Source organism: Chenopodium quinoa, unplaced genomic scaffold (assembly GCF_001683475.1).
Source record: "Chenopodium quinoa cultivar QQ74 unplaced genomic scaffold, ASM168347v1, whole genome shotgun sequence".
NCBI classification, from domain to species: Eukaryota; Viridiplantae; Streptophyta; class Magnoliopsida; order Caryophyllales; family Amaranthaceae; genus Chenopodium; species Chenopodium quinoa.
The window spans coordinates 2,587,650-2,659,738 of record NW_018744080.1 but is presented as its reverse complement, the minus strand read 5'-3'; the positions used below and the strand labels follow the sequence as shown (position 1 = coordinate 2,659,738).

At 35.2% G+C, this 72,089-nt stretch overlaps 4 protein-coding genes and 1 long non-coding RNA gene across 5 annotated transcripts in view; 4 read left to right on the top strand and 1 right to left on the bottom strand.

The window, feature by feature from the left end:
- LOC110691480 overlaps nt 1–1,824 on the top strand; it is a 5,016-nt gene extending 3,192 nt beyond the window's left edge. Inside the window, exon 4 of the mRNA XM_021868419.1 lies at nt 1,013–1,824. Coding sequence (XP_021724111.1) covers nt 1,013–1,509 — 497 coding nt within the window. The 3' untranslated portion in view covers nt 1,510–1,824. The remainder of the gene's footprint in view (nt 1–1,012) is intronic.
- Nucleotides 1,825–22,914: 21,090 nt separating this feature from the next.
- Nucleotides 22,915–30,144, top strand: LOC110691479 (shikimate O-hydroxycinnamoyltransferase-like). The gene is made up of 2 exons (XM_021868418.1): nt 22,915–25,080; nt 28,701–30,144. The coding sequence occupies exons 1-2, from the start codon at nt 24,384–24,386 to the stop codon at nt 29,381–29,383; spliced, it is 1,380 nt and encodes a 459-aa protein (XP_021724110.1). The 5' UTR covers nt 22,915–24,383; the 3' UTR covers nt 29,384–30,144.
- Nucleotides 30,145–35,816: 5,672 nt separating this feature from the next.
- LOC110691477 lies at nt 35,817–38,661 on the bottom strand. Its single transcript, XR_002505302.1, has 2 exons — nt 38,444–38,661; nt 35,817–36,299 (listed from the first exon to the last, which is right to left on the bottom strand). It is a non-coding gene; the product is annotated as an uncharacterized LOC110691477 (long non-coding RNA).
- Nucleotides 38,662–53,353: 14,692 nt separating this feature from the next.
- On the top strand, nt 53,354–55,487 carry LOC110691476 (anthranilate N-benzoyltransferase protein 3-like). The gene is made up of 2 exons (XM_021868417.1): nt 53,354–54,201; nt 54,647–55,487. The coding sequence occupies exons 1-2, from the start codon at nt 53,544–53,546 to the stop codon at nt 55,327–55,329; spliced, it is 1,341 nt and encodes a 446-aa protein (XP_021724109.1). The 5' UTR covers nt 53,354–53,543; the 3' UTR covers nt 55,330–55,487.
- Nucleotides 55,488–66,301: 10,814 nt separating this feature from the next.
- On the top strand, nt 66,302–69,319 carry LOC110691364 (shikimate O-hydroxycinnamoyltransferase-like). The gene is made up of 2 exons (XM_021868282.1): nt 66,302–66,625; nt 67,870–69,319. Exons 1-2 carry the CDS (start codon nt 66,302–66,304, stop codon nt 68,440–68,442), a joined length of 897 nt encoding a protein of 298 aa, XP_021723974.1. The 3' UTR covers nt 68,443–69,319.
- The last annotated feature ends 2,770 nt before the right edge of the window (nt 69,320–72,089 follow it).

Below are 72,089 nucleotides of genomic sequence, written 5' to 3'. Positions count from 1 at the left end.
TGAATGGTAACCATATCAATCTCACTCCCATACATATACCTTGTGCTTGCTTATTTGTGTCGCTCTAATTGAGTATATATGGAATTTTTTCATCTCATAAAGTTATTCCCTTATTTATTCCTGCAGTGTTTGTATGGAGGGGCACTTTACCTATTATTTATATTATCTTAGCTTGGACCATCCTCTCTTTTTTATCTTAGCTCTGCATATTCACCTAATATTTATATTATCTTGGACCAAAAGGCTTATTGCTTATGAATTTTTTAGGGGGTTTATAATTAAATTAATATTGGCTCCATCTTGTTGCCATAGCTTAAGCCGAGTGCAGTGCCTTTAGTTTCTGAGCTTTGGACTGAGGTAAGCAGAGGAACCCACGCTTGCCTCGGATCATTATCTACATTACCCTTAAACTGAATACTAAGCTGAAATCCAGAGTTGAATCCAGCTCTAAATTTCAGAACTGAATTCAGAGCTGAATTTCACATCTGAATTTAGAACTGAATTCAGAAATGAATTCAGAGCTGAATTTCAGAACTGAATTTCAGAGCTGAATTTCAGAACTGAATTTCAGAGCTGAATTTCAGAACTGAATTTCAGAGCTGAATTTCAGAACTGAATTTCAGAGCTGAATTTCAGAACTGAATTTCAGAGCTGAATTTCAGAACTGAATTCAGAGCTGAATTTCAGATCTGATACATTTATACTTAAGTTGTTTCTTAGCATACTAATCTGATTTCAATATGTGTTTGGTATTTCATGCAATCAAGTTCACTCTTGAGTTTTTGTATGCTTAAAGCTTATTTACAATTGGTGAATGAAATGGCTATTTTAAGTTGTTAATAATCTGATAGGATTATTGTGCTTCAAATGCATCTGAATGCACACAAATTATATCTGATGTGTTAGTATTAGTCATTCTGGTATTGATTCAATTCATGTTGTTAATCAAATTGGTAGAATTTTGGTTCTATCTGATGGGTATTTATATCTATTTGATCTGCAATTGTTACAGCCTGTGAAAAAGTTGGGATTCTAAAGGGTGTTAATGTTGTTGCTAGAAGGGTTTGTAGTATTGAATCTGGAAATTCTAATTGGATTAATGAACAGGGAGTTAGTAGTAGTGGTAGTAGTGTAGGTGGGAGGCTTATGAAAAATTTAGGTGGCGGGGTTAGATCGAATGGGGTGAGGTTTAAGGAATTCAGTTCTAGGGGAGTGGATAATGATGGTGCCTACATTTTTTTGGTGGCAATGGAGAAGAAAGCGGTGTTCATTGAGCTGAATTCAGGCAGTAGTAAGCATGATCGAGAGGTCGATGCGAAACGTGGGTTGTTCGTGGTTTTGAAGGAAATGTCGTGTATGGATGGTGTGAAGAGTATGGCTTGGCTTGATGATTCATTGATTTTAGGGACTGATAATGTGTTGATGTTTAAAGGTTTTGATGATGAGGAACTTGAGTTACAACAAACTCATCTCATAAAGACTTTTCAAGTGTTTGTGCAGCCTAGGTGAAATTGATCTTGGAGATGGAAGAAGTAACTAAAGCTGAGAAGACTTGAAGGAGTTCTTTATCAAGAAAGTTATTCAATATAAAAGATGAGTTCCCTAACAGGAACTGAGTTCCCTCACAGGAACTTGAAAATTGCTGACTAGGATCTTTGGAGGAACTTAGTAAGCGTGAAGTCCAAGTAAACGTGCCAGAACAAGAATACAACGCAACAATGTTTTAGTTAAGATTTTATCTTCTAGATTCATTGTTAAATATGTTAAGTAGGATATACATGAAACTTATTAGAAGCGTGACAGTTAGCTTGGTAAATAAATTAAAATCGGAAAAGATAAAAGATAGAAATCGGAAAAAGATCTTTAAATATTTATCTTTTAAAATCAGTTTGTTAAAAAGATATTATGCTTTTTAATATTTCTATCTTATTTTCTGAAAAGATTTTCTTCAAAGGATTTAATTAAAAAACCGTGTTTTAAGATAAGTTAAGTTTTACTTATTTATCTTTATGTAAACCTACTGTTTATACAGGTAATACTCGTATAAATAGTAGAGAATAATATGAGTCTAGGTTTTTGTGAATTTTATGCGTGAAGAATTTACAGAGCTATAGTTGCGTAAGTTTGCCAAGCTTATCAGACTGTCATATTAGTTTCGAGTTTCATGCATAGCTTGCCTATCATATACTAGGTGTTAATTCTTGTATTTGGTTTTGGGTTTATCAGGGTAAGAGTGTTTTTATCATTGCATACAGAGAGAGCTTCTGGTGAGAAGGGGAAAGATTTGTACTTAGGGAGTACGAGTGAGTTTGAGTGTGGGACTCAAACTGGGTAGAACAAGGTGTTGTTCTGTAGCAAGTTCATTCTCGAACTTGAGAGTAGAGGCTGAATTATAATAGGTTGTAACTTGGTGTTTGCCCTATTATAGTGGAATTGTTTGAGTTTGAAATCCCTAAGGTAGGGTCGAGGTTTTACTTCTAGCTGGGCACTAGAAGGTTTCCTCGTAAAATTTGTGTGCATCGCAAGTTCCTATTTTGTTCTGTTTTATATTTGCAATATTATTATTTAGGAACTCAACTACAATTTACCCCCCTCTTGTAGTGTTCATCTCTGTTGACATAATGCTTATAGTTTGATGTCCTATATTATCGGGCATGTTGATTTGATATTTTCACAGGTTGTAACAATTGCAGATCCATGCAGATCAATTGCTGTTGGTGGTACCCTGGTATTTGGTAATTCTGGTATTTGATTGCAGATCAACTAGATACAAAAACACATCTGGTAATTCTGGTATATTTACAATTCATGTTGTTCTGCCTGACACGGCTGCTATTCCTTGTCTCAAATTGTTGTCAAAAGATAAGAAGGTGCTTCTACTAGTTGATAATGCAGGCATTGTAGTGGATAATCATGGACAGCCCGTTGGTGGTACCGTGGTATTTGGTTGTGCTCCTCGTTTGATTGCCGAGTTATCTTCGTATGTGGTGGTTGCTAGTAATGGAAAGATGGAATTATAAGCTTGCGTGTGTGTGTATGTGTGTGTGTGTTTGTGTATGTGTGTGTGTGTGTATAAGCCTATATTGTGTAATGTACTAATTTATACTTTGTATTTTTTTTTGAAGATTGGAAAAGACAATGTAGGTGCAACAAGAGAATAGGCCGGAACACTTGAGCATAATAACAAGCGACTACATCGTCTATAACGCCATCATCTATCTATTTTGGTTTTTAGTCTTAATTATTTTTTTTTTTGGTGAAATTTTTTAGTCTTAATTATATTACTGATGTATTTATTTAGGGACAAGCTACTATTATATGCGCTTTTTTTTATAATTAATTGTGTTGATGTTTTCGTTTATAAATTTGGTAATTTAATTAACTACGTACTCTTATTATTGTTGATTAATTATTATTGATTTCTTTTTTTAATCTGATCTAGTTATATAGAATATTTGTTTACTTTAATTTCAATGTTATTAATTTAATTTATGATAAATTTAAATAACTATAATGTATGTATGATGGTAATAATTTAATAAAAGGAAATTTTTTTTTAAAAAAAAACTTAAAAAACATTTCTAGACGCTTTTTAATGTCTACATATTTTGCATTTTTTCACATTTCAAAAGTTTCCCGCCATACCATAGGCTGACACGAATAAACGCAAGACAACAAAAAGCGTAAATTTGAGTTATGTGGACATGTAAAAGCGACGCTAAAAAACTACACAAAGTTGGGAAAATGCGCGAAATTAGTATTTTCCGACACTTTGTATATTAGTTTAGACACAAAAAAGCGTCGAAATTCTCGACGCTTTTTAGCAGCGTCGAGGAATTTTTTTTCGACGCTTTTTAGCGTCGAAAAAATACCTAAAAAGCGTCCAAAAACACGCCTTTTGTAGTAGTGACTTCATGTTGTCAATGTCATCTGCTAGCCTGTAACTCATGAAAACGTCAATGAAAAGAAAATAAAGTATAGTCCTTGATTAAGGCTAATCTATTATAAAGTAGTTCTTTGTAACCAAATTATTAATACCATGAGACTCCTTGTACTAGTCCCAAATAAATTAATGAGGACTGGGAATGATATGACATTCTTGAAACGTGTGATTTCATTATTAAAAGACCAAAACCCATGATCAAGATTAATCTCCTTCTAATTTCTTCCCAAGATGCGACACAACAAGATAATAATGAGTATAATTTAACACATTCAGTATACAACGAATTAATTATTAACCTAAGAAATCAACAATAAAATTTACATATTGATTAGAGTTTTGGTGTTGATAACGTGTTATAAAATAAAGAGAAATATAAGAGAGATTGATAGAGAATATATCAGTGTATTTCTATTCCATATAATGGGGTATATATAAATACAATATATTAGGGTTTGAATGGATAAGAATATAAACCCTAGATCTAGATTGTTCCGGAATGATACAAAGGAGGATAATGGATATCCACAAATATTTCATAACACACACACACACACACACACACACACACACACACACACACACACACACACACACACACACACACACACACACATATATATATATATATATATATATATATATATATATATATATATATATATATATAGCCAGGTCATGAGACAACGACACTTGGCATTCCAACTTTTCGCCAAGTGCCAAGTGTTGCGTCACATTGGATAGATTTAAATACATTTCATAAGATAAAATAGTTAATTTAGATTTCTATTTGAATAGAGTTTTAGGATAAAAAGTTCAGAGTTTTATTTTCGATAAAATACCAGTATTTCAGATGTACAAATTGAATTATAATTTTATTCAAAAAAATTATTAGATTATAATTTACAAAAATTATCATATAAACCTATTTTTTTTATATCATAATATTTTTTGCATCGAAGGAAGTAGTTCAAAGCTTAAAACATCCGATCTATACTGGTTAAAATAATATATTTCACAATCTAACAGAATTTTATTACTATGTAGCTCTGTCAATTACGGTCGGGTCATGAGTCATCTCGAATTGAGTCGTTTCAAATTACGATTCACGAAATGTTTAACCCTTGACCAAAGTTTTGGGTTCGGGTTGTGTCAACCTGATGGGCTTTGAACATTTGTTTTATTTTATTTATTTTTTGCTATTTTTTTTTAATTTTTTTGATGTATTAAATCGAACATTTTCACCAATTCCTACTAGATAGCAAATCGTCACAACAATACTTCAATTCCTAACTAATTTTGTATCAATGATATATTTAAAATTTGACGTAAATCTTAAAATTCAATAAACAACCCAGGTATCGCACGGGTACAAAACTAGTATATATATATATATATATATATATATATATATATATATATATATATATATATATATATATATATATATATATATATATACTTAAAATAAGGATGAATTTTTTCCATATATAATTTATGTTTTTTGAAAGACATATATAAAAAAAATTTAAGCTATTAAAGATCATTGATTAGTAAAACTACAGTATTTTTTTAAAAAAATAAAATAAAATAAAAATAAATAAAAGCGTGAATGATGTTTATAAAAAATAAAATTAAAAAAAAAAACGTGTATGATTGAGTTAAAGAAGATAAAATAGAATATTTTGATAGCCATTTATATAATCATTGCCTAATTAAACTGTCATAGCTCTATATATATATAATAAAAAAAATAAAAAAAACTAAATCATCATACTTATCTAGTTATCTTGATAAGATAAGATTTTGATTTTTTTTTAAAAAAAAATACTAGCGTAGTTTTTTTTAACAAGTACGGAGTACTAATATATGGTTACTCCTTACTTGTATTTGATAATTGCTATATGTAATTATTTTTAAAGGATGTAAATTTTTTAATTAATACGTTTTTTTATGCAAACGAGGAGCTAGGCCCATATTTTTTAATTAATACATACGAGTATAATTTATAATAACTAAATAAAATTAATTTTAAAAAATCTACAAAAAAAATTAAATTATTACCATTTCTTTAATATTTATATGGTGGATTTATTGTTTATATGTTCTTATAAGTTTATTATTACCTCCATCATTAAATTAGTTACCTATTTCTAACATTTATTACTCACATAATTAAGAGAAATGAGACTCTATTAAAACGAAAGAGGGAGTACCATTTCTTTAATTTGGGTGACATTGTCACATCCTAATACATTTTCAGATACGCAATTTATTATTTAAGTTGAAATAAGATATTTTTTTAGTAAATGACTAATTTTTTTTTTACTATTTAGTTTTGGTTACGCTAAATAATAGTATTCTTGGTAGTCTTTCATACTCTTCGTTATTGGAAGGGCTCTCCCTTGATATATGAAAATGATTTTTTGTAGTAATACTCACTACTGAATGTTTTTTTTTTTGTTTTTTTGTTTTTTTTTGTTTTTTTTACAAAGTATTGAATTTTGAAGCTAGCCATTTTTGAACTTGGGAGTTAATTTAAGCTGAAATGAATTACCCAAAAAAAATAATAAAAAAAAACCTTACGTAATTTTAACATTTTCGTTTGATTTAGAAGGCATTATTTGGGGAAGGATTGTATGAATTTTTTTTCTATTTAATTGTTTCAATTATTTTAATAAATAAAGAATCACAAAAATTAATTTCAATTCAGTAAAATTGACTTAACGTTAGTAAAAAAAACATTAAGTAAAATAAAATAAGTATAGTAAAAATAAAGTGAAGATCACAAGGCCTAAGTAAACCTAAATTTTATCATAAATTTTTATATGTGGCTAACCACACCATGTAGACGAGGTCACTTATAAGGGTTACTTATTCTGAGGTTACTTATTCAAAAGTTACTCATTTGGTTAGAGGTTACTTATTTAGGGGTTACTCGTTTGGTCAGGGGTGACTCGTTTGATCAGGGATTACTTATTCAAGGGTTACTCGGTCGGTCATGGGTTACTCTCACACAAAAAAGCTGCTAACCAACTGAGGGAATTTAGAATAAGTAACCCCTGACCGACTGAGTCACCCTAAGGCGAAAATGTATTAACCGACCGAATAACCCAGAATAAGTAACTCTTAACCGACTGATCTGAGTAACCCTTAAATTAGTAACCCCTGAATAAATAATCCCGACCGCACAGTTTGGCCAACCACAAGCACTGAAATTTAATTTAGGCATGTTGAATAATAATATATAAAAATAAGTAAAAGTGTTATGTCAAATAATGATGATTTACATATTTGTTATCCGTTTAGAAATACACAACAATTAGTTGGAATAATTAATCCATTTATGTGCATCTATTTCTTTTTAGATCATCATAACTCAAAGTGTTGAAAAGTGTTTTTTTTTTTATAAAAAAAAAAATAATCTTGTTTATTGGGTTGTCCTATATCATAGGTGGGTATCCCCACCTTGTTCGGGTATAATGAAATTAATATGGGTTTGATATTAAATTGTATTTTTGTGATTTTCCAACAATATGACACCCAACCCACGCCCAGCCTTGTTAAGGTGATTTGTTGATTGAATTTGCGATGTAACTAGTTCTAAGGTGATTTGTAATTGTGTTGGTATTTTAGATTTTCTAGGAATTGTTTATAAGTGTCGTTCGACTATCTTTCATTAATGAAATCCTTTTTTCTTCTCGTTATTATATATATGACACCCAGCCTTGTTAAATTAAATTCATTGTTTAATGCAATGGTGGTAATGATTTATTGTTCAAATGTTCTTATCAGTTTATTACCAATAATGTTCTTCGCCAAAACATGTGTATTTTATTATACAACCAAAAAAAAAAAGTTAATTAAATCATCCCAAACTCCTAAACAAATTATAGGTAGTCCATAAAAAAAAATAATAATAAAAATAAAAAAACTCTTAATCAAAACAATTCAGAGAATAACCATTGAAAAAGGACTACCATATTTGATTGTAATAACCTTCGAATATTCTTGATAGGGATTTACACAATATATACTCCCTCCGTTCTTATCGTTCATCTTCTTATATTTTGTTTTGCTATGTTCATTTTTTTTTTTATCTTCCCACTTACCATTTATTCCTTATATGGTTTTGAAAAAAAAATCACTTTTAACACTTCTTACGTCACCACATAGCCTAAACAAAACTCATGTATAAAGGAATGAGGAAGTACTTAAATGGATCGGAACTGCCTAATTTGATTGTAATAACTTTAAAAAATTCTTTATTGGGACTCTACAATGATTAGTTGGGTCTACCTAATTTGATGGTAATAATCTTCAACTACATACTTAATTATTGGGACTGCCTATTTTTTATTGTACGCTATAATACTTAATTTTTGGGACCGCCTAATTTGACTTTAATAATTCTTGAATATTCTGTATTAGGACTCTATAATACTTAGTTGAAACTGTCTAATCTGATTATGATGATTATCTTTAACTATTTTTTTGTTGGACTCCATAATACTTAATTAGGATTGCCTAATTTGATTTTAATAACCTTTTTATTTTTTATTGGGACTCTATAATGCTTCATTGAGACTACCTAATTGATTAAAATAACCTTCTGTTGTTTTTTATTAGGACTACATAATGCTTGATTGGGACTACCTTATTTGATTGTAATAACATTCAAATATTCTTAATTGAGATTACATATCATTCCCTCCATTCCTTTTTTATCTTCTTATATTCATATATTCCGTTTATCTATGTTCATGTTTATATGCCTTACTAGGAGTACCTAAAACAAACATGTCTTTTTTTTCAAATATATATATTACTAAGGTGATTTCAATTAATCACTATCCCTGTTAAAAAAAAAAAAAAAAAAAAATCACTATCAATTTTAATGTGAATAACTCGAAGTCTAGTAAACATAATTGAATACTTGGACAAAACAAGTGAGTATTACTTAACAAACATGTAATTAAGTATCCCAAATTCATTATTAGGTAGTCCCAAAATAAAAAACTAAGATTAATTTGACTTTAAACATTACAATTTGGAGGATAATCTTTGGACATAAATTTCTGTTAATCTATATATATAGTAATACATTCATGTTGGATATTCTTAGATCCGTCTCAACGTGTAATTTTTACACGTATGAAAAAGAAGATATTTAAAATTTTAAAACGCTTCTTAGGGCCTGTTCACATTTACAGAATTGAGCTGAGCTGAACTGAACTGAACTGGACTGAACTGAATAGAGTTGAAATGAATATTTTATCAGAAAAAGAAATTAGGAGCTGAATTGAACTGAAATTAAGCTGAGTGAACAGTCCCTTAGAAACGTGTTCAGTCTAAAGCTAAGGTGAACCATATATATGCATGCTAACTGAATTGATTGGAGCTGAACTAAAATGAACTGAAATTAAACTGTAATGAGCGTACAGGCCCTTAGATTATTTTTAAGGTACCTTCAAATTTTATTTAGGAATACCCAAACACAAGTTTTTATATATATATATATATATATATATATATATATATATATATATATATATATATATATATATATATAATTATGCTCATTATCAGATAATTATTCTTTGGCCAAAACATATACATTGTATGTAGCAAAAAAAATATAATTAGCCAGCCTTAAACAATTAAAAAGCTACTCCCTCCATTTTATAATGTTAGTCCCATATGGAATCAATCACATAAATTAAGAAAACAAATATATTTGGAATCTAACATTAAAGTACAACATATTTCATAATTAGTTTACCTTATTTAAATTTTTTGATTTTTAATTAGGAAAACACAAGTTATAATTGCATAATTTAAGGTAAAAATTTCCTTACCTAGAGTCATGTCATCAATACACAATCAATTAATTCCAAAAAAAATCAAGTTTAAATGAAATATATTAAATATGGATATATCTTTTTGAAATGCCCAAAATAGTATATGAGACTAACATTATGAATAGAGGGAGTATAATTTATTTGCCTTATAACGGCACAAGTCAGAGGATGAAACTCATTTACGTAACCTAATTATTGACTTTACTATTTGACAAATAAATGTTATGTATCTCTTACGTACATAACTCGCATCGCATAAATTATATCCTTATTTATATATCCCTTATTTTAGGAATACCTAGAATGAACATGTCTTTTATTTTTCCTAAAAAAAATTTATATATATTACTAAGATTATTTCAATTAATCACTATCGATTTTAATGTAGAAAACTCAAACTCTAGTACACATAATTGAATGCTTAGACAAAACATGTGTGTATTACATAACACATAATTAATTTAAGCGACCTCAATTCATTACTAGGTAGTCCCAAAATAATATACTTAAATTATTGTGACTTAATCAACACAATTTGGAGGATTATTTCATTAACGGAGCTAAAAAATTTATGGCGCTCTTGACGTTTAACAAAAAAAAATCTCTTGCGTAGAACTCATCTTGCAATCAATATCTCTTACGTACGTGTAAAACTCAACTCATAGGGTAATTAGATTCTTATATAATTTAGGTATTCCTAATCTTAATTTCAGAATGTTATGCCTAAAATAAACAGAAATAGAGAAATTAAAGTGTGTATTTTTTTTTGTACGAGAATATATATTAATTTTTCAAATACGTGTATGGTGTCCTTCAAAAATAAAAGTTTAAATATTTGGTTTAGTTTATTACAATTAAAATGGTACACATACACTATTTTGTACTGTAACCCATTTGTAAGAAATTGCAACCAAATCATTAATGAAAAGATAAGGTTAAATTTGCCTAAATGAAAAAAAAGATAAGGTTATCATTCACAATTTCACGTTAACTTCTTCTTCTTATTTATTTGATTTATTGGTTTTTTTTTTTTTTTTTTATTTTTTTTATGGAAACTTAATCTAATTATTAGTAAAATTTAGTGATCAAAAGCTAACTAATAATATACTATTAAAAAAAAACAGATAACTAAATAATACGTATATTTTGTGTTTATCATGGTATTTTTTGTACCATACCCTTTTAAATTATACAGTATGTATTTAATTAGTTCTAAATTTCTGGTTTCAAATAAAATAAAAAATATATTACTGATAAATATTATTCCCTAAAGAAAAGGACCAAATCAAGATATAATTAAAATTTATATTTCTTGCTAAGATAGTACTACCGTTATTCTATAAAAAAAATTAAATAACATTTTAAAGATATTTTATTTATGAAAAAGATTCATCCATTATTTTCTGATTTTATATGTATTAATTAAAGCAATCAAATATAAGAAAATATTTTATAAAGTAGTATATTCCTCCCCCCCCCCCCCCAAAAAAAAATAAAAATAAAAAAAAATAACGCTCTACTTGTTTTACAAAAATAACTAAATTAATTAATGGTCTCCCTAAATAGCGGCCACTCCATAAAAGTAAGAAAATATTATTAAAAAAAAAAAAGAAAAAAGAAAAGGAAATCGTACCTAAAATAATGGAATAACCTCTTTCAGTTTTTAATTGTTTTATATTAATTTAATTTTATGTTATTTTTATTCATCTTCAACCTAAAATCATGTTCGTAGCTTCAAGACCTTCAACATTCAACAATGGCGGATAATTAATCACGAATTTATGATTATTATGTGACTAAGTAGAGTTAAACACAAAATCATTTGACTATTCCCCTATTTAATCTCGAAAGTATAAGATAAAAATTAAATTAGAAGATTAATTTTTAACATTCAACAATGGCATATTAATCTTGAAATCGATCAAAGGTTTACACGAATCATAATATATAAACAGTTAATCTTTAAACGATTTTATAATACATATAAATAAATTATTATAATTTCATAAATTAATTTAAATATTCGACTATATTTGATTTTAGGTTTTAGGTTGAACATTAAGGTTTTAGGATGGAACTGGCATAGGTTGAAGATGAAGTTTAACTCTTTGTTACGAAGGTTATTTAAACTTGAAGATAATATAGGTTGAAGATTATATATTTAAAATTTGCTATTTTTTTCGATTTTTGTAAAATGAATTCCATACAGTAAAAAGAATTATCTAGTAACCAAACAAGTCTTTGATGACTGTGTAGCATAGGTGTTGATTTGGATGGCTAAGATTAGATAAATAAATATTAAGGGTTTAGATTTAATCTGTTATCGTAGTCGTCCGTAGTCGACGACTATCCTAGAATTTTTAATCTGATTTAATATGTTTTGTTCGTTCATGAAACACTGGATTCTACGCAATGTATAACGCTGACTGACTATCACAATAAAGATGCATCACATTCTCATGTTTAACACCTTAGTCACCAAGTAGTCGTTTCAACCACTTTAATTCACAAGTCGCTGCAGTCATTGAACTATATTCTGCTTTTGCGGAGGAAAGAGAAACAGTAGGTTGCTTTTTGGTTTTCCATGACACTAGGGACAAACTAAGAAGCACAAACCAACCACTCAAATATCGCCTGGAAAGAGGACAACCTGCCCAATCTAAATCACACCAGCCTTCCAACTATAAAGCACTGTCGGATCTCAATAAAATTCCCTATCCCGGTCTCTTCTTCAACACAAATTTTTGTATGTGGCCACAATTTTTATTTTTTTATTTTTTTTTAAATACCACAACTCTTATCTCTCCTTTTTTCTTAGCTTCTTCTCTAAGCCAAACCACACATCACCAACAATCATATCTTTGCTCCACCCATTTTCTCTCTCCTCTTTTCTTAGTTTCTTCATCAAGCAAAAAACCACACAACACAAACAACCATATCTCTACTCTACCCAATTTCTCTCTCCTCTTTGCTAAATTGCTGCAATTAAAGCCCGAAATTGTAGAAATTGGGTGTCAAATTGTTGTGAAAAATTGTGATTGATTATCCTTAAGATTATCAACAACATTTGATGTAGTGAAACCAATGGAACCAAGGAAATTTGAGCTCGTTTTCTTCGTGGAATCTTAGATCGAACATTCTACATAAAAAAATTGTAGGGTGTTACTAGTTTGGTCAGGGGTTACTTGTAGGGTGTTACTAGTTTGGTTAGGGGTTACATATAGGGTGTTACTGGTTTGGTCATGGGTTTCTTGTAGGGTGTTACTGGTTTTGGTCAGGGGTTACTTGTAGGGTGCTACTGGTTTTAGTCATGGGTTAGGTTACTTGTAGGGTGTTACTGGTTTGGTCATGGGTTACTTGTAGGGTGTTACTGGTTTTGGTCAAGGGTTACTTGTAGGGTGTTACTGGTTTGGTAAGGGGTTACTTGTAGGGTGTTACTGGTTTTGGTCAGGGGTTACTTGTAGGGTGTTACTGGCTTGGTTAGCCTACAAGCAACCCTTGAATAAGTAACAAGTAACCATTGAATAAGTAATTCATACAAGTAACCTTTGAAGTAACTCATATAAGTAACCTTTGAATAAGTAACTCATACAAGTAACCCTTGAATTAACCCATACAAGTAACCCCTGAAAAAAAAAAAGTTAACTCTTTAAAAAAAATACAAGTAACTCCTGAAAAAAAAATACAAGTAACCCCTGAAAATACAAGTAACCTTTGAATAAGTAATCGATACAAGTAACCCCTGGAAAAAAAATACAAGTAACTCCTGAAAAAAAAAAAAAAAACAAGTAACCCCTGAAAAAAAATACAAGTAACTCATGAAAAAAATACAAGTAACCCCATTATGCGCGTAAATAGTAACCCTGTTAAGCGCGCGTCAGAATCCGTTATTTTTACTGACTTGGCAGCAGGCCACACGGTGTGGCCTGCTGCACCAAAAAAAGCTATGCTTCTTCAAATATCTAACAACTCGCATTATAACTGTAATTCTCATTCAACATAAACAGCCATATACAAATATATGTTAGGAAACTTGGAGGGCAAGACCAAATATACCTAAAGATAATCACAAGATATTCTAAGATATCTTTTCACAATATTTCACAATATTCACAATGTTTCACATTATTTATTTTATTTTATTTTTACAAGACACAATATTTCACAATATTATCTTTCCTAATATGACTAAATGAGGCTCAATTCACTTTAGCCTTTCATCATTTAATATGATATATGTCTAGCAGATTAGATTAGAAATATTCATATTAGACCATCCAAACCGGACCTTACAATATATCGACTATATCACCTTATTTTAGGCAAGGAGAATTAATGGTGCTCTTTACCAAAAGTTAGGTATTGCAGATCACTAGCCAAGCTGTGTTACTTAGTTGGATCTAAGATCTAAAACAAGTGACCCGAATGGAGTAAATAATGTAGGTGAACATTATTTTAATCTATTACATTACATGCATATAGACCTAATGTAATTTCAATGCGAAGAAAGATAGTTACTAGCCAATTTCCCAACAATAATCATAAATTTTATAATAACAATGCCAACACCTAACAAAGGGAATCCGATACTGGCTTAGAATAATTAATGAAATATTTACTCTATAAAGATCTGATTTTAATTACGCATACTAAGTGCTTGTTTGGTTCACCTTATTTTTGCTTATCTGATCTGATCTGGTATGATATGATCTGAATATCAGATTTGACCAAACTTTTTGACCTTTAATATACGATAATCTATACGGAAAAATATATCAAATGGGGTCTTGTTAGCTTCGTAATAATGTGTATTTTATTAATATGTGATTTTCATAATTTTTTTTATTACGAAATTAAAGATATTTAGCAATAAAAAACTGCACATAAAACGACGATCTGATCTGAACTTATTTTTTCTAAAATAAAGTAAAAATAAGGTGAACTAAACAAAGCCTAAGTGTTTAAATTATTAAATACTAGTTCGTACAAGATAATGCATTTCTTGATCTGATTATAGATTGCATATCAGTATATCACTAATCAATCTTGTCACTAATGTTGTCATAATCGGCTGTTGTGTTCACCTTATTTTCATTTATTTCAGGGTTAATAAGGTCAAATAAGATAATTTCAGGAAAAATAAGTTCAGATAAGTTGTGATAAGGATTAATCAGGGCTACCCAAGTTTAATTTATAACCAAAATAAGGGCTAATAAGTTCATATAAGCTCAGATAAGTTCAGATAAGTAAAAATCAGGTGAATAGAACGCACCATAAAACTTAAAATAATTGTCAGTTAACGCTATTATGATGTTGTTAAACTTTGTGTTTATTTAATTGTGTACTATTACGTATATTAAGGGTCTGTTCACATTTACTTAATTTCAGTTCAGCTCTAATTAGTTCAGTTCAGCTCCAATCAATTCAGCTCCTAATTTCCCTCTCTCATAAAATATTCATTTCAGCTTAGTTCAGTTCAGTTTAGCTCCAATCAGTTCAGTTCAGTTCAGTTCATCTCCAATCAATTGAGTTCAGTTCAGCTTAGTAAATATGAATAGCCCTAATATTCCCCTAATAAAATATCTCCAAAATTGATCTAAGTTCAGCTGTGACAAATTTTACTCTATATTATTTTATTTTTATTTTTTGACGGGGTACAATATATTATAGTGTACTTAGATTGTATTTGATAATAATAACTTTCAAGTTCATGCACGACTTACACGTTACTTATTAGTTTTGTCAAAAAGATACATTGCGCGATGTTACATGATGTTATGGTTCATCTTTCTCCTCCCTTATACACTCTTAGTTGTTTTTACAAAAATCACAATTAAACATGCAAAACGAAATATTTTCGATTATTTTTTGTTAATTCCGACCTTAAAATGCCCCCATAAATCTATGAAGAACATGTTATGCGCACGATAATCGAATAATTTTTTTTTAAATCGTTAGATTTAACGGTTTTCTTAACGATAGGTGGTAAAAAACAATTTTTAGAATTTTATTTGGTGGTAAAATAAAACTTTTAAAAGTTTTGATGGTAAAATAAAAATTTTAAAAGTTTTGGTGGCAAAAAAAACAATTTCTTGTTTTTTTTTATGGTAAAAGTCAAAAAATCCTAATTAAAACATATATTTATTAACATCATAAAATCATAAAATATGTTGTTAGATAGGTTTAATAAAAGTTTAAGATATTTTATCATAAAATATGTTGTTAGATACTCCCTCCGTCCCCGAATGATAGTCATTTTTGAGTGAAAATCACACTACTAGAAAACAGCCTAATTCCGACGGATTCGTTTCGACAGACGTATAATTCAGTCGTAAATTTCGAAATTTCCGACGGAATTAATTTCCGCCGGAAATTTACGACGGATTTAAATAATCCGTCGGTTTCCGACGGAATTTAAATCCGTCGAAAAATATGTATTTAACGACGGAATTTTCCGTCGTTATTCAAAATTTCCGACGGAATTTAAATCCGTCGGAAATTTCCGACCGAAAATTCCGTCAGAAGACAATTTTTTTTAAAGCCCTTTATTTTATAAACCCTAACCGACACTCTTATCCTTTTATTCCATCTGTTCTCTCTCCTCTACTATGCGCCTCTTTCTCTCTCCTCTCCTCTCTTCTTCTCTGGTAATCTCCTCTACTTGTTCTACCCTCTCCTCATTTCTATCTCCTCCTTCTCTTTCTATCTCCTCATATATCTTCTCTTTCTCTGTTTTTTTCGGCGATTGATGTGGTAGCGAGTGGTGTGGCGGCAACGCGGTGGTGCTTCTCAAATATTTCAGAAATTAATGGTTTTTTGGTCAAATTCGACCATAAAAAGACTAGATCTAGGCTTTTTGTGGTCGAATTTGGCCTATTTAAACCAAATTCAACAATTCAAAGCCAATTTCTATCATTGAGGTATGTTTTTCGACATTTTTTTGTGTTGTTTTTATGTTTTTTTTTTCAATTGGTGGTGTTGTGGTGGGGGGTGATTAGTGCCGTGATGGTTTTTTTTTTGTTTTCATTTTTTTAAAAATTATTTTCGGGTAGCTGGTGTTTTTAGGTGGGTGGGTTTGGGTGGGTTCGATTAGGGGGTTGGGTTAGGTTGGTGGGTGGGTTCGATTAGCGGGTCGGTTAGGTGGGTAGGGAATCTGGTGGGTGGTGGATCGGGTTAGGGTTCTAGTAGGTGTGGCTGTGGGTGTGGGTGGTGGATTGGGTTAGGGGGGCTGGTGAAATGGGTTAGGGGTGGGCTGTGGGTGTGAGTGGTGGATCGGGTTAGGGGCTGGTGGTGGGGGGTGGTAGCTAGTGGTTTGGGCTGGTGGTGGGGGGTGGTAGCTGGGTGTGTGGTGTGTCTGGTCGGTTTTAGGTGGGTGGGTGAGGGTTGGTTTTAGGTGTTGGTGGGTGGATCTGGGTTAGTTTCGGTTTAGGTGGTCGGTGGTGGTTCGCTTAGGGTGGCCGGTGGTGGTTGTGACGGATATTTTAGGATTTTTTGTATTTAATTTGTTGCGGTTGAGGTGGCGGTTTAGCGGTGGTGGCTGACAGTGGTGGGGGTGGTGCGGGCTTTTTTTTTGTTTTTTTAAAAGTATTTTCCGACGGAATTTCCGTCGGAAATTTCCGACAGACTTTTCCGTACCTTGAAAACCTCTTCCGATGCTAAAATCCGTCGAAATTTCCGTCGGAAAAGTGTTTTCGACGAAAATTCTGTCGGAAAAGGTCGATTTTCCGACAAATACTATTACGACGACACGTTTCGACGGAATTCCGTCGGAAACACCATTTCCGACAGAAAACGGGGTGTTTCCGATGGAATTTTTCCGTCGTAATTAAGCTGTTTTCTTGTAGTGTCACGGGAATTAAGGAGAATAAAGTACATGGAAACTAAAATCCAATCATGTGCAAAACAAAAAGAAGAGAGAGAAACTGATTGTCATTAAAAAGGGAGACAACTCATTCAATTAAGGCACAAGTACAAAGGCAAATATGAGGGTAATTTGGAAAGCACAGATAATACAGCCAAAAAAATGAGGGTATATAGGTCATTTTGTGTTATTGTATGAGACCTAAAATTGTGAAATGTGAATAACATTTTGGGTATCCAAAAATGGAAATAGTGACTATCATTCGGGGACGGAGAGAGTAGGTGTTAATAAAAATTTTCACAATATAATTTTAAAAATAATTTTCATTAATAATTAATCATATTAAAATTAAGTCAAACTAGTGCATTGACATGTGTGAAATGTTGACCGTGTCAAATATTCTGAGACGAAGAGAGTACAATATTATGTTGCACCTTACGGGTCAAGTTTTAGAGAATGCCTTGAAACGTTGATCTATTAGGTACACGACGGGTGCTTCATGGTACACGACGTGTCACCGTACTATTACTCCATGATACACATTGTCGTGTAGTTCATAGTACTATACACTACTATATAGCTGGGCGCTAGACCCTATTAGCTTGGGCCGAAGTTCTCTATTTAGGCAATTGGTATTACATACACCATGGTGCACCTAGAAATAGGTGCACCAGGCCCAATTAGGGATGGCAACAGGTCGCATCTGGACCGGGTCTAGATGGACCCGAATCCAGATTTGTTTTTGTATCTAGGATCCAGATCCGACCTGGATCCGTCGGGTCTGGAAAATGAAGATCCGAATCAGATCCGACGAGTACAACGGATCCAGGTCCAATACATTTTGCCTAATTTTTTGCAATAAATGTAATGTTTGGGTCAAAAAATGCATTACACACTTCCGTCGGGGTTATTAAGTTAGTTCAACTTATTTTAAAGTTATACAACTAATCTAAAAACACAAAGTAACAAACTTATAAACTTATATTTTGAAATAAAATTATAAACATTGAAGTACGATGTTACGAATGAGCTAGTGAAAAAACAACGATGATGTATCCGATATGAGCATCCAAAATTCATCTCTTAAAAGGGCTAATTTTTATCACTACTAACATTATCAACATTTTTAACAAAGAAAACACACAATATTAGTTTTTTTTATAGGAAAAATAAAAAAACGGGTAAACGGATCTGGAGGCTAGACCCGGATCCAAATCCGTTTTTTTCAGCAGGACCCAAATCTGACCGGAATCTGTCAGGTCTAAAATTTGAAGACCCAAATCCGTGAAAAACGGATCTGGATCCACGGATCCAGGTTGGGTCCGGATCCACAGTCATCCCTAGGCCCAATACGCGCCCAGCCTAGAAGAATCCGCGCCCAACATAAAGAAGCCCACACCCAATAGTAAGAAGCCCAGCCATTTTATTTGTTTTCACCATTGAATTTTGATATTATCTTTTTTCTTTGAGAATCTAAATTAAAACTTTCAACAACCTTTTTTCGATTTTAAACTCTCATTTTTTTTTTTGGAAATTATATTTTGTTTCCCTCATTGATAATTTTGATTCTCCTATTTTTTTTACCTCTAAATAACTAGAAGCTCTAAAATTTTCAACAATTGAACTCTACTTTCTCTATCCACTTTAATGTAAAGTTTCTTGTGTTTTGTAAAATAAAAAATGGATATTTGTTTTTTTTTTTCTTTTTTTTTTTTGTGTTTTTTGACCAATTTTGGTGGATTGTGCAATAAAATTAGCAAATCTAATGTTAATCGTTCCATAATCATTACCTTCATATTTTTGTTCATATACTCATGTTTGATAATCATATACGTTGTCTTTTATGCCCATATATATGTGTTGTATAAAGCAATAATTTGTGTATAAATTTATCAATTATTTTGATATGAAATAATAATTTATTCAGATGTTGTGTATTTCCTTCTTTTGTTGTTTAATATTTAATTATAGACCAACTACTGAACACCTTTAAGAAACTTCTGATAAAACACTAGAAGCAATATAAAAGCCCCCATAAACTTCTGATAAGTCCCAAGAATTTTCTGATAAGCCACCAAAAAACACTAAACCAATCTCAAAAACCTCTAAAGCGCCTACAAAAACTTCTGAACCTCAATTACAAACCACTGGACACCCTTCAAAAACATTTTAATCATCTTCAAAAACCTCTTAACCCCAAGCACAAACCACTGAACACCCTACCAAAACCTCTGAAGCCTCTACAAAAACTTCTGAACCCCAACCACAAACCACTGAGCACCCTACAAAAACTTCTGGACCCTAACCACGAACCACTCAACACCTTACAAAAACCTTTGAACCTCCTACAAAAACTTTTTAACCAAAACCACATACCACTAAATACCTTACAAAAAAAATTCTAAACCCCAACCACAAACCACTGAATACCCTACAAAAAATCTGAACCCCAACCTTAAACCACTGGACACCCTACAAAAACCTCGGAACCTCTACAAAAACTTCTGAACCCCAACCACAAACCACTGAACAAAACCTCTGAACCCTACAAAAACTTCTGAACCCCAACTACAAACCACTGAATACCCTTTAAAAACTTCTGCACCTGAAGACACTATTCAGAATGCTGCTCAGCCTTCAGACTTTCCTTATAAACAACTTATACGTTCTAACTGCAATAAACAAACACAATTCATAATTACCATTACTGGAGTTCAAAAATAGAAAAAACAAATTTCAAATAAAGGAAAAAAATGTTCATAATTACGTGTACAATTATTTTTTAAAAGCATATATACATACTCAGAGACTTATGTAAAACGCAAAGGTTCATTAAAGTAACCTAAATGTTCATAAAAATAGAAACAGTGTTCATAATACGATACTGCTAATAACAATTTTGATAATGAATACAATGGAAAGTACAAATTATATGAACAAAATGTTCAAAAACATAATATAAACAAATTATATTCACAAAATACAAATTAAAGCATCAATTCAACAATTAAATTATAAATGAAACTTAAAATCATAAAAAAATAAGCAATTAAAATAAAAAAGAATAACCATTATAGGTCAAAAGTCTTCTTTATTAATTCTGATTTCTGACTTGTTTCTTCATAGAGTTAGAATAGATTTCTTCTTCAAATAAAATGTTCATAATTTTAACAAAAATGTTCAAAATACCAAATTATGAACAGAACATTCATAATCATACTAAAAACAAACAAAACTCATCAATCCTAATTAGATCAAAGCTTAATTGATTGTAAAAATGAATTATAAGAAAGTAGACCAAATTACAACTAGTAATTGAAAGAGTATGTAGTTCAGATTGCCAAATCATCAAAACCTCAATCAAATCCATTTCAATTGCAAAATCATTAAAATGCATACAGAACATATGACCTAATTAGAAATTAATATCAATTGTAATAAAAAAATCAGACATGCATTGCCGATCTCGTCAGGCCGTTAGGTATGAATAAGAATGCCATCCATGGTGCTCAGTATTTTAATGGCAATGAACGAATTCATACAAGCAGAATGATCAACTTATTGAATTACAAAGTGATGAAGGAATTCAATCAAAGTAGAGAGAGAAAAATAGAGTAGAGAGAAAGTGGAGGAAAGTATAAGAAGAAGAGAAGACGGAGAATCAAAAAATTGGACAAATTTAATTAAGGAAATAGACGAGCTAAGAAGACGTGCAAAATACAAAAGGAAAAGAAGAACATTGAAGTTTTGTGAATTACCCAACTAAACGCATCGTTTAATTAATGGTTCACACAGAACTACAAGCACAAGGGTGCATGTTATAATTTGCGCAATTTTGTTTTTGTTTTAGGGAGTAATATATAAACTCTTTTTAGGGTTATTCCTAGCTGTGTGTCTCAGTTTTTTTAGTCACTTAACATTTTGAGTTTTATCTTATATAGAAGGTCTAACAATTTGAAATTTAAGATAATTTATTAAGATTACGTAAATTTCACCAAATGCCCCTGATTTATTTTTGTATTCACCAAATACCCATAAACATTTTCAAATTCACCATATACACTTAAGTTTAACTCAAATGTCACGAAACGCCCTTAATGACTAAATTTTCCACGTGGTGACATTTGATAAGTTATCTTTTTCAATTATTTAATTAATTATTTTTTTTTTAAAAAAAAACCACCTCTAACACCAGCCTAGCCACCTTCCGTCAACCACCAAACACCAGCCAACCACCTCCCCTAAACCGTTGGCTTACCAGCCTCCCCACCACTCCGGCGCTGCACATCCCCGGCGAAACACCTTCTCCGGCAACCGACCAACCCGAAACCCCCGATTCCAAACTCCCAAATTCGAAACCCCCAATTCGTCCAAACTCCCAACTTCGCAACCAATTTCCTCGGAACCCCGTCTTTAGCTGCCAGGTTCCATCCCTCACGTCACCTCCACTCACTTTAGCCAAAAACCACCACCCCAAAACCCTAAAACCCCAAAATCGAAACCCTAAAAATCAAATATAAGGTTTCGATTTTGGGGGTTATTTATTTTGGGGCTTCAGTGAGGTGGTTTAGGGGATGGAGATGCCAGGGGAAGATGCGGTTTGGGTTTGCATGTACAAGGAGGGAGGTTTGGACGCCGGTGGTGGGGAGGGGTTTTCGAGGGCGAAGGTGGTGGATTTTCTAGGGAGAAGATGGTGGAATTTCGAGGGAGAAGGGAACAGATTTTCGAGGGAGAAAGATGGCTTGCTATGTCGCTGGTGTAGGGCGGGTGGCTAGGGTCGCCGGCGCGGGGCTTTAGGTTGGTGGTGGCGACGTGGGGTAGGCAGGTGGTGGCGGTGGCTGTGATAGGTTGTGGACCGTGGTAGGTTAGTGTTTTTTAAAAAAAAATTAAATTTAATTAATTAAAAAGACAACCAATAAGATGTTGCCTCGTGGTATACTTAGCTCTGATGACTAACGGAGTTAACGTCCGTTAGTCATTTGGGCATTTGATGACATTTTTGTTAAATACAAGGATATACGGTGAATTTGAAAATATTTATGGGTATTTGGTGAATAAAAAAATAACTTAGGGGCACTTGGTGAAATTTCCATTTAGATTATCATTTGCTATCATTCTGAATCTGTTCTATAATTTGTATTCCTCAAGAGCAATATTAAACCTTTTCCTTTTACAGTTTTACTGCTTGTGAATACAACCAATGCATTATTAGTGAAACACGTAATATGTGTGTTTGTTTGTTGATTTCGCTTATCTTTCTCGCAAGATAAACTCACCAATATATTGACAATCCTTTTGTACGTTGATAGTCTTTGTTTTTTTTTTCTTTTTGGTGAGTGTGTGTGAGTGATCTTGAGAGAGGACGGACTTGCCCTAAATTCTATGTATCTTTCTATATGTAAAAAAGAATTGTAAATACTATGACTATATATGACTTCATGTGTTACGTATTTCATTGTGATCTTGTGGTGAAATTAATGTGAAATAAGTAGAAAAAATGGAAATAAATAATCCCACCTTTGCCCGAACTGAAAATAACAAACCTACCTTTTGATATTTACGAGGCAAACCTACCTTTGTATGTGATCTTCTTTTAATGAACCTTATTACCTACAACCTTTTAAACAAGTTAAAATGTTTTTTTTTAAAAAGACACGTGTCGCTCAATAATTGGTCCAAATAAAACAAGTTAAAGAAAAAAAGAAATATAAAAAACCCACCAGTCACCAGCCACCCCCCAAGCCACCGCAAAACCCTAACCCTTGCCCTAGCCCCGAAACCGGCCGCCACCCCCCCAGAAGAAACCGGACGGCCGCCACCCTAAATCCCCGAAAACGGCCGGTCGGAACCCCCTTATACTAAAGCCACCCCCGAATTCACCCCTTACTTACATTCTACCACCGAAATTAAACCACCCTAAATCCACCACAATCGGCGTCCTTAAAACCATCACAGTCGCTGAAAACCCCTGTCAAACCGCCGGAAACCCCAAAACCTCTATCCCATCACCGAAAAACACCACCCAGCCTCCCTAACCACCTCGAAAGACGCCACCTTACCTCCCTAACCACCCCGAAATCTCTCTATTAACACCCTAAAAAACACCAAAACCGCGAAGGTTCTCGGTGTCCCTGGTTGACAGGTGACGACCGGCCATTTTCAGAGGTTAAGGAGGGAGGCCGACTGGTTTTGGTGGTGGGCGGGGTAAAGGCTAGGGTTTAAAGGTGGTTGGAGTTTTTTCTTTTTTCTTTTTTTTTTTTGTTTTTTTTTTGTTTTTTTGTAATTTTTTTTAAATGAAATGCACCAATTATGATTTGACACGTGGCATGTAACTCATTAAACTCGATCACCAACAGGTCAAGGTTCATTAACAGAAGATGACATACAAAGGTGGGTTTGTTATTTTCAGTTCGAGCAAAGGTGAGATTATTTATTTCCATTTTTCCAAATAAGTATGTAAATGGAGAAAATATCTAATGTAAAACAAAACAACCGCCTGCCAACTAAGTTGTCAAAAACTTGTACTTTGTATTAGTTTGTTGTACTCCGTAGTATATATCCCCACCGAATCACCAATGACTTAGCTAACTAAAACTTCTTCTTCAATCCTTTTCAAGTATTTCTTGTTTCCATACTTTAATTAGTTCCTCTTACCAAAAAAAAAAAAAAAAAAAAAAAAAAAAAAAAAAAAAAAAAAAAAAAAAAAAAACCTTGTAAGATGAAGAACATCAAGGTGAAGGAAATAACAACTGTTTGCCCGGCAGATGAAGATACTCCAAAGGGGAGTCTTTGGCTTTCAAGCTTAGACTTGATCACTCGTTCGCCTTACACACATACTCAACTTTTGTTCGTCTTTGATCAACCATCCTCCTCCTCATCATCCTCATCCTCATTTTTCGATACCACCCTTTTAAAGGAGGGACTTTGTAAAGTCCTTGTGCCATTCTACCCAATGGCTGGAAGACTAAAAACGGGTTGGAAAAATGGTAAAGGTCGAATAGAAATCGATTGCAATGCAAAAGGGGCCTTATTTATCGAAGTTGAGACAACACACGAGCTAGACGATTTTGGGGACTTTACGCCTAGTAGTGAGCTTCGAAAGGTGGTTTTTCCCACGTATGACTATGTAGGGGGACTTTCGTCGTTCCCCTTGCTAATGGTGCAGCTCACACGGTTCAAATGTGGCGGCGTAAGCCTTGGCATTGTGCACCATCACCATGTAGCCGATGGTGCTTCGTGTGCGCACTTGATCAACTCGTGGGCGAGACTTGTAAGAGGTCTTGACCTCGCGGTTCAACCCTTTCATAATAGGGCTTCATGTCTTTCTCCTAGTGACCCTTCACAAGGGAAAACTATGTTTCGGCATTTGGAGTATGAGCCACCCTTACCACCCGTACCAATTAAAGACTTGTCAGGTTAGTTTCATGACATCTATCGTCAAATCTATGAATTTATTATTTTGTGATTAATTGCCACGTTTTTATTATTACTCGAGTAATTTTGTTGTTTTATTTTAACTTTATTTCACTTATTTATGAAAGTATATAAACCCATTTTTCCAATGGAGTAATCCCACATCCTTTAAGATAACTTGTTTGGACTAAAACCTATTTTTCATTTAATTACGTTATATGTATGTGAATTTTTTGAGAAAGTTATATGTATGTGAATTAGTCGTACATGCTATAGCCACATATAAAATTTTGTATTTAATTTATAGGGAAATTCTCATTGGTACACCCGTGGTTTTGACTTTTCCCATTGATACAATCCAAAATTTTTGTCTTCCCATCTGTACACCCATGGTTTAGTCTTTTTCCCAACCGTGACTAACACCGTTAAAAAGTATTTCATTAAGTTAAAATAATTAAAGAAAAGACTATAATACCCCTTTTAAACATTTAATGTCTCGATTTGCATGTTGAAAATTATTCGGTTAAAGTTTTGGAAGTCATGTTAGTCCTTAAGGATCCAAACCTCGAAATTAGCAAACAAAAAAATACACAAATGTCTCATGTGCGTGTCAAAAAATGTCTCTGTTTGCGTGCCATTATTTTTTTGTGATAGTAATTGTTCGGTTACTGTTTTAGGGGTCATTTTGATCCTTTAAGGATCTAAATAAAACACGAAATTGTCAAAAAAGTAACGAAAATGTCTTGTTTTGCGTGTCATGACAACACAAAAAAAGAAAAATCATGACGTGCAAAATGAGATATTTTTGTTAATTTTTTGTTAATTTCGAGTTCGATTTAGACCCATAAAGGGTCAAAATGACTCATAAAACCTTAACCGAACAATTATTATCACAAATAAGTAATGGCACGCAAATCGAGACATATTTCGACACGCATATGAGACATTTGCGTTATTTTTTTTCTAATTTCGAGGTTAATTTGGATCCGTAACGACTAGGACTCCCAAAACTTTAACCAAATAATTTTCGACACGCAAATCGAGAAATTAGATGTTTAAAAGGGGTATTATAGTCTTTTCCTTAATTATTTTAACTTAATGAAATACTTTTTAACGGTGTTAGTCACAGTTGGGAAAAAGAACAAACCATGGGTGTACCGATGGAAAGGCAAAAATTTTGGAGTGTATCAATGAGAAAAGTCAAAACCACGGGTGTACCAATGGGAATTTCCCTAATTTATATTCCCTTATGTTTTTTTATATAGCTCTTAAGGCTATTACAAGAATTTGACATATATATTTGAAGTGTAATAATTTAATGTTTTTCGCATGAGATTGCTCCTTATATGTTGACTGATAAGTGATAAGTAGTTATCATCTATGCAAGCTCAAGTTTGTTTGGTTTAAAAAAAAAAAGTGACAGTATAAAAACAAAATTTAACATTAATTATACCAATATAAAAATGTGTATTAGAGATATGGATATCGGAAAATATACGATATATCATGATTTGATTATAATAACTTCAACATTGGAGATACACCAATATAAAATGTTGTTTTACAGAAACACGGCATTAAGATAGTTATTTACTTGTATATAAATCGTACTAAAGACGTAAGATAAATAGATACTCCTTCCGTCCCATAATACTCCATCTATTCTTTTATTACATATATGTATTGCTTTTTTGGGTCATCAAAATTCTCCTTCTGTCCCAGTTTACTTGTAATATTTTGACTGGACACGCTTGCCGATACACATGTTTAACCATTGATATCTTGTATTATATATTTATATAAGTTATAAAAAGTTTATATTAAGAAACTATATATTAAAATAGACTCAACAACAACATCTTACATGATTACATTAAATTTCGTATAAAAGTTAAAAAAATATGGTTAAAAAGAGATGTGCGAATAGTGCAAAAAGTCAAACAGTTGTGAGTAATTTGGGACGGAGGGAGTACGTGTCTGTTTCCATTTATAGGTTGTACATTTTAACAATATTATTCTCTTTTTGATGATTTATCATCTTTTTCCTTTTTTGTACTTTAACATCAATTTTCAATATTTTCTCCTTCTAATTTCCAACCACTTTTCTTTCTCTTTATCTCTCTCTAACCCTACATACATATTTATACTCCCAATTATTAATTTTAAGAAATTTTGAACTTTCTTAATATTCGTGCAAAATGAGAAATAAGCATGTGGTAAAAGGACGGAGGGAGGATATTTCTTATTTGTGTTTTTTCACGGTATTTAAGAAATAGGAGGAGAAAATGGATAAATTACATATATAAAAGTGTAAAGTACAATCATAGAAAAAAATTAGAAAGAGAAAGTGGAAAAAAGTACAATATATGTGCAAAATTCAAGAGTAAAATTATGTAGTAATAAAATGAATAAAGTTAAAAAAAACTAAGAGTATAATGGTCTAATCGTCGATTACGGACGATTACAGATAACTACGGTGGTCTTTAAATACTACTATTCAAAAATTAATAAAAAAATTAAAAAAAAAAATATTTTGATTCTTCAGAATAAGAAAACAAAAACTGTAGTATAGAATGGAGATAGCAATTCATTGATAGATCTGACAAGATCTAATGACCCGCAAGTACAGAGTTACGATGGACATCCCACATGGGACTTGTCGCTCGTGAGTCGTGAATCTCGCGATCACCAAAAACAAAGATGGACATCTCACATCACCTACAAAAGTATAATCTTACAACACACAAAAGTACAAAGTACTTGTATATGTTTATCTTATACTTTAAAGGTATAATCTTTACAACACACTTTATCACTATTAAGAAAAAGTAGACCTTACATGCTTACATAATATAATCTCTTTATTTTTTAAATACTTGCTCTATTTTTTTATATTTAGAGTATTAGAAGAAATTAAAGAAAATACTTTACAATAAAATATGAAAATAATGGGTAGGTGGAAGAACAAAAAAATTGTAAAAAGCAAAAGTATTTGAGAGAATTGGAGTATAGAGAATATGCAATTAAAAAAAAATATGATTTATGTTGGGTCTACTAATGGAGAGAAATGAATTAAATATTGTAAAAGCTTTCTAAATAAGGAAATGAAATAAGTATTTAAAAACTGCCGAAAATGAAAAGTGGAGCAAATATTTAAAAACAGAGGTAGTAATACACTTAAGATGGGGTTAAGATGTTATTAAGAGTATAATCAAATGAGCCATAAGCTTTAAATTTATTACATTATACTAGTATACGTAGTACCTTTTATTGCTATTGAGACCAACAATTTTAGGTTTAAGTTTGTGCTTTTTTGCTTGATTTTAAAAAGACATACTTCGTATATGTAGATTATTTTCAAAACAAAACAAAATTAAAGCTATCATGCTATACATGTATAAGAAAAGGTCACATGTTTGCATATTAATGGTTTATTGTTAACTCCACATTCAAATGCACTACTCCTGCTTTTATGAATTTTAAACTTTGTTATTATTTAATTGTAACTCGTATAATATAAACACGCATGGTTAGTCTAACATTCTTCTTTCACAAATAGCTAGCCTATATATGTGAAATCATGCTTAAGTCTTTAATTGTAACATCCATTACCATGCATTAGGTGCACTGCCCACGGTAACAGAGCGCCACTTTAAATTTTCCAAGGAACAAATCAACACCTTAAAACTACTAGCAACATCTCAAGGAGGAACACAGCCTTACAAGCTAAGTACGTTTACCGTGGTAGCTGCACATGTGTGGCGCGCATCATGTAATGCACGAGGCCTCAAGGACGAACAAGACGTGAAACTCTACATACCAGTTGATGGACGATCAAGACTAAAGGACTTAATGCCACCCGGCTACTACGGAAACTCAATCTTCTTCACAGCTTGTGTTACTAAAGTTTGTAACATAAGGAATAAGCCGTTATGGTACACTGCTAGCATGATTCACAAGGCAGTGAATAAAATGAACAACATTGAGTACTTAAGGTCGGCAATTGATTACCTTGAATCACAACCAAATATGGATGCTTTTGTTCGTGGGGCTCACACTTTTACTTGTCCAAATTTTACCATTAATTCATGGGTCAATATCCCGTTTAACGAGGCTGATTTTGGATGGGGTAGGCCCAAATTTTTCCGACATGGTGGGATCCAATATGAAGGCCAATCATATTTGATTGCTAACCAAAATGGAGATGGTAGTATTTCATTGGCTATTAAGCTTTATACTATCCATATGATTCAATTTGAGGAGTATTTGTATGATTTCTCTACTCCCCTTGTTACTAGGCTATAATTTGAAGAAATAGTATCACTTTCTGTTCTTGAATAATTGACAGGTTCTTTTGAGCCCGTAGTTAAAAAATATGTTGAAAAGAGATGATAAATTAAGTTATTTTTAGTAAAGTAAGAGAAATTACTTTATATTGTAAGAAAAGTAAACATATGAGAGTAAAGAATATATGGTCTATGAGAGCTTAGGTTAAAACATGGGAAATTATCAATGGTACACCCAAGTTTCGGGCTTTTATCAATGGTACACCAACATAGTTTTTGTTTATCAGCGGTACACCCAAGGTTTCATACGATTATCAACTATACACTTAACGTTAAACAAACGTTAAGTAAAGATTAAGTTGGGGTTTAATTCGATTTTTTTAACTTAAAAAATTCCCTCCCTTTTTTTCCCCTCTTCATTTTCCCTCCTTTATGTACTCTACCCTACCCACCCCCTCTTCCTCTATATATAGTTTCCCTCCTTTCTGATTTTCCCTTTTCACACACAAACATACATATATCTACTCAAACACACCCAATTCGAATTATTTGTGCAAAAAATACAACAATAAAGCAACAAATAATAATCACAGGCACATTGTGCATAATTTAAACCATAATTCGCTAACAATTGTACATGGAAACCAAAATTCAACAATTTAAACAAAAAAATTCATATACTACCAAAACTAAACGAAAGTCAGAAAATCAAAGACTCAGATGAAAACTTAACTTAAGCGATCAACAATGAAGTGCATAATTTGCTAGAATTTTGTTCAATTCGCCCATCGATTATGGAACCTCACAGTAGCAGAAAAAGGGGAGAGAGTGAGAAGGAAGAAGAAGATGAACGATCTTCTAACTTAGGAGTATTTAATATAGGTAGTTGAGGTTTGAAAGGAGCGATTTAATGTATTTGGAGTAGGGGGGAAATTAGACATTTCATTTTAAGTGGATTAACCTATAATTAACCTTTAATTAACGTTTGATTAACGTTAGGGTTACCGCTGATAAACAAAAACTAAGTTGGTGTACCATTGATAAAAGCCCGAACCTTGGGTGTACCATTGATAATTTCCCTTAAAACATTTACATAATGGTAGACCAAGTCCAAAAAGAAATTGTACTGATTATTTTGAAATGTGTTGAAGCTTAAGATTTTTGATGATGATGAATATAAAGAGTGAATTTCAACTAATAAGAATTCTCTAAGTGCTGTAATTAGAACAGTTGAATTAGACTTTGGAAGTGGAAGAGTAACCTAACTATGAAGACTCGAGGAGATTGCAAGGAAAGTTAAAGAAGATAAAAGAAGACTTCTCTTACAAGAACTAATTGAGTTCCCTAACATGAACTTTAAGACAGAAAGTTGAGAAGCTTAACTTTGTCTGCGTTGAAGATAGCAAGCTAAGTTCCATAAGAACTTGGTCTGCGAGGTTCCAGCTAAGAGTTGGAGTACAAGTGACATCAGGAACTTAGTTCTGGACCGCGTGAAGCCCAAGTATCCTGGAATGCAATATTTGACAAGGCAATTTAGTTTTGTTAAGATTATATCTTTAAAATTGTTGTAAATGTGATTGGTAAGTTTATATATGAAATCCTATTAGAAGCGTGACAAAAAGCTTGGCAAGCTTAAATAAAGAAAGTTTAAAAAGATAAGTTTTTATGAAAAGATTTTCTAAAAAGCTAAGATTGTATTTCATAATAACCGATTATGTCAAAAGATATTATTTTTTCAATATTTTATCTTTGATAAGTTTTTCTATGATGAAGATTTCCTTTACAAAATATTCACTCGAAAAACATGTTTTGTGATTTTGGAAATTTAACTAAGTTATGTTTTGAAAACCTTACTTTCTATACGAGTCAATCTTGTATAAATTGTAAAATTCATATTTCACATTTACGGGTGAGTTTAATTTATGCGTAAAGAATTCGAAGAGTGCTTGATTGTGTAAGTTTGCTTAGTCCATTCTTTGTCATATTAGTATCGGATTTCATGTGTAGCTTCAATTCCTTTCATATACTAGAGGTCATTTAATTATATTGGTTCGGTTCTTGGGTGAGTGAATTATATCTTTGCATACAGATTTGTAAGCTTCAAGGGTGAAACCGAGTGAGCTTCTAGTGAGAGGCCAAGTGTATAGTACTCTAGGAGTACGAGTGAATCTAAGTCATGGACTTAGGTTGGGTAGAATACGATTCTAATGTGTAGCAAGTTCAGTCTGGAACTTGTGATTAAAGGTCTGAGTATAATAGGTTGTAACTCTTGTGTGTTGCCCATTTATAGTGTATTGGTTTTGTGTTGGAAATCCCTTAGAGGGTCGAGGTTTTACTTCCAGTAAGACCCTGGAAGGTTTTCTCGTAAAATCCTATGCGCATTGCAAGTTCCATTTACATTCTGTTTTATATTCCGCAAAAATGGTCATTAGGAACTCACATTATCACATACAATTCACCCCCTCTCTTGTAGTGTTCGTCTTAACTAACAAAATGTCAAAAAGAGGAAATGCATTAATTAAAACTCTTTTATTTATATATTGTCATTTATCTCTCTCTCTCTCTCTTCATTCTTGTAAGTGTTATTCATTTGTAACTTGCACGATTTTCCAGCGCGTAGTACATATATATTGTCTACTGTATTTAATTCACATATGGCAAATTGTATATTTAGTTACCAAGTAGTATTTGGTCTAATGATAAGAATTATATCTCAGAATTATAGAATTGAATCCTCATTGACGACAATTTGAAGGCGGGGACCTTAGTGACGATTTCCTTTAGCCTTCTCTTTTTCCTTACTCCCTAAGGATTTGTCTACTAATTCTAACTACGTTAATTTGTGAGAGATTTCACTCAAATTAGGCCTCATTAGTTTGGGTTTAAAACGAGGGCTATACTTAGGGTCTGTTCACTTCGGTTTAATTTCAGTTTAGTTTAATTTAGTTCAATTCAGTTCAGCTTCAATCAGTTCAGTCAGCTCCTAATTTCCTTTTCTTATAAAATATTCAGTTCATTTCAGCTCCATTCAGTTCAGTTCAGTTGATCAGCTCAATTCAATAAATGTGAACATGCCCACATTTGCCGAACTAAACTGATTGGAGCGGAACTGAACTGAACTGATTAGAACTGAACTGAACTGAATTGAATAGAGTTGAAATAAATATTTTATGTGAGAAGGAAATTAGGAGTTGAACCGATTGGAGCTGAACTGAACTGAAAATAAGTTGAACTGAACTGAAAATAAGTTGAAATGAACAGGCCCTTAGACTCCCAAATAAAATGTTTTGAGCTTTAAGCTAAGCTTGACAGGCCCATATGAGATCGGGCCATCTAGCTCTCAAAACAACATTAACATATCTTTAATTTATGTGTAGTCATTCTCTTCTTTATATGGACATGATAATTCTAAATTTCTAACTTGTGAAACTAATCGTAATGTTGTACTTATTCTTTACTACTTGATTTCGACTTTCGAGCATGATTTTCCTATTATTTCTTCATCTAACACTTTTGATTTTACTTGTACTCCCCTCGTTTATGAACTGTTAATATAGTTTGATCAATAATTACTCCCTTCGTGTTTTAATAAGTGTTATAGTTTGACCTTTTCCACTATTCACATAATGGTTTTGACTTGATCAATTAACTAATATATAAAAAAACAAATGATATAGTATAATAAATTGTTGGATTTGTTATAATGTATACTTTCATAATATGAATTTCCTATAACTATATTAACATATGATTAGATAAATTAATGGTCAAAGTCATGTCTCGGCATGCGTGTTTAGTCAAATTATATCACTTATTAAAACACGGAAGGATTGCCACATTTTTCAACGCATAAGTTTGACCTGAATATTTTTAATTAAATATAAAAATTGATATTTCGAAAATAAACTATGCTAACTTCATTTGAGTTGACACAATTTTCCGATACACAATTGCAAATACGTTATTTAAAATATAGATATATTTTTATTATTTATAAGCGAAAATCATATAAAGTTGATATTTAAAAAAAACATTAAAACTTACATGACTATGTTATTTCTTAACAATAAATTACACACGAAGTATATAAGTCAAAGTAATATATGTGAATAATGAAGAAAATAAAAGCATGTCAACTAAAAAAACATAGTTTTTATACTAATTCAAAAAAATTAGTATGTGATGGAAAATCTCGGAAAGTAATGGAAATACTAAGTATGTGATGTTCTTTTACGGTGAGCCTCAAGTTGAAAATAGGGAAATTGTTTAGGAACAACTTCATTGGTTCTTAGAGGAATACAAGAATGTTTTGGTTATAGGGGAATTTAACCAAGTTGAAAGTGGAAGTGATAAGGTAAGGGGTAGTACTTCAATTAGAGGGATAGATGCATTCCTCGATTGGAGATTTAGTAGCAATGTAACTGAAGTTCCATTCTCGGGCCCGAGGTTTACTCGGAGTAACAAGCGGGAACAAAATGGTTTGATTCTGGAAAGGCTTGAACGAGCCTATATTACGGAAGAATGGTTCTACCATTCACCGGAGGGATGAATTTTTCATGAGCCTATCATTTGCTCGGATCATGCAGCCACTTCCTACATTGCTCATCATAATGTGACAAAATCCAATAGGCCTTACCAAATTGATAGTTGGTGCCTTAATTTTCCGGAAGTAAGGGGCTTGGTGGTTGATGTATGGAAGATAGAACCCCGGGGATCGTGTATGTTTCGACTCTCTAAAAGGTTAAAGCACTTACGAACCAAAATTCAATATTGGTGTCTGGATAACAGGAAGAGCTGAGGCATTAACTGGAGAAGGCTAACAAAAGATCTCAACAGTTCAGGGATGGGTGTGACCTCGGTTGAGGGGGGAGAGAACTATATTCATCATATAAATACGCGCGTTCCGGAATGTCAGTTAAATTTTGAATATTGGAGATAGAGAATGAAGTCGAAATGGATTAATATGGGAGATTGTCCCACTTCAATGATGTACAGACGGGTGAAGCAAAGAAAGCTCCACAAAGAAATCATCACCCTGAAAAACGAAGAGGATAATTGGGTTGAAGGACAACACGAGGTAGAAGAGGTAATCCTAAAATCAATTAAGGAGGTCTATAATCCTAACATCTTCAATAATCATGAGGAAGATATTGATTTACTGCTTCGACAATTGGAGATCCCAATGATTTCTTCAGTTGACAGGGCGTTTACAGGTGAGGAAATTAGGAAGGCTATGTTCGGGATGCATAAATCAAAATCTTTTTACAGCAGATTTCTTCCACATTTACTGGAAAGAGGTAGGGCAACTGGTCGAGGATAGTGTTCAGCAATTTTTTAGAATGGGGGTTATGTTAAAAGAGTAGAATCAATCTCTGCTAGTTTTAATCCCGAAGGTTAAGGTGCCAGAACTTGCAAATCAGTTTCGGCCCATCAGTTTGTGCAACACGGTGTACAAGTGTATCTCCAAATGCCTGGTTAATAGGATCAAGACTGTTTTACCAAGCATCGTCTTGAAGAACCAACATGCTTTTATCACAGGAAGGTATATGGAAGGTATATGGAAGAACCAGCATTCTATTGAGTCATGAGCTTATGCATCTCATAAATTCAAAGAAGGGCTCTAATTTCACTGGGGTGAAGATTGATATGTCAAAATCTTATGACAGAGTGGACTGGCTGTTCCTGCTAAAGGTATTACAGGCTTATGGCTTCTCGGAACAGTGGATCAAGATGATCTCGCAGTGTATTTCGACGGTTAGTTTTAAAACTATTATTAACAGGAAAGCTACTACGGCCTTTAAACCGCTTTGCGGGTTAAGACAAGGGGATCCATTATCGCCTTACCTGTTCATCCTTTGTATGGATATTCTTTCAAAATGTTATCTCTGGCAGAAGACATAAAACAAATCAAAGGGCTAAGGGCACTACTACAAAAAAGGCCTTAGAGAACTGTTAGATTAGGCTTTATAGATCGCATTAGGGGCATTCATTCTTCTACTAAGCGATGTATAAAGTATAGAGAACGGGTTGTTTAGGCGTTTTATATAATAACAAATAGAGAACGGTTAGTTGTTAGTCACAACCGTTCTCTTTTCCCTTCTTAAATTCGTACACCAAGGAAGGAATAAAGAATGGTTTAGGCCACTTAACCGTTCTATATTTGCATTACAATAGAGAACGGTTAAGTTAGATAACAGTTCTTTAATGTTTTTTTTTTTAAAAAAAAAAAATCTGGCCATAATTATTCGAATTACCCTTTTACGTATTTTATACTTTGTATTCTATTAATCCTGTATTAATAATCTGTATTATTTTTGTATTTCATTTTAGACCTATATTTGTTGTATTCCTGTTTTGTATCTTGTACATATATCCTGTAAGAAAATCCATGATCCTATATACGTGCAATATAAATTTATGTATAATAAAATTAACAAAAATATTTCCAGATATGACGAAAGCCATCAAAATATACTTCATATATATAATTTAATGGCGTCGGATTAACTCCATCCAATCCTTTAAAGACATGAAACACAGGTCCAAGATCTAGTCCATAAGAAAGGCATACATAGATATAGATGTTTCAAGAGAATAAGTATATTACTAAACTCTTCTTCAGAAGCTTGTCACAAATACAGAGACAGTCAAAAGTCAAAACAACAGTGAAAGATATTATAATCACATACGTATGTGAGAACACATCAGTATCAATGTGAGATGAAACCAAAACATAGTTTTCCTTCGCTTCAGATTCATATTTGGGGGTGATCCTCAAGATAATATGATTTAGATCAGCATAAATAAGTGTTTTCCCTACAAATAAGCCGCCATTAAGATGATTTGCACCCTCCTTGAGATAAAACTCTTCCACCTCAACATCAACTTCCCAATGAGATATGTATTTTTATCTTTTCTGCAGCAAGCAGCACATACTGCCCAATAGGAAAAGGAAAACCATAAGAGAAAGATTGAAAATGATGTATTTAGAGAAACTGTATTCAATAAAATAATTGTAGACAAAATCGCAAGGGTCACTTAAGTGAAAGGAGAGTGATGCAAAAGCCAAGATAAGAGGCTTATCAAGTATGCAAATTTTAGTAGACAGATGGCATACAAAAGTCCAGATAGCTAAGGGCCAACACAATCAGAGTATCAGACAAAAAACTAAGAGAGAAATAAAGAGTGAAAGTCAAACAAAAAACCAAGAGAGAAACTTTAATACCCAGGATCCTTCTAATTAAAAGTATCAGATTTCAAACATACTGCTACACATATTTTTTTTGTCAAAACAAGTTAGCTATTTCTAATTTCGAATGTAATTTTTTGCTTTCAAGTTGTGAGTCAATGATAAAACATCACAACTATTTATACTTTCTAATTTGCACGAATGCCAGGACTAATAATGTCCAACAGTCTAGCAATTAGAAACGAAACACTATCCAGCAGAGAAATAGTTTTCTAGATTTAGCTCTATTAGTTCATATCAACTTGCATGAATAATGGACAAACAATACAGAAAACTGAAGAAAATGGTTTTTATAGTTAATGGTAGTAAATTTAAGGCTATACTATGTTTGAGCTGATATGTTAAGAAGAGACCCAGAAATGAAAAACAAACCAAACAGTACTAGCAGGCGTCCATGTATTGTTTACAAAGATAGCTTTTTTGCGGCACTCATATTCCATTTTGGAGAGCTCAATGCTGACTCAGATACCCTACCAACTTTTAGGCAGGGATCAACAGCTAAATCAAGGGAAAAAAGAATTCCTAGGGGCATCATGGGTAGGACAAATAGTAACTACTCCTAGTAAAAAGTCAAAATATATTCTACAACAAAAAGAAACTGAGAGCAACAGCCCTTCACAGATTGTTAGAGAGAAATTCACAAAATAATCACTTCCACTTCTAAAGACCTATTTACTTCACCATAAAATACAGCTACACAAATAAAACAAGTGCATGGTACTATGAAAGACGACACGTAACTAACTCTTTTGAAGTTCCCTCCTTATTGATGATCATTCACATACAAATTTTTAAACACAAAAGAATACAAGTTCGTCCAGGGTATAAGAACATTCAACAACATGAAAGAACATTAGCCGTTTAGTTAACCCCCCCTCTCCTTGTTGAAGAATTAGTCACATTTGCTTCGGAAATACACATTATCAACTTACCCCAGTAATCACTTAGCTAATGAGATGTGAAAAGGATCTAATAGTAAGGATAATATGGTGGTACATTGCTAATTTTACTTTAGTCAATTTATTTTACACTTATTTTATTCATAATCTGCTTAATCTTTGTTGATGTTCAGCCATCCTAGTAGAACACCTATAGAAACTGATTAATAAAAACAAAAACAGGATATAACAATCACATTGTAGATAACAAGTATCACCATCAACCCCACTGCCAAATTGCAAAAATAATAATCGATTTGCCACACTAGCTAAATTGGCACATAATTTAAAGACAAAAGAAGTTTCGAACTATGAGACTGAGATACATAATACTCAAGAAATATATAGAACCTTCAAAGCGAGGTCAAGAGCATCAGAACCAACAGAATGAGGACCCAACTGAGTCAATTCCTTGACATGTTTCATAGCTTCTATCTCCGAAAATCCCCGTTTGCCAGAGTATTTGAAATTATTAGAGCACAATAATCCCGTGGTAATCAATTTCCCCTACCCCTCTTTCTTTATCTGATTAGGGTTCAAAATTGAACTTAGGTAAGATTAATTTGGCTAATATTATTTTGATTACTATTGAAATAAATGTAAATTCGAAAAAATTAAGAGTAATTTGACTTAACTAACTGCAATTCAACTGAAATATTTGCATACAAACAATCGATTGAATTTAACCCTAAAACTAAAACTTTTTTTTCAATCACCTAAAATTCAAATTGCAAATCAATTAAATAGATGAATACTATGAATTTAATTATGTTTCCTTCATAATTCGAATGATTCATGCGGTTCGATTGACAAATAATCAAAATTCAATTACTCTATAACAAGAAGATTCGATTGTTTCAAAAAAAAAAATGACAAGAAGATTCGAACCTACCTCAGCGGAGCGCGGGTGGTGCGGTGCTCAGAAGTTGTGCGCCAGTGGTTCGGTGGTACGGCGGTGGAGCGGTGTGCGGTGGTGGAGCGGTTGTATGGAGAACAGTCATCGTATGGAGGTTGAAGGTTATAATATATGGAGGTTTCACGCATCAATAAACAAATGCAGTACCTTTTTTTTAAGGTATTAGTTAAAGTGAAAGTGAAATTGAGCGTGTGCTTCAATATTCCTTTTAGCCGCCTTTAATTAATTTGGGCAAATTATTACTCCGTATATTTTTTCCACCTAATAATTTAAAAAAACCAATTAATTAATACAATACAAAACGGTTGTTAAGATGACCGTTCTATATAATCTATAATAATTAATTATTTTTTAAAATTATTTCAGTAGAAAGAAATAGAGAACGGTTAACTATGCTAACCGTTCCACATGTATTTATATACAGAACGCCTCTTATATCTATACGTTCTATATTCTTCAGGAGAACGCCTATCTTTGGTAACCGTTGTATATTTTGCGATCTCTAATCTAGTTTTTGGTGTAGTGGGGTGTCAAGGCGTTCACCTACTATTTCACATCTCTTTTTTGCGGATGATGCCATGTTGTTCTTCAAAGCAACTGAGGACTCATGTAGATGCATTAACGACATCCTCCAGAGATTGGGTAAGGCTTCTGGTCAACAATTGAATTTACAAAAATCATTTGTGAAGTTTTCGCCGGGGGTGGATGAGAGGATGAAAGGGGTCTTGAAAGGTATCCTTTCGATGACAGAAACGAATAATATGGGAACTCATCTAGGGGCTCCAATTGACATACAAGGAAGGAAAAAAGACTCCTTTCAGTATCTGGTGGACAAAGTGTCTGAGAAAATTTTATCTTGGGCCTCTCTTAATATCTCTCAGGCTACAAAACTAATTCTCGTCAATACAGTTTTGGTAAGCATTTCATCTCATGTTATGAAATGTCTTAAGTTGCCTCAGAGTGTAGCTAATAAGATTGATTCGCTAATCACGAGATTTTGGTGGTCGAACAATGGAAATAAAGGAATGCATTGGGTCAGCAAGGGAGTCACTCAGCTCCCAAAGAGCATGGGAGGTTTAGGTATTAGAGGAACAACAATCTTAAATAAGGCCTTACTTTTCAAGCAAGCAACGAGAATGCATCTTAATCCACAACTGCTTCTTTCAAAGGTGTATGGAGGGTGTCATAAATGTGGCATTTGCAACATGTCAAGGCCATATAAGAGCTCTGGTAATCCTTCCCTAGGAAGATCTAGTTTGCAGAGATCCGCAGATGGCTTCAAGGAAGGATTCACCTGGAAAGTTGGGAATGGGATGAATATTAAAGCTATGAGCTCGGCGTGGGTTCAAGGAGAAATTCCGACTGTTCATTCGACCCAAACCTTGAGAGCAACAATGCAATGGAAGGTGAGTGATTTTATTGATACTAATACAGTGGCTTGGAAGGCAGGGAAAGTGAGAGAATGCTTTGAGTAGAAGAGTGCTAAGGCCATCTTAGCTATGGAGTTACCCCCAATTCAAGAGGAGGACTATATGTACTGGAAACATCATCCATCGGGGAATTACACGGTTAAAACAGGATACTATTTTCTCTCCAAAGGGAAAGGGTTGGAAAGGAACAATTTCTCTCCCACAAATCAAGACTTTGTGAAGCTCATTTGGAGATTAAATATTCAACCGAAATGGAAGCTCTTCTTGTGGAGGCTCTTCCACGATGGTATTGCATTTAAGACAAACTTAGCTAAGAGGGGTATACAGGTGGAGGAAGCCTGTGATTATTGTGGAACGGAAAGAGAGGAAAGTCAACATCTCTTCCAATATTGTGATCTAGCAAAGGAAGTCTGGGAGAGTGGGTCCCTGGCTATTTGCTCTAAGTATCCTGAGTTCAGTTCTTTAAGGAAATGGATTCAGCATTATATCATGCTCTTTGATAGCGAGGATGGTAAGTGTTTCGGGGTTTTCTGATGTCCTGCGGGAGAGTTACAATTCTGAGACTGGAACCGGACGCCTGTACCTGCAAAACAAACGGATGCTCCGGACGATTGGAGATCCGCCTCCGACGGTCAAGTTAGTACTTGATTAAGGAGTAATTAATGCGGAAATAAAAGTAATTGGGTCTCTCTAGGTGAGAGTGTTAAATGTGTGTCCTCTCCCTTAATGAGGATTAATGGGCATATTTATATGCCTTGGGATGCGTGCCAATACTAGGTTTAGGTTAAACCTAAGGCTGACTGGGCCTCCCACAATGATTGGGCCTTGTTGGCCGGTTTTCCCATTTGGCATGGGTGGACACGTGTCACATTGCAATTGGTCCAAGGAGGACGAATCTCTTGATGACACGTGGCAGGCTCCTATTGGCCTACATGAAGGACACGTGGCGAAACCTGGCTGGCCCACGTGTCGGATGCTGATTGGTGGATAAAAAACCCCTAATCATTTGCCCCTCACAGGTGGCACGTGACTGGTCACGTGTTACCTGTGACAGGTGTCGCACCGTGACAGGCGACGGCCTGCTACAGGTGTCACTCGGTGAAAGGCCGAGAGATTCTCCCGCCCAAATTTTGAATTTTGGAAGTGACCCTTCGCCTTCTCACTTTGCCTATATAAGGGTGTGTTGACTTCAGTCATTTTCACACTTGAGAACTTTTTAGAGAGAACATTCGGACCCCTGAACTTGCTCTAACATTCCGGACTCTTTCTGCCTACCGCCTGCTCTGACAAGCCGGCTACTCAGGATTTTCAGAACTCCGTCAACTTCACTCGTTCAGGTAACCGTCGGTTCTCTTACTCTTAATTTTCTCTTTATTTTATTCTTTTTTGAAATGGCACCACGGAAGCACACGACACGACCTAGGTTAGTGATCAGCTGGTCACCGGGGACGGCTGAATCTAGGACTAGGAGTGCCGCCTGCCCTTTTCCGGACCCATCTTTGCCCTTTATACAAAGTCCAACTGTCTCTGTGTCTATGCAGAACATGATGGACAGAACAAAAAGAACTGCTAGGATCTCGAACTCAGACGGCTCCTCCCACAGGGTGCCGATTAGTGAAACATCTGACCAGGCGCCAGATGTGGAAGTGAACCAAGGCGGCTTGACAGTCGACAGTTCTGAGGGAGGGGTCAAGGTGACCCTTCCCATTTTACAGTTGACATGTCTACATTCTCTCCTACTCCTTTTGAAGGAGAGAAGGCGGGCCCCTCTGGGAGAGGGGAGGAGTCATCCTCTTCGGACTCGTCAGAGGACGAATCCGAGTCTAGTTCTTCTGGTCATGCTTCTCTGGACACGGAAGAGAAAAAAAACCGCCTACAAGAGGCGAGGCTTTCTCACGCAGTTGAGAAGGGGGACAATTGGGCGGAGCCATCCGCCTCTTACCGAGAGCAAAATACCCCTTACTACTGCACTGTCCCACGGGGCCGGATCACGGCCATGCAAGAGAGAGTGGGGAGCTTTATTGCAAACCACACAATGGGCCCTGGCTTTTTAGTTTTCGTGCCGGATCCAGAAGACACAGTCGTCTGGCCGGCTGGTACTAGTTATGATAGCGCCTGCTTTGGCTGCTACGAGGCGGCCATCAGGGCTGGGCTGCGCTTTCCACTACATCCGGCTGTTCAGCGGATCTTGGATGGGTATGAGTTGGGGTTATGGCAGTTAGCCCCAAACTCCTGGGTCAACGTACTCGGCTATGTGGCCGGGTGCGAACTGCACGGGGTGGAGCCAAACTTCGAGGCTTTCGCCCACATGAACTACCTCAGCCGGACCCCTAAGGCAGGCGGTACCGGCTGGTATCAATTGACGAGCCACAGAGGCTACCTCATGACAAGAGGTAAAGCAAACAAGTGGAAGGATTGGCAAAACACCTTCCTTATCATTGAAAGTTCAGACACAGAGCTGAACAAGCGCTTCAACAGGTGGAACAGGGATCCGCCTCTTCTTGCAGGCGGCCGCAGCATGCCGCCTGTTCCCCCTAAAGCCAAGAAAGAGATCCTGGATAAAGGACTCTTTAAAGTAGAGTCGAGGGTCGACTCTACTACAGGGGTACGAGAGCAAGTACCCCTGCACTGCGTCCCGAGCATCAAATGGCTCTATGACGAGTACTTTCTGGCCGCCTGTGGCCTTAGCAGTCGGTGTTCAAGAGGTAGCCGGCCTGTCGAATACTCTTTTTTGCCATGAGTTACTATTTATCTTTTTATTAACTTGGTATCTTGTCTTTGTAGCGGACGCCATGAGCAAGATCACCGCTTCCAAGACTGCGGCGGCCATGTTGCGAGCCTCTATTATGCAACAATCCTCAACCGACTCCCCCAACAAGGGGGCGCCCTTGGTGAGATCCGAACCTTTCACTCTCTTTTTGGAGTTGGGTTTATGCATATACTGACCGAGTGTTTTTTTTTCTTTTCAGACGGGCACTCCAAGAACCTCTTCTTCCCAACAGCCGGACTCCAAGACCCGGAGGACGACTGTTGCGAGCTCTCCTGGTACTGCCAGGAAACATGCGGCGGATGAGAAACAACCGTCCACTCCTTCTAAAACTCCAATCAGGCCGCCTAGAAGTATGAAGTTGTCCTTGTGAATTTAGACTTGCTCCCTTCTTTACTAGGTCTAACCCGTTTGTTTATGCTTGATGCAGCCGGCCCTCCGGAGCCAGACTTGGTCGAGGTGGCCAAGTCTATGATCAAAGCCGTCCCTCCGGCTGAGAGGGAGGCGGTCAGGGGTGTCGGCACCCTTGACCTAGACGGGATTGCAGGGGTCCTTGCTGAGGTATACTTAGCATATTTTTGGTTATTTAAATTCTAGGACGCCTGTTTTTTGTTTGAAAACTGACGCCTGTTCCCTTTTACTTAGGCCCTGCTCCGAGTGAACGGCCTTCGCAAGCCGCTTGACAGGAAGAACAAAGAGGTAAAGGCTACAAAAGCTATGGCCACCTCTAACTGTGATAAGGCAATGTTTCAAATTGCCCAAAATGAGATTTTGACAACTGATATTCTTTATTATCAGGCGCAGGCTACTTCTGCTATCCGGGCTCAGTTGGAGGCGGCCCAGAAGAAAAATAATGAGCTGGAGGCGACCATCAACAATTTCAAGGCCGAGCTGAGACCTCTTCGCCAAAAAATGTCCTCATACGACACCTTGGAGAAATCCTTGGCACACGTTAAGGAACGCCTGGTGACCTAGGAGAAGAGTCTTACTCAGGAGCTCTCGGCAAAGGCCGAGCAAGAAAAGAAGGAGCTGGTCCGAGAGATGATGGAAGACTCTGCTCAGATCCAGCGCCTGACCTGGGGCCGCCTCTTCCCCAATGCCGACTTTTCCTCATGGGAAAAAACGTACCGCTAGTGTTCTGATAGATATAATCAAGAGATCCTGGCGGCTGCTGAGGACGAGGCGTTCGAGGAGGAGGAGCCGGTAGTGGCGCTTGTGCCGCTTGGGGTGGATGCATCGAAGAAGGATGCAGCTGAAGCCGAGTCCAGCAAAAAGAGTGCTGACAAGGCGACAACTGCTATTATTGAAGATCTGCCCCCTTCTTAAGCTTTATGTCTTCTTTTTACGGCCTGCGTGCCGTTTGTTTCTGTTTACCCGGCCAGGGGGCCGGGGTTTTGAATATTTTGCCGGTCTTATTGACCGGCTTCTTTTTGTATCTTTTACCCGGCCAAGGGGCCGGGGGTATGAATATTTATGCCGGTCCTTCTGGCCGGCTGTTAATATAACTCAGGCGACCATTATTTTAGGTCGCCTTTTTGCCAAAATGTTTCGAATTTGTTTCGACTTTGCTAAGTATCGAAACTCTGATATCCAATTGCATACTATACCGACTGTTTTGCATGGCCGATAGTTGCGGACATGTACGAGGTAGTTAGTCACGCCACCTATGCCCCTGGACGACTGGTTGTCTGTTTCCAGGCTAAGCGACCAGTCGGCCACTTTAAAGACTGGATCCCCTTCAACCAAGTAGGAAGGTGGTTTCCTACTTGCCTTGTTTGTTTTTTTTTTTTTAGGCTAGAGACTCTAGTCGGTCCAGGCCGACTGTTCCCCGCCACATTTAATCTAGTGTGAACAGGCGTTGTATGAACACCTTTTTAGTTTCATACTAAATTTTTAAGGAGTGACCAAGTAAACATGATTGTTACCTAGTCGCCGAGTGACTGAGTAGTAGAGGTTTCAAGCGGTGGGTAACGGTTGTTCCCCTTTATTCGCCAATGTTTGTTGGCTATTAACTCATAAGATACCGACTGTTCTTATCCCTAGTAGTTCAGTCGGTTGGTTGACACGGATGGTTACTGCGGACACTTGTTTGACCTGATTAGTCAGTTAAGTGAGAGGTATCCTTGTCCGGGAAACGGCTACGTGGTTGTCTTGGTTAGACAGTCGTATAGGTGTCGTGTAATGATTTTATAGAACAATGTTCCACCCAAAAGGGAGTTGCTCTCTGCGACGAATTTCATCCGGATGGATGCCGTCGGACGCCTGCTATAATGTTGGGACAGGTCGAATTAAACTTATATTTGAATTAGTTGGCTTGGCGCCTGGTCTGATCATTTCAGCCATGAGCCTTTGATAGTTCTTGGTGAACTGTGTTATGGGAGAGTAGCCGGTTGTGTGGAACAAGCGGCGTGCCCCTCTTAAGTAAGAATGAAAATTAAACATGGAGAGTAGCCGACTGTTTGTCAGTAGGCATGCCCCTCTTAGTACAAAATTGAATGAAACAACAAACTTTTATTAAGTAGCCCTCGACTATTTACATCATTCAAAAGAAATATTTCTTAAGATTATCTACATTCCAGGTTCGAGGCAACGGTTGGCCGTCTGGTGTTTCCAGACGGTAGGTACCGTCCCTGACCTCTTCATAGATTCGGTAGGGTCCTTCCCAGTTGGGAGTTAATTTGCCAGACTCATTAGCCCTACCAACTGCTTCCATTTTTCTAAGTACAAAGTCCCCCACTTTGAGTGGACGCCTGTGTACTTTTTTGTTGTATGATCTGGTCATTCTCAGGCAGTAAATTTCATGGCGCAACACAGCATTGCCCCTCCTTTCTGGGAGTGAGTCTAATGCCAGGCGCATGGCTTCCCAGTTTGCCTCTTCGTCATATAGCATTACTCGAAGAGTGGGCTCGTAGTGTTCAATTGGAAGAATAGCTTCCGCACCATAGGTTAGGAGGAATGGAGTTTCTCTAGTCGCCCCTTTTTCAGTCGTCCTAATGGCCTAGAGAACATGTGGTAATTCATCCGCCCATAGGCCGCCTGCTCGTTCAATCTTTTTCTTGAGAACGTCTGGGATGATTTTATTAAAGGCTTCTACCTGGTCGTTTGCTTGTGGACGGCCGACTGATGCAAAGTGGTATGCAATTCCTTGGTCACCCAACCAGCTTTTGAGAACAGGCGTCTCAAATTGGGGACCATTATCAAAAACCATAGACATGGGAACCCCGAACCGAGTGATGACATTTTTCCAGATGAATGAAATTACATCCTTCGTCCTGATTCCCTTTACAGCCTCCGCCTCCACCCATTTAGTGAAGTAGTCGACTGCAACAAGTATGTACCTCCTTCCACCTGTAGCAGGCGTATAAGGACCCAGAATATCCATGCCCCACTTAGCAAACGGTAGTGGGCTATGAATGGTAGTGAGGTCAGTAGCCGGACGGTGAATTAGTTTGCCAAACCTTTGGCACTTGTCACATTTTTTCACCATCTCCATTGCATCTGCTTCTAAAGTAGGCCAAAAGTAGCCCTGCCGCCTTGTCCGTTGAGCAAGCGACCTACCGCCTATATGGGAAGCGCAGTAACCAGAGTGAAGATTGTCTAGTATCTCTCGTCCCTTTTCTGGAGTAACACACTTTAAGTAGAGTTCAAGGTACCCTCTTTTGTGAAGTTCTCCCCTTATCATTTCAAAACTGGCTGCCCGTTTTTTCAGCGCAGCCGCCTGGTGATGATCATCCGGCAGGGTACCGTCTGTCAGATATGCCCTAATTGGATCCATCCAGGTTGAGCTTCTGTCTAGGATTCCAATAGGGTCTTCCTCGATGCTTCTCTTCTCCATTACTTCCCAAAAAACAGTTCGAGGAGTATCACAAGAGGCGGATGATGCTAATTTTGAAAGTGCATCCGCCTGGTTGTTTTCTGATCTCGGCACTTGAGTCAGATGAAAATCTTCAAGGGATCCGACTGCTTGTCGTACCGCCTGTAAATACTTGATCATGGCCGGATGGGTTGCTTCGTATTCGCCACTATACTGACTCACTATCAATTGTGAATCGGAACAGGCGTCTATTTTTCGTGCCCCTGCCGCCTTGCAGATGCGGATTCCGGCTAGTAAAGCTTCATATTCTGCCTCATTGTTTGAGGCCTGAAAACTGAAGCGTAGAGCATACTCGTACCTGTCGCCCTCTGGCGACTGACATATGACGCCTGCTCCACAACCATTTAAAGTAGAGCTTCCGTCCACATATACCTTCCAGACTTGGTCTGGATCTCGAGAATCAGGGGGACGAGTCATCTCAACAATAAAGTCAGCAAAGGCTTGCCCCTTCACTGCTTTTCTAGGCTCGAAAGTAATTTCGAGGCTCTGTATTTCTATGGCCAATTTGATCATCCGGCCTGACGACTCCATGGTGGTCAGTGGCCGCTTGATAGGTTGATCTGTATACACGACGACTGCATGTGCCAAAAAGTAGGGCTTCAATTTTTTAACAGGCATGAAGAGTGCAAGACCAAATTTCTCCACTAAGGGATACCTCAACTCGGCATTTTTCAGTACAGGACTGACAAAGTAGACCGGGAGCTGACAGCCGTCTCTTTCAGCAAGAAAAACAGCGCTTAACGCATGATCAGAGACGGCCAGGTACATGTAGAGTACTTCTTTTGGCAAAGGGCTGACCAGCCTCGGCAAGGAATGCAAGTGAACTTTCAATTTCTGGAAGGCCGCCTCAGCATCCGGCCCCCATTCAAACCTTGCCTTCTTCTTAATGGCCTGGAAGAAGTATAAGCATTTGTCGCCTGATCGGCTTAGAAATCTTCCCAAGGCCGCCAGACAACCTGTTAACTTCTGAACCTCTCGGACGGTACGAGGCGACTGCATGTCGATGACCGCCTGCACCTTCTCAAGGTTCGCCTCTATTCCTCTCTGATTGATAAGGAATCCGAGAAATTTCCCAAACTCAACTCCAAATACACATTTCTTGGGATTGAGCATGACATGGTGCCGCCTGAGTGTGGCGAAAGTTTCTCGGAGGTCCGACAGATGATCTATCTGAAGCTTAGACTTTACAATCATATCATCAATGTATGCCTCGACGTTTCTCCCAATCTGATCAAATAACACAGTGTTTATCATTCGCTGGAAGGTGGCCGGGGCATTCTTAAGACCAAACGGTATGACCGTGTAACAGTATAACCCTTGATCAATGACGAAGGCCGTCTTCTCCTGATCTTTCTTCCATAAAGGAATTTGATGGAAACCAGAGTAGGTGTCTATAAAGCTCATCAAAGCATGGCCGGCTGTTGAGTCGACCAGGTTATCAATTTTAGGCAGAGGGTAACTGTCTTTGGGGCACGCCTTGTTTAAGTCTGTGTAGTCTACACACATTCGCCAGGTGCCATTCGGCTTTTTAACAAGCACCACATTTGCAACCCAGTCTGGGAAGTAACATTGACGAATGAATCCTGCATCAAGTAATTTTTTAACTTCGGCGGCTGCCGCCTGACTTCTTTCTTCGCCATGGTTCCGCTTTTTCTGCCTTACCGGCTTCTTTTTCGGGTCCATAGCCAGTTTATGTACCGCCAGGTCAGGACTAATGGCTGGCATTTCGTGGACTTCGAATGCAAAGATGTCCTTGTATTCTTTCAATAGTTTGTGAAAGTCGTCACCCAAGACTCTCAGAGCAGTCGTCCCAACTTTGACTGTTCGGTCAGGACGCGAGTCGTCTAAGATCAGGTCCGTATGCTCACCAGCCAGCTGAGGGCGGAATTCATCCGACCGCTCCTCTGCCAATGATTGCTATTTTCTGTCTTTTCTTGCGGCCCCCGTCTGGGCTGCCTTTCTCTTCTTGCCGCCTGCTTCTTGAACAGGCGCACTCTCCTTGACATTGTCAAGGTCTGTTTTTCCACCACTTGACCCAGCGGCCATAATAGTGGGCTTGATATCCGAGAGATAGCACTCTCGGGCCATCCTCTGATCTCCCCTTAGGGACCCGATTGTTCCATCATCCCTCTCAAACTTGAGCAACATAAGAGAGGGGATTATAACAGCCTTGGAATTATTCAGGGTTGGTCGTCCCAGAATCATGTTGTAGGCCGAGAGTTCTTCTACTACCAGGAACCGGACTACCATGTGTCGTCCTTCCCCTTTTTCACCCAGGCGGATGGGTAAATCCACTCGTCCCATTGGGTGGACGACTCCTCCTCCAAACCCTACTAAAGGGTGGGATGCCGGATGTATGCAATTAGTCTGATATTTGAGTTTTGACAGACATTTTCTACTGATAAGATCTGAGGAGCTTCCGGTATCTATAAGGATTCGGCCAACTCTCTGGTTGGCCATTTTACATTCAATAATGATAGGGTCGTCATGCGGCCCCCTTACCCCTCCTAGATCTTCTTCAGTGATGACAATCTCAGGAAATGAATATTTGGATGGCCGTTCTTGGTGAACGGAATTTACGTCTAGCCGCCTGATATTGTCTTTGTTGCCCCTAATAGTGGGGCCGCCTGCAATGGTGTAGACGACTGCATCATCTGTATCAGAGCTGTCGGCCTGTTGACTCTTTTTGGCCGACTGCTTTTTCGAGGAAGTGTTCCCCGTAGATTTCTTGACATAAGAGTCAAGATCGCCTTGCTCAGCTAGGCGGTCCAGATACCGCATGAGACTGATGCATTCGTTGGTGTGATGACCAACATCTTCATGATAATCACAGAATTTTTCTTGGTTCCGGTTGCTTGCAAAACCCTTCATGGGGGCCTGCTTCTCAATTGAGATCCGTCCCTTGATTTCCTTTAGGATAGCTTGGCTATCCTTGTTAAACGCATACTTTGGGGAGTATGGTTTGAATTCTTTCCTCTTCTTCTGGGCCGGCTGTTTAGAGGAATCAGCCGCCCATACCTCTTTTCTCTTCTTCTCATCTTTGTTCGACGACTGTTTCTGTCGTCCTTCTCTTTTGTCGAACCTTTTCCCGTCCGACTGTTTTCCCGTACTACAAAGATCAGTCGCCTGTATATAGGCTTCCGCTTCAATCAAGGCCTCTTGAAGAGTCGCCACCCTCTTTCGAACCAAATCAAATTTGAATGTCGACCCGTCTTTGAGGCCTCTGAAAAAGTCAGTATAGGCTACCTCATCCGGTAACCCTTGAATCTGTATTCTCATCAGGTTAAACCGCCTGATGTAAGAACGAAGCCCCTACTTCTCGCCCTGCTGAATCGTTCCTAAATCAAGGGTCGTCTTCTTCGCAGGTATGTTCATGGCAAAGTTGGAGGTGAATAAGTAAGCAAGCGTCTTGAAGTTATTCACACAACCAGTCGGCAGGTTGCCGAACCATTGTTGTGCGATTCCTTTAAGAGTCGCTGGAAAACACTTGCACCAAGTGGGATCATCTAACCCTTGAAGGTACATCAGGTTGGTGAATGCCATCAAATGGTCTTCTGGGTTAGTAGTGCCGTCATAGGCGCCTACTAATACATTTTTCACTTTGGCCGGCTGAGCAGCTTCAGTAATTTCCTTAGAGAAGGCCGACGGCTGTTCCCCAAGTCTAAGAAACCGTAGCTGCCAGTCCATAGGTTGGACATTCTTTGCTGCATGCCCTCCAAACAGAGGTGGCTGCAAAAAATATTATTGTTGCGGTACAAATGGTAAGTTTGGTACCGCCTGGTCACTATGAAAGCCGGACTGACAGGAGGTACCGCCTAACTGACTCTCATGATGCGACTGAGTATACCTCATCGAGGTATTGCGTAGACTGTCTTGGAAGTCTGAAGTAGAAGCCGACTCTGACAATCGGTCATTCTTTTTCTGCTCTAGCAATAGCCGAGCATCTGTTTATGTTTTCTTCGACCCGTCCGCCTGAATATGACGAACAGGTTTCCTCTTTCCTGGAGTAGGAAAGCGGTACTTTGTGAAATCAAGGACAGGCGGCTCCCACTTCCTAGAGTTAGGATGAGGGGTCGCCTCTCGCCCTTGAACAGGCTTCCTCTTCCCTAAAGAGGAAGGCTTCTTAGCCGACTGCTCCTTGGCCGGAGCAGGCGGCTTCTTGTTGAGCAACTCTTGAATCTCTGCCTTGAAGCCTCTCATGAAGGTCATGAGTTCGTTTCTTGTAATGGGAACAGACCCATCAGCCGGCTGCTGCTGAAAAGGCGGTGCGCCGGCAGGATTACTGAGTCCAGTTTGAAGATCTTCCCGTTCTCTCCTTTCGGTATGACGGGTGCGTCGGGCCCTTAGGGTCCCGTCTGAAGCTGTGTGAGCTTCAACTTCAAATTCTTCCTCAGTATCATGGTCCGACTGAACTTGAGGGTCGTCCAGGGGACGCCTCTCTTCAAGAGTCGGTACAGACGTGGATGCCATCTCAGAAGTACTCTCCCCACAGACGGCGCCAAAATGTTTCGGGGTTTTCTGATGTCCTGCGGGAGAGTTACAATTCTGAGATTGGAACCAGACGCCTGTACCTGCAAAACAAACAGATGCTCCGGACAATTGGAGATCCGCCTCCGACGGTCAAGTTAGTACTTGATTAAGGAGTAATTAATGCGGAAATAAAAGTAATTGGGTCTCTCTAGGTGAGAGTGTTAAATGTGTGTCCTCTCCCTTAATGAGGATTAATGGGCATATTTATATGCCTTGGGATGCGTGCCAGTACTAGGTTTAGGTTAAACCTAAGGCTGACTGGGCCTCCACAATGATTGGGCCTTGTTGGCCGGTTTTCCCATTTGGCATGGGTGGACACGTGTCACATTGTAATTGGTCCAAGGAGGACGAATCTCTTGATGACACGTGGCAGGCTCCTATTGGCCTACATGAAGGACACATGGCAAAACCTGGCTGGCCCACGTGTCGGATGCTGATTGGTGGATAAAAATCCCCTAATCAGTAAGCATAGTGTGCGCATCATGTACTTTATAGCAACCCTGTGGGGCCTGTGGAAAGCTAGAAATGAGACGGTTTTCAAAGGGGCTAGGGGGAGTACAATTCTGGCGGTTGAATTTATCAACAGGGCCTTACAAGATCATGAGATTGTTCAAGCAGAAGAGGGGGAGAATAGCATAGTAGGGAATACTATGAATGATCATAGCCACCCTCCAGGGTTCTTTCAGGTTAGTTTGGGAATTGACAAATCCAGATATGATAAGTTCATGGTGGAGGTTGATGGTTCTTGGGACAAACACTCTACATGGGCAGGGATTGGATGGGCTGTCTCTAGCAGTGGGAACGACAATTCAGGTACACAAGGGGGAGGGAAGCATGGGGCGGCTTCCTCTGCACTGCAATGCGAGGCGTGGGCATGCCTGGAAGCTTTGAAATGGGCAAAAGCAAAAGGAGAGCAGGGGATTCTAATCTTAACTGATTCAGTAGCTCTCATCATCAATCTGCAAGGAGGACTTGGCAAAGATGTCTCGATAGCATGGACGATTAAAGAGATCAAGGAAGTGGGAGGGTCATTCCAAAGGTGCACAATTTTAAAAGTCCAAAGAGATCAGGTTCAAAGGGCTCACGACATTGCAAGACAATGTCGAATTACTTTAACTAATTTTATGTCTAATTTCTAGTTCTGTTTAGTCTTTGCTCTTGTCAAAAAAAAAAAAAAAAAAAAAATAAATAAATAACATTTGTACATGATAACAAGTTTAGAGCTTTGTGCATGTTTTGTAAGAAAAAAAAGATAAAGACGCGTTTTTTAAATTTGTGTTATTGTGTTAGGTGGCTATACCGAAGTTTTGTGTGCGAGTGTTTTGTAAGAAAAAAGAGTGAAGACGCGTTTTTTAAATTTCATTATTTTGGAGGTTACATTATTTGTGTTGATGTGGTAGGTGACTATATGAAAGTTTTGTGTGTGGCCAACCATATAGAATATATGTTGCTCTTTCAAATAAAACAATTTTTTTAAAAAAAAGTTAAAAGTAATGGACTTTATTCAAAAAAGTCAATTAGCATTTCTTCAAAAAAAAAAAAAAAAAAAAAAAAAAGTCAATTAGGAGTAATAAAATAATAAATTGAACTAAACTAACATTAAAAACCAAAAGAAAAGGCCATGACACAGCTTGTCTAAATATAGAAATTTGGAGCCTTAATCGGATTGGGCTAAGAGGTCCAACAAATCAACAATTTATGTACCTTTTTCGATGGTGGGCTCTAAACTACTCAATATCACTCAAATAGATTTTTTCTTTCATAATCTCTTTGTAAACTTTTTTTTTTCACCAACTTTTTGGGTTCTTTTTTAGTTAATTTGTTTCTTTTATCATGTTTGTCTAACACACAAATTCAATAATTACGATTATCGATAAGTTAAAAAAAAATATAACAAAAATGATATTATAAAAAATACATTGATAATTCTATCAAGATCTCATAAACTAGAGTTTGATTAAAAAAATATATAAAAAAAAAAAAAAAAAAACTATAGTTATAAACAAATAATGCAAAAAGTCGAAATTTGACAGATATATTAAAACTAAAAACAATAAGTTTCGATCCACTGCTGTTTTCCAACTGTTGATCACCAAAAGTTTGGTAGGAGCACTTCAAACAATCAATTGTATTTGGTGCAACATGTTGCAATCAATGACTTCATCTTCAAAATTAAAAAGGAATATACCTCCACTAATCATTTCTAAATTCTAATGATTCCAAATCATAACAAGATAATCCATATTTGTGAAGTATATTAATCATCACTAATAATTCAAAGACAAAGCATGACTCACTCAATCCATAATATTCTTCCTTTTTGTTTATCCTATCACATAGTAGTTAGCCTAGATAACTTTTGATCACTTAAAAGTCTACGCTAATTGCATCCCAAGCACTATTTCATTAGTCCTCAATTGTTAAACACTTGTTAAGCTTTAAAAATAAGATTGAGAAACCAAAAAATATAACAAAATGAGCGTGATCGTAAGAGAGTCTACCATGGTTTGCCCGGCCGAGGAGACTCCTAAGAAAAATCTTTGGCTCTCAAGGCTAGACATGATCATACGCATGCCATATTCCCACACCAACATTATAGCCGTTTATAGTCCTTTAAAAGATAATAACGGTCCAAAATTTTTTGACACAAAAATTTTAAAGGAGTCCCTAAGTAAAATTTTAGTACCATTCTATCCGATGGCGGGAAGATTAAAAAAGAATGAAGAGAATGGTCGATACGAGATCGATTGCAATGCGGCCGGTGCTTTATTTAAAGAGGTAGAAACAACGCATACTCTTGCGGACTTAGGTACCGATTTTCGCAAGGTAGTGATCCCTACGTGCGATTTCTCGGGTGGCCTTTCGTCGTTCCCCTTGCTAATGGTACAAATCACACGATTCAAGTGTGGTAGTGTAGGCATGGGGTGTGCAACACATCACCATGTAATTGATGGAGTTGGATCTGGTTACTTCCTTGTATCATGGGCTAGATTGGCTAGGGGGCTTGACCTCCCCGTTATGCCCTTCCACGATCGGGCCGTCTATGTTGCTCCTCGTGATCCGCCTCAGATCAAGTTTCGACATTTGGAGTATGAGCCACCTTTGCCACCCGTACTACCTAAGGGTCTTACAGGTTCGAGTCACATTCTAACACAAATTTTGATTTTCTTTATGTTTACGCAATTTCTGATGGTTGACTCATTTCTATGGTTAAAAGTTTAAAACAAGACATGTGAATAATACAAAATCTATCTAAAACGAAAAGTTTCAAATACTACTAGTCTACTAGAATTATTGAAACAAAATTGCCTATAAATCAATCTAAATTACGAATTCATTTAAATTGCCTACTTTGATTTTCTTTATATTTACGTAATTTCTGATGGTACGGTTGACGCATTTCTATGGTTAAAACAAGACATGTAAATAATACAAAAAACTATTTTGACTAATTTAAATTACGAATTCATGTAAATGCCTACTAGAATTTGTCTATTTTTAACCGCGTGTATTGAGCAAAAAAAAATTTATATAGCAAATAATGACTAAATTCTTGAGGTGGCTATGATTTTAATTAGGTGAAATGGCAAGCGCAAGGGAATGTATGTTCAAATTCTCTAAACGTAACATAAACACCTTAAAATTACAAGCCACATCACAACCACAGGAGGTTCAAACCTACAAGCTAAGTACATACGAGGTGCTAGCTGGGCACATATGGCGAAGCACGTGCAAAGCACGCGGTTTAACAGGTGATCAATACGTGAAACTCTATATACCCACTGATGGGCGGTCAAGATTGAGGGATCCAACTCTACCACGAGGGTACTTTGGCAATGTAGTTTTCTTTGCAGCTTGTATTGCTAAGGCGCGTGATCTCACGTGCAAGCCGGTATCGTATGCCGCGAGTATGGTTCACGAAGCGCTAAAGAAAGTTGAAAGCACGGAATATTTGAGATCGGCAATTGATTACATAGAATCACAACCTAATCTAGATACACTTGTACGTGGGGTGCAACATGTTACATGTCCAAACCTTGTGATAAATTCTTGGGCCAAACTCCCTTTTAATTTAGGAGATTTTGGTTGGGGCAAGCCCAAGACTGTGGCCCAAGGTGGAATTAGACATGAGGGGCAAGCATTCTTTATACCAAGCCCAAACGAAGAAGGTGTCATTTTATTAACTATTAAGCTTTACAATGACCACATACCTCTCTTTGAGAAATACTTGTATGACTTTCAAATTACTCCTAATTTATAGATTTATAAATTTGGAGAATTTGAAACATTTTAATGTTGTGTTGTTGTTTTGTTTTGTTTTTTTGTTTTTTTTTTAAATGTTTTGTTTCTGCGTGTGAAAACATTGTGTTGATTGTGTAATTTTTTTTTTCTAGTAAATAATTTCGACTTTTCATTCAATTTGGATCCTTTCTATGTTGTAGATGTCAAATAATTGACCCCCTTTTTTTTTTAACAAAGATCCACTCTAAAAAAACAAAACAAACAAACTGACTAAAAGAAAAAACAATGGATATGACGCTTCCTCTCTGAAACTGCGAGCTCATGCGCTGGCCTAATAGTATTATGGCAACCTTCCGAACAGAACACGCATAGAAGGCCTCTATTTATAATGACTTCTATTTGTTGATGAATCCAAACTGCAGAAATATCTTTAGAACAATGATCTGGTAAACTGGAAAGAACCCCCATGCAGTCAGTATGAATTTGAAGCTGATGAAAGCCCCGATTCTGAGCCATGACCCAATTTTTTAATTACATATGAATTGATAGAAGGATCCAAACACAACATATAAGTAATTCTCTGAATGGCCATAAGCTACGGCAACAACTCAATCAAGAATTCAAGATCATATTAACATCATTCAATCGAGCTCTTAACATGAATTTTATCAAAATTCAAATACTATCTCCGTTTCTTTTTAGTTGACAGTACACGTATTCCTTTTTAAGATTTTTTTTTTTAGTTGACACGTTTCTTTTTGGGGTAAAATTTTTACCTTACATTTACAAGCTACCCCACTTGCCTTTTCATTCTTTCTCTCATCTCCTTAATATATGTGTTTAAATCAAACGCGCCAACTAAATACTTGGGTAAGTCAGACTCACGGTGAGTTCAATATACCTGACAATAATAGTCTTATATTTGACAATAATATTCTAATATATGACATTAATAATCTAATATTTGTAGATATTAAAATATTAATGTCATATACTTCCTCCGTTTTTTTTATTATTGCACTATAGGGGTTGGGTACAAATATTTTAGTAAAAGAAAAAAGTAAGAGAGAGAAATTTAAAACTACAAAATTGTCCGTGTGATATATTGATAAACTAAAAAGTAAGTGTGAAAAAAAATAAGGGTATGTTGGGTATTTGTAGTGTGAACACAAATAATTTTTTTCCAAAGAAGAAATGATGTAATATTTGTGAAACTTCCTAAAAAGTGGTGCAATAAGAGCAACTCCAATAGCAAGCTAATTGCCAAATTAGCTTGCCATGCCACATAGGATTGCAAAGCTAACCTTCCTTCTAGCTAATTTATGCCACAATGGTTAAGCTAATTAGCATTTAGGTTTTTCAACTTTATTTTTTAAATAATTAGTATTTTATTAGAGACAATTAATGTTTAAGCTAAGAGCAACTCCAATGGCAAGCTAATTGTCAAATTAGCTTGCCATGCCACCTAAGATTGCAAAGCTATTATTCCTACTAGCTAATTCATATCACAATGATTAGGCTAATAATATTTAGATTTTTCAGCTTTATTTTTTAAATAATTAGTATTTATTAGAGACAATTAATTTCTAAGCTAATTAGCTTAGCTAAGCTAATTTGCTTGGCATTAGCTTGACCAAGCTAATTATTAAATATACTCCAATGGTTGGGCTATTAGCTTGAAAATTATTAAAATTGCAAGCTAGTCCTTGAAAGCAACCATTGGAGTTGCTCTAATTAGCTTAGCTAAGCTAATTTGCTTGGCATTAGCTTGGCCAAGCTAATTATTAAACTATCCTCCAATGGTTTGGCTATTAGCTTGAAAATTATTAAAATTGCAAGCTAGTCCCTAAAAGCAACTATTGGAGTTGCTCTAATAAAAGAACGGATGTAGTATTATTATTGTCAAATATTAGAATATTAATGTCATATATTAAAAAAAAAATAAAAATTGTCAGATATTAGAATATTAGTGTCAGACATATTGAACTTACGATGAGTCCGGTTTCACGCAACGACTTTTCATATGATTCATACAAAGTTTATTGTGTTGATATTCGTGATTAAAAATAAATAAAAAAAACCATGTGAACTAAAAAAGATCAAATGAAATAATTTCTAGGTCAAGTTATTTGTCCACCAGGCCAGTATGATTGGATGAGGTCATATCGAGATTGGAGATTGCAATGTTAGCTGGCTTGATGACTTGTCATGTATATGTGTTTGGGACTAGTGCCAATTCGGATGATTGGATCGGGTCTGATGAGGTCAGGTTGGGTCAATTTTTAAAGTTAAGTCATACTAAATTATTGGAAAATTTGTGTAGAACTACCCTAAAGATAGGGTCATTTGTGAACAATTACCCTTTTTTTTTTAATTTGTTTAGAACTACCCCTAAGTTTGGAAAAGGTTGGGTAGCACTACTCACTAACGTTTTTCGTCCAATTAAAATGTTATTTTGGTCCAATTTTTCACTTTTTTCAATTACAATGGCCAATTAATGCAAAAATAAGCAAAAACCCTAATTCAATTAAACCTCCAAACCTTAGAAATTAAAATCCCCAAATAATACTAGACTCATGAACCCTAAAATGAATTATGATTAAAACCCTAATTAGGTTAATTAAGTAGATTAAAACCTTTATACAAATTATGAGAGTTAATTGGGTGACAAATGTGAAAAAAAAATGAGCTCCAATAACGTTTTAATTGGACGGAAAATGTTAATGGGTAGTGATACCCAAATGTTTTCAAACTTGTGGGTAGTTCTAAACAAATAAAAAAAAATTGGGTTTTGTTCACAAATGACCCTATCTTTAGGGTAGTTCTACACAAAATTTCTTAAATTATTTTGTCTACGCGAGTTTAAATTTAAATTGGATATTTTTCAGGTCCGTTTCGGATCGAGTCGGGTTGGGTTCCTTTTGACACCTCTATTTGGGAGGGTGGATAATGTATATGTATATTCATATAACTATTGTAGAACATGCGCGTCGTTTTATGAATGTAGGGTGTCATCTTAGACTTATTTCTCAGCCGACAATATAACTAATCTGTTTGTTCTTTACTGATCTAATACAATTATCACAGTTGGTCAATATTTTACAATAATTGTTTTTTATATTCCGTTATACAATACATACTACTCATGGGTGGTGCAAACGAATTTTTTTATTCATAATACGAACTTACTGCGTAGTGCGGAGTGCTGTACGTCTGTACTTCATCTTCATAATCATGATTAAAGTATGGCTTACTAATTTAATACGAATAGATTCTACACTATTTTTTTTTTGAAACATATTCTAAACTAATTAATACAAGTATATGGTTAGGAAAGTTATTCAAAAAAAAAAATGTTTTAACGGATGTGAGAAAGAACAAATTAATGAATGCAAAACAAATAAATAACAAACAGATTTATGTGGTTCACCAACAGTATGTTGGCTACCTCCACGAACAGGCGAGAGTAATAGTTTTATTGATCTTGGGGAATACAGATCGAACATATTTGAGACCAATCACAAAAATAAATTGATTGTCTCTTTTTAATGTTATCTATCTCAGATCTCACAGATGAGAAATACACAAAAAAACTCTCAAATTTCTAAATAATCACTCAACTAATGATTGTCGCGGCTAGGAAATAACCCTAAGGAGTATATATAAAACTCTCCATAACATAAACTGATTTGGGCCAAGCCCAATTAATAACCACACGGCTATGCAATCAAACAATGCGCCCATCTACACGGTCGTGTACCCTGAATCACACGACCGTATAACAAGTCTTGTAGTAGTGGAACTACACGGCCATGTACCATGAACCACATGATCGTGTATATTGAAGAGTACGTAATAACACTGACTACACGATCGTGTACAATGGACTACATATATGATCATGGACCTACTCAGTCACCGATTCAAGGCATATTTCTCAAAAAAAAAAAAAAAAATTTTTAGGAAAGTGGCTATGTTATGTCGAAAAATAACATGTCCCTCTAGCTAATTTTTCATCCTCTATATCTTCTTAATTCGCCATGTGTATTGAAAATTTCTGTTAGGGTAGTCTTCATAATATGTGTTTTGTGAATGATGGGAAATTAGTCTCACATTTGTAGAATAGAAGTTGAGTTGTATAGGTTAATCTATATAGCTTAATGTTGGGATGGAAGTCCCACATCGGTAGAATAAAAAAAAAGTTAGCTTAATCAATTCTATTTAACCTGTTATTGGAAAAAAAAAAGTCCTACATTAGTTGAATAGAAGATATTGGCTTACTTTATTCTATTTAACCATAGAGGTTGGGTGCAAATATTTTGGTAGTGGAAAAAAGTAAGATAGAGAAAGGTAAAAATACAAAATTGCCCATGTGACATATTGATAAATTAAAAAGTAAGTGTGAAAAAGCAAGGGTATGTTGGGTATTTATAGTGTGAACACAAATAATTTTTTTCTTAAAGAGGAAATGGTGCAATATTTGTGAAACTTTCTAAAAAGGCAAGTGGTGCAATAATAAAAGAACGGAGAAAGTAGTTTATATTTTTAATATTTGGAGTATAACAAAAATTTTAATGTGAGCCATGGTTATGGCCACGGGCCCAGTCGGGCGGGCTTTGCCCGATCGAGTGCGAGGATATACTTAGTAAAATAATATTTGCTCGCCCGATAGGGCTAAGTTAGCCCGATCGGGCGCGAGAGCATACTTATTTTATATATGAAGTGTAGATGGCTCGATCGAGCGGGCTTTACCCAATCGGGCGCGAGCCTAGTTAAAAGATTTGTTCGTTTATTTGCTCGATCGAACGGGCTTGGCCCGATTGGGTGAGTGTAAGTAGTTACTTTCCTATGGTTAAATTGATAATGATAATAGTGACTTTTCATTAAAAGTCTATCATAATTAACTATATTTTGGAAATAGTGACTCTTGGATTAAATAGGTTGTTGATTATATATAGTTAATTGCTCCAAAATTATAACTTACCCTTTTTTCTTTTACTTTATCTTCTTCTTCCTTATCCATTCTTATTGTTCTTAAAGTGTTCTTAGGGAGTTCAATTACATTGCTTTAATTGATCTCAAACTTAAGAAAATCCTGGAAGCATATTAACTCGGGTAACCCATAGCAATTATAGTATGAGTTAAAATTGCTTTAAGGACAGTGTAAACACGTCCCTAACTCTTCATCCCCATAATTATTTCCTAACAATTTCTAAAGGACAAACTAGGTTCATGCCATGTCCATCTGACATTGTATATATCGTGACATGCTTATTAAAACCCTAAGTTTATTGTGTAATGTCATGCCTAGTTGTAACATACTAAACAAATGTGGTTAGTTTGGGTTAATCTTATGACTTAGCACTATAGCGTATTGTGTCGTTCCTAATTTAATTTCACTTGTGTCATCCTTGTCATCAGTGACAGACCTTGAGCCAAAAAGTTGGAGGGGGGGACAGAGTTTTATCCCCTAATCTTTTTCTAATTAAAAATAACAATACTTAACCAATATGCAACAACTTTTTATATGCAATCATTAGACATCACATTACTTATAATCAACAACACAAAAATACTTTTGGGGGCCGAGCCCTTGCCCACCCAAAAGCAAAGACCCGCCCATGCTTGCCATGTTGTGCGTTTTTTTTCTATTGGCCGGTTGTGTCATGCCATAGGAACTGATCGTGAGTAATATACAACTAAATAAAAGCAAGCAAACCTAAACAACATCAATTAGCACAATATGTATACTTTCAACTCAATTGGCTAAATTGAAATAATAAGTTGAGGTTAAAAAAAATAAATCATATAGACATAAATCCGTCCTTGACTTCTTAATTAATTTTGAGAAGGTATTGCGTCAGTCCAGAATGACGAAATAATTCGTCAGTCCGAACTGATGAAATGCGGATTTTGATATCCTCAATTAGCTGGATGATATGGTCTATTGGCTGGATGATATCCTCTAATAGCTGGATGATATTCTCTACTGGCGGGATGATATTCTCTATTAGCCAGATGATTCCTCTATTAGCCGGATGATATCCTATATCAGCTATATGATACATCATGGTTGGATGATATCATATAGCCAATAAAGGATATCATCCAACCATGATATCATATAGCTAATAGAGGATAAAAAATTGTAAAAAAATTGTAAAAAAAAAAGGAAATATTGCTCCCATTAATCTGAACTTTGCCTCATCCGCCGAAATTAATCCCAACTTCAATTTATTATCTATCACTCCCAACTTTGGGGGTATTAATTTTCGTTGCACCCAAATGACTTGCAACCGGTAAAGCAGGTAAACCTTTGTGATTTTTTTATTTTTTGCACACGTGTCAATATGTAATTGGTTGAGAAAAATAAAGAAAATTAAAATAAAAAAAAATTAAAGTAAAAAATTTAAAAAAAAAATTAAAGAAAAATGTAAAAAAAAATAAAAAAAAAAAAGTAGAACAACCCAGCAGCACCCACCACCACACGAACACCACCGCCGCACATCAAACCACCACCACCGTTGGCCAAAAATGGCCGATATTGGCCACAAATGGCCGATGTTGGGGCTGAATACCCTAAACCGGCCGATTTCGGCTGTTTGTGGCCGATTTCGTGCATAGGCATCGCCGATTTCGTGGCTGCGTTCGCCGATTTCGAGGGTGGGGAGGGGTTATCGGTGGCTGGGTGTAATACCCGAATATTTTATGAATTTATATAAAATATTTTATAAAAATATAGTTTATTTTTATTTATTATATAACTTTTCCAATCTCATATTTTTTATTTAGACTTCGTAAAGTTTTAAAACCCTATCTTATTTAAATAGCACTGTACAATTCAAAAATGTATATAAACTATTTTTAAACCCAAAAAATATTATTTACCTCTCAAAAGATATTTTTTATATATAAAAAAAGTTGGGGGTTTGCCGTACATAGCTTGTGCGTAACCTCCATGATCCAACCCAAACTTGATTATTCATAAAAGTTTTTCTTCATTATTCTCCGAACTCCATTGGATTTGTGTAGGCAAAACTCGCAGATTGTAACAGTGCTCAATATACCTTGCCTTGAATATTGTGATTTGATTGTTATTTGTTGAAAGGTAATCACACTTTATCAATTTGGAGATGTTTGATTAATTTGATTGTATTAATTAATATGTGTAATCACACGAACTTATATAGAGATGTTCCTACTACTAGTATATGTAATCACACGTCTGATTATAATTTGATTGTACTTTTTATTATGGTTATCATGCTTATCCCTTGATAGTTTTTGGGTTTTAATTATTCTTTATTTTGTCTAACAATTTTGTACTAGTGAATTTTCATATGCTTTTGATGTTTTGTGTATAATTTGATTGTATCTTATTGATTAGTCGAGTATTGTGAATTATGCTCTTAGTATGCGACTTTAATGATGCGCATCCACTAAGTACGATCAACATTTTTTTTGATGCAATATGTATTACATAAGAGTGTAGATTAGATATGTTATAAATATAATTCGATATTTGGTAATTTTAGTTGGGTTTCTTTCAGCTTGCTATATTAGAGTGCACTTCAGCAATTTTATCATTTCGAGGTTTTAGAGTTACTTGTATTATTATTTTTGGGTTGAGATTTGATTAATTTTGGGTACTAGTTTGATTGCCCTCTAGAGTTGAGATATTTATTAATCGAATTATATTATTTGGGAACTGTGCCGTTGTTGAGATTGTTTATGAATAATTATTTGATCGATATATGAGATCAAAAGGTTGAGAATTATTTTTGTTTTTGGTTTGAGGCTCGGCGTTATAGACCTTAGTCCTTGGCATGTTGGTAATGAGATGATAATCATGAGTTAAGAATGAGGTACAATCTTTATATTTATTTTTTTATGGCCCCCTACAGTGGGAATTGACCGGTATGTGGTCTGGTTCAAGGTGTTTTCTGGTTATTGGGAGTATTCAAGTTTTTATAATTGTTGGTTTTATTCGAATTACCCATGTCCAAGGCTAGGTATAGAACAACGAGCATGACACACTTATGGGTTATATGAGTTGATTGAGTAAAGGTTCGAATTATTATTCGAGGTTGAGTTGATAAAGGTATTTTTTTCAGAGTAAAATGTGTAATGTAGTTTCGAACTACATTGTTTAATTGATCTAGTAATATTAATTATTATATTATACTCTATATACTCTGATATGTGATGATTACTCAGCTTTTTGCTGACGTGTGTGTTATTTTGTTGTGCTACTTGTGTTTGCGGCCATGTCTTTTTCTTATGGTAGCCCTGCGACGATCTATTTTGGAATTTATCCTTAATGGTGAGCAGTCAAGTTTGTCTAAACAGGTTGATCAAGCGGTCGTAGCTAAAGGAGCTCAAGTGTTTCAATTAGTTTGTTATAACAAGTTTGTAAAGTTGTATAAATAGCTCACCTAGATTTATTGGGTTGTAATTATTGGGATTTTGTAAGCCTTAACACTTGACAAGTTGTTGAGTGGGCGGTAATACCTCCGATTTAGGAGTATGCTTCCGCTATTTTATTTAAAGGTTGTCTATTTTTCATTTAATTATTGTTTATTATTAGTTAGTAAATCGGGGGTGTTACACTGGGGATGGGTTATCGGGGGCTGGGGATGGGTTATCGGGGCTGGGGAGGCGTTATCAGGGGCTGGGGAGGGGTTATCGGGGGTGGGGGAAGGGAAGGGGTGGTTGGGCGGCGGTTTCCGGTAGCGGGGGAGGGGTTTTCGGGGAAGGGGTGGTTTTTCCGGCGGGGTAGGGGGTGGGGGTGTGGTGTTTTCCAGGATAGGGTGGGGGGCTGGGTATTTTTCTTTTTTTTTTTTAATTTTTGTTTTAATTTTTATTTATTTATTTTTTTGTGTGGACCTATCACGTGTTGACACGTGTCTAGGTAACCTGCTACATCAGGTTAGATGACCTGTTGGGTGCAACAAAAATTAATACCCCCCAAAGTTGGGAGTGATAGATAATAAACTGAACTTGGGATTATTTTCGGCGGACGAGGCAAAGTTTAGATTAATGGGAGCAATTTTTCCCCAAAAAAAAAAAGGATATTTTGACAATTACCACCTACTATTCTTTCCATTTTAACAATTACCACCTGCTATTATTATTTTTGACAATTACCACCTACGCTTTTATACATGAGTAGGTGGTAATTGTCAACATTTTCTAAAAAAAACCGAAAGTAGTGAAGAGAATTGAAGGAGAGAGAATATGGAATTAATATGTTGGGTCTATTGGTGAGAGAAATTAATTAAATATTGTAAAAGCTTTTCAAATAAGGAAATTGAGCAAGTATTATAAAACAGCCGAAAAAGGAAAGTGGAGCAAGTATTTAAAAACGGAGGGAGTATCATCTATCCAGTAGAGTATATCATCCAGACAATAGAGGATATCATCCAGTCAATAGAGGATATGATTTAGTTAATTGAGAATATCAAAATCAGCATTTCGTCGGTCCGAATTGATAAAACATTTCGACAGTCCGAACTGGCGCAATAGTTTGTGATTTATTTTTCCTTTTTTTTTAATTGCAACACTTTTAATTTCATTCTCGCTGGTGCGTGCATTATTTTCAATCACCAATATATTTAATTACTAAACTAATATTTGAAGTATAAATGGGTAAAAATATAATAAGATCCCAAAAAATGCTTTTGTCCCTCATCTATAATTAGCAAAGCTAGTGAAAATAGGAAAATGAAAAAAAAAAAATCAAATGTGTTACAGAATAATAAAAACAGGAAAAGTGTTACAAGTTACTGCATACCTTTTTTTTTATTATTATTTTTTTTTTAAGTTGATACCTTTTTATTACTCCCTCCATTTTTTTTTTAAATGCATCACTTGAGAATTTGCACTATTCATATGTTGCATTTGACTTAATTTTTTCACTACTATATAATTTATAAACATGGTAATGTATTGTTGGATTTGTTACAATGTCTACTATCATAATATAATTTTGTTACAATTTTTACTAATATCTAATTAAATATATTAATGGCCAAAGTTGTGTCTTGGCAAATGTGAAAACTCAAGTGATGCATTTAAAAAAACAAAGGGAGTATTACGCTTGCTAACACAATATTTAACGATTAATATCTCCGATATTGTAAAATTATAAAAAGCGGATATTAATAAATTATACATTGAGACGATTCAAACAAAATGCCACATAATTATATAATACCGTAGCTATATATAATCACAAAAGTTAGTCAACGTGTAGTTTGTAAATATTGCAAAAGTCAAATGGTGTCAACTAAAAAAATGGAGGTAACACAAGATTGCATATAAGCTAAGAATAGTTAGAGTATGTCAAAGAGTAATACAACAAACATCACAATCGAGTGTATGCTGCACATTTGCCTGCAGTCAAAGCATTTTTTTTGCGTAGTTTGATGATTAAATGAACAATAACCATTTTAATCAACAAAAGAACAAAGATAAGCTTATTTGTACCCGAATGTATATTAAAAAAAAAAATTAATGCCACAATATTGAACATGTATGCCTATATTTTGCAATTTTCTATTATATTTTAAATTATGCATGGTAGCCCAATGTATATTAAAAAAAAGAACATGCTTTTAGTACTATATATAGTATATTTAACTTCATAGTTGTACATAATAGATATGGTCAGAGATATGATTTTATTCGGCAATTAGTATTTTTAGACGATAAACTACCAAGTTGCGTTCAGCACATTTTAATAGAATACTTCAAGTATATCACCAATAATATAATATGGAGCAATAATGATTTTCACGCACATTTATAATTTAAAATTTTTTATAATATATAATATGTATGGTAGCCAAACTATTGACCAATCTAAAAAGACTATATATGAAGTGCATCCCATGCACCAACTTATAAGCCCTCCATTGTTGAGCATTTCTTAAGCTTTAAACATAAAATTAAATCACCTAAGAATGAGCGTGAACGTAAGAGAGTCGACCATGGTGCGCCCGGCCGAGGAGACTCCGAAGGGAAGTCTTTGGCTCTCGAGGCTAGACATGATGATACGTGCGCCCTACTCCCACTCCGACGTTGTAGCCGTTTATAGTCCTAAAGAAAATAAAATGGGTCACAAAGTTTTCGACGCAAAACTTTTAAAGGAGTCTTTAAGTAAAGTTTTAGTACCATTTTATCCGATAGCGGGAAAACTAAAAATGAACGATGAGAATGGTCGATTCAAAATCGATTGCAATGCGGCCGGAGCATTGTTCGTAGACGTGGAAACAACGCATACGCTTGCGGACTTAGGTGCCGGGTTTCGCAAGGTAGCGATCCCTACGTGCGATTACTCGGCCGGTTTGTCGTTAATTCCCTTACTAATGGTACAAGTCACACGCTTCAAGTGTGGTAGTGTATGCATGGGTTTTGCTACACATCACCATATAGTTGATGCATTGGCATCGGCATACTTTGTTGTCTCATGGGCAAGAGTTGCTAGGGGGCTTGACCTCCCCGTTAAGCCCTTCCATGATCGGGCCGTCTACGTTGCTCCTCGTGTCCCGACTCAGATCAAGTTTCGACATTTGGAGTATGAACCACCTTTGCCACCTCTAACACCCAAGACCCTTACAGGTTAGTGATACAATACTCCCTCTATTTTTAAACTTATAGTTTGATCGACAAATAATTTTAATTATTTTAATCGAATATAATACTTCTTCTATTTCAGAATATATAATTGATATATTCGATTGTTTTTATTATTTGCATATCAAGTTTGATCGTATGTTTTTTTAGCATATTAAAAAAAAAATTATTTTAATCATGAAGTGTTAAATAGGAATTTTTAAAAATTAAAGTTGTATAATAATTATTTACATTAAATTGGAGGAAATTTTTTTAGTTAATAATTATATGCATTGAAAAACATCTTTATTCTTGTAGTTACATGTTCAAAGTGAGGTTTGTCAAAGATGTTATATAGGAGGGGACTTTTTACTTGTACTAGTTACCTCGTCAGAGTGAGGTTTGTCAATGCATATTATACATGCCGGCACATTCACCCTTTAAAATGTCTTACTTCCTCCATTTTTTAATACTTGTAACACTTTCCTAAAATAGAAATATCACAATACTTGCAACACACTATAAAAGGAAAGATATATTAGAGAAAATATGTACTATTTTCCTTATTTAAAGCATATGACCCACTAAATTACAATTCTAACATCCATTCACCTCATTTTAAAGTGTATTATATCATGTGAACCCCACATTTCATAGATACTATGAAAAATTATGTGTTACAACTATTAAAAAACAATGAAGTATTTTCTAGATCATGCATAGCATAATATGTGTTGTATTGTCTCATTGTGTATCACTAATGTGTGTGTATATATATATATATATATATATATATATATATATATATATATATATATATATATATATATATATATATATATATTAGGGAAATGTATGTATGTATCTTACATATTGTCATGGTGATATTATATAAAACAATGATGACTAAAATCTTTATATTACAAATTTACAATAATATCAGGTGAGATTTCCAACCACAAGGGAGTTTATGTTCAATTTCAATAAACTTTACATTAACAACATAAAACTACAAGCAACATTGCAACCCCAAAAGGCACAAACCTACAATCTAAGTACATACGAGGTGCTAGCCGGGCAGGTATGGCGAACTACATGCAAAGCACGTGGTTTAACAGGTGATCAAGACGTAAAACTCTACATACATATAGATGGGCGTTCAAGATTGAAGGGTCCAACATTACCACAAGGGTATTTTGGAAATGTTATTTTCTTTACTGCTTGTATTGCTAAGGCACGTGATATCACGTGCAATCCGGTATGGTACTCCGCGAGTAAGATACATGAAGCCCTAATGAAAGTTCAAAGCACAGAGTACTTAAGATCGGCAATTGATTACCTAGAATCACAGTCGGATCTAGACTCAATCGTTCGTGGGGCCCCACATGTTACATGTCCAAATCTCATGATAAACTCTTGGGCCAAACTACCCACTGATTTAGCGGATTTTGGTTGGGGAAAGCCCAATTTAGTGGCCCATGGTGGAATTATAAACGAGGGACAACGTTTTTTATAGCAAACCCAAAAGAAGAAGGTGCCATTTCATTGAACATTAAGCTTTTTGATGATCACATATCTCTCTTTGAGAAATACATTAATGACTTTCAAATTACTCCTAGTTTATAAATTGGAGAGTTTGAAATAATTAAATCATTTTTGTTTTGATTCTTTATGTTAGTTGAGTGTGTGAAAACAATAATGTACTCCATATGAAATTTCTTTGGTTCAATTTTTATTCAAAGAATTATTAATGTCAAATTGTCAACTATTTATTCATTTTTATTTGATGCATTTCAATTCAATGCTGTACATTGTCTAATACTATTACTCCCTTTTTCTTTCTAGTCAATTTTGTCTTAATCCGTTCTTATTTATCGTTCTCCTTAACTCTACAATAATAATTACTCCACGCACTTTTTTCCCCCTCTTATTTAGCTTTATTCACCTTTTTCTTATAAAAACTCACTTTTTTTTTTTATACACAAATGATACTCTCTCTCGCTCTTTAGCATGATGGTGAATGACATTTGAACTCATGATCTTTATGTCACGCGGAAATGCTGAATCTTAATACAATACATGGGCATGCCAGCTACGTAGTCTAATTGTCGGCCCATAGAAAATGTATCAAGGAAATTTGTACTGTGTATAACCTTAGATTAGTATTGAATTAAGTATGACAAGATTGACAACGAAAGACAAAATTGAAACATTATCGACAAATCACATCAACTATTGTACTGCTCTTACTCCCACTTTAATGCTTAATTGTAAATTAATAATAACACCAATCAAATCTTACAGATCGTAAAAGTAACACGATAAAATTCATAGTAGTATTTTAAACTTAGTAGATACTTTTAACAAAAATGACGTATTCCCTCCATCTTATAGTCTTATACTTGCCTTTTTTTAGCTCAAAATCTCTCAAAACTCCAATGGAGCAAAAACAAAATAAAAAGAATTTATTATTTTCAGGGACAACTTAATTAATACAAAAAAGGGCCTATTAAACTAAGATTTATTTATATTTTTCATTGTTTATATATGTTGAACAAGCTTTACATATAATTTAATCACATAAAATGGTCGTCATTCAAGCTCAAAAAGTAATGTATGATTAGTGATAAACGACAAGAATCAATTATGCTAAAAAGTATGATTAAAGAGAAGATAACGTTAATTATCACGTAAGACGTGGGCATCTAGTAAACCTGAAAAAATTCCAAAACTTAAACCGCACACGTGGCAGAAGTAGACGAGCTTTACCTCAGCGATTTGCATGGAAGGGACCTACGTAACCACTAATTGGGTCCCAAAATTAAAGTTAGTACACGTGTAATCAATTATGTGGGTAAATGGTCTCTCAAATGCTTGACACGTGGATAGTTGTATTGTTCTTGCCCAATTACTAGTGAGTGACACTAGTTCTTATATTAGTGGCTTCACCCTCATTCCCTTTTTTTTTTTTTTTTTTTTTGACTCACACCCTCATCCCTAAATTCTTGAGGTTATTAAAATTACCGTCAGGGTTTAGCATCAAATGTCATCCCCAAACTCATAAAAAAGTAGTGGTCTTTTTTTTTTTTTTATTATTATGTTTGGATTTTTAACTATGAATTAATTTTTACTCTGTACACAAATTAAATATTTAACACTCAATTTTAAAAAGAAAGGGTGGATGAGTTTTAAACTCATGACCCTTATGTCACATTAACTTTATTATCATGTTAGAGAAGTCAACTAAAAAGTTTAAGTTGATCGTTTGATCCCATAAATGAATTATATGCTTTATCAGTCATTAGAATGAATTTGTGCTAACGCAATATATATATATATTAAATTACTTATAATGCATATAGATTAAATTACTTATGCTTGATTGAAAACTATAACTACAAATATTTCATAATGCGTACAATGATTTATAATTTTAAAGCTAAATATACATTATGAATAAAATTACAAATATATTTACAATTCAATTTATATGTAATAAAATTGAGAAAAGGTAAAAAGACGAGAAATACAGAGTATAATTATACTTTTTTTTTATATTATTATTCTTGCATAACTAACAAAATGGCAAATTTAATTTGTAAATGCATTATTTTAACCATTAAAATATATTATTTAAAATTAGTATTTTTTGTCAGAAATTACCAAATAAAACCTAGATTTTGTGAGAAATTACTTTGTAACAAAAATATTGTAAGAAACAATCTAATAAAAGGTAAAATGTTGTAAGAAACTACCTAATAAAATGTAAGATGTTGTAAGAAGCTAGCTAATAAAAGTTAAAATGCTGTAAAATACTACCTTTGTTGGATTTCCACTATTGACGCACCTAAAAACACACCCAAAATCACTGCTATCGTCCCAAAGCCAACACAACCTGCTTGAAATTGTGTCCATCACGTCGAAACCACCATCCAACTAACCTCAATAACTACACCTCTTACCCCAAATATATATACCATCATCTTGAAGCACGAAAATACCCTCACCAACTCGGAATATCCTCCAACTACCATGAATATAACCTTTCTACCTTGGAAATCAACCGTTGCATTGGTTTTGAGGGTATGTTGAGTTGGGTTAACGTTGTAGAATTAGGTCAAAGGTGAAAATTTGGCCAAACATGGTATCTTACAAAATTAAAACTTCACTTTTGTAACCTTATTTAGTCAAACGGGTTAAAATATTAATTAATATTACAAATAACTAAGGTTCATGTTAACACGCAAATATGTTAACGTTTATTTTATTTTATTTTATTTTATTTACTAAATAAGGTTAAAAAGTTGAATTCAATCACTAAACAATCGACACATGCAAGTTACCTCCTCTAATTAACCTGTTACCAAACTAACAAAATCGGTCATGTATTGTTAAAAGAAAATCCTTGTCAAAAGTGGGATTGTTTTGGAATAATCAAAAGGCTAGATTGTTTTGAAAAGATGGAACAAAAATGAAAATTTTTATTTCTATTTTTCCTAAGACAAAGTTGTAAGAAAATTTCTAATTAAAAATCAATTTCAAAGTTTTTTTTTTAAACATAAAAAAGAAGAGAGTAGTTATTAATATAACATGCGACAAAAAAATCCTAGCCTCCTCTCTCTCTCTTCTCTCTCCTAAATTCTAGCCTCCATTGTTAATTTTGAAGGGGCTTTCATCCGATTTCACCGGTGGAAAGCCCCAATCTTTAAATTCTTTTAAGTCTTTTGTTTTTTAGGTTACAATAATAATGTCTCCCTCGAAAGAAAGAGTCTATCTCTTTCGAAAGACAAGGTTTTTTCGATCTCCTTCGAAAGACAAGGTTTTTCGGACTCCTTCGAAAGACAAGGTTTTACTTGTGTTTAATTTGGTCTCCGGTTGTGCGGGGCTACGATTGATTGTGGCTCGAATTCGGGTTACGGAATCAACACAAGAATTAACTTTCTCACAAAATTGCGAAGCGACGACGGATCCACTCAAAAAGTTGTATGAGACAACGAATTGAGAATGTGCCGAATTGTTATATTTATGTATTTGGATTCTTAGCCCTTTCCTGATTAATTCTTTTTTATTTTGATAAAATTCGTTTTCATTATTGTTAATTGTCAATTGTAGATGTCGTATGACATTATTTAATGAAATTTAATGTCCTTTAGGACTTCTTTC

Coding starts and splice junctions, on each gene's coding strand:
- LOC110691479 (XM_021868418.1), top strand. CDS start 24,384: ATGAAGAACATCAAGGTGAAGGAAATAACAACTGTTTGCCCGGCAGAT. Junction 25,081..28,700: donor ACCAATTAAAGACTTGTCAG/GTTAGTTTCATG, acceptor ACCATGCATTAG/GTGCACTGCCCACGGTAACA.
- LOC110691476 (XM_021868417.1), top strand. CDS start 53,544: ATGAGCGTGATCGTAAGAGAGTCTACCATGGTTTGCCCGGCCGAGGAG. Junction 54,202..54,646: donor ACTACCTAAGGGTCTTACAG/GTTCGAGTCACA, acceptor GATTTTAATTAG/GTGAAATGGCAAGCGCAAGG.
- LOC110691364 (XM_021868282.1), top strand. CDS start 66,302: ATGGTGCGCCCGGCCGAGGAGACTCCGAAGGGAAGTCTTTGGCTCTCG. Junction 66,626..67,869: donor TAGGTGCCGGGTTTCGCAAG/GTAGCGATCCCT, acceptor CAATAATATCAG/GTGAGATTTCCAACCACAAG.